This window comes from Solenopsis invicta, chromosome 13 (assembly GCF_016802725.1).
Source record: "Solenopsis invicta isolate M01_SB chromosome 13, UNIL_Sinv_3.0, whole genome shotgun sequence".
NCBI lineage: Eukaryota > Metazoa > Arthropoda > Insecta > Hymenoptera > Formicidae > Solenopsis > Solenopsis invicta.
This window is the reverse complement of record NC_052676.1, coordinates 10395584-10467672: the sequence shown is the minus strand read 5'-3', so window position 1 is coordinate 10467672 and position 72089 is coordinate 10395584. Positions and strand designations below refer to the sequence as shown.

Below are 72089 nucleotides of genomic sequence, written 5' to 3'. Positions count from 1 at the left end.
ACCTTCTGCTCTCACTTGGACCTCTGCTATGGGAAGCTAAACACTGTTTGCTGCAAATTCATTCCTTTGAGCTAAACCAAGAAATTCTAAAATAATACAAACTAATTCTGAGAAAAGAACGGTCCCCCAAATCCATCCCCCAAGGCGAGGACTTCCAGGGAAGCACGACAACCTCCTGCTCTACCCCGGGGCACTGCCACGAGTTACCGAGCGCCGTCCGAGTCATTCCCAAACCAACGGCTTTTTGAAAAAAAGAAACCCCAGACCGTCTCCCTCTTTTCTGGGACAAAATCTTAATCTCGCAAAGAAGAAATTCTAAGTTAAAACTACAACTCTCTTTCTCTCTCTCTCTCTCTCTCTCTATTTACTCAAGAAAATTTTGAAAGGAAACGATAACGCCATGCGTCAATTAAAACAATAAAAATCAATAGATGTAGATACAAGCATAAAATGCGTTTGACAAGAATATTTTCTTCCTCAGCCAAAGACATGCCAACAGACGTGCAAAACAACGCGAACGCAACACGTCTTACCGTTCTAATGCAAAACTCCTCACGTACAAGCTATGCGGACACAACACGCCTCAACCATCCAACGGAATACTCCGCGCGTGCAATCAATACAGAAACAACGTGCTTCAAACATCCGACAGAAAACTCATCACGACCAAGCAACGCGGACACAACGCGTCTCCAACATTCAAAGCAAAACACCCGCACGTAAACAAATATTTTAAAAAAGACTTAGCTATGTTTTTTGAAGACGTTGTAACTTCTTATCGTGTTGACGAAATAACGTTAACTCCTGCCGATGTTGTAGACAAATGGATTGCTCATTACGCATCTTTCTCAGCATCTCTAAAGTTGAACAAAGAACAGTTTCATTCTCCGTCGTCTCCACGCGAGAGCTTTGGCACCAAACCTATACAAATTTTCTTTCTTGATTCTGCTATGGCTCGTTTTTATATCTTTGAAAACGGTCCAAGAACGATTGGACCAGTTCCCAAAATGTTACGACCGGAAAGGTCGTCTTGTATTTGTACACTAATGCTCTACAATAATATACGCGCTCAAGGAATAATAAGACAGACTATTAAAAAGATAACTTTAATGTAAAAACGTGACAGTTCATAAGAAAGATCCAGACAATGACAACAACAACAAATGTTGACAGGGAGCAGTTGTTGTTGTTGTTATTGTCTTCTCTTGTCGCGCACATCGATTGCCTCACACGAATCAATATTAGTTGCTTCCTCACGGCGGGCACTCAACAATATTATAAATATACAGGGTGAGTCATTTTAATCTATGGACCCGAATATCTTCCAAATAACGTATCTACAAAAAAATGGTTTAGATAAAAGTTGATCAGGACAGAGGGGGTCATTCAATTGTACCATTGGTTTTGACCTTGAGGTCAATTTTGAATGTTATTTCAAGGTCACGATGGTTTTTTTAAATGGGACACCCTATTTTTGACTGCGGATTTCGAAAGAGCGGAAAATTTTACATCAAACTTGTCTTATGAAAAAATTGTTTTTGCAATCTTGGAAAAGTCAAAAATGAAGGTGAAATGTCTGAAAAACGATCTGGTGTACTTTTTCTGAAATAACGTGGTTTTCTGGGTAACACAAATGTGCATAATGCTTAAACATTACTACTTGCAACTTTCGGCTGGATTCTTCGACGCACGCCTATTACTCCCCTCCCACCGCTCGCGCCTTAGCAACGGCGCCGCCGGACGGCGTAACGCACGATCCTGAGACGATGTATCGTGTTCCTTAGTTACGCCGTCCGGCAGCGCCGTTGCTAAGGCGCGAGCGGTGGAAGAGGAGCAATAGGCGTGCGTCGAAGAATCCGGCCGAAAGTTGCAAGTAGCTGACAGCACTGCAATACCTAATGCTAATAATCAACGATTGAAAAAAACTAAACAATTACGTTTGATTTAAGATGTATAATTATTGTTATAATAGAGTTTTATTCCTTTTCTTTCTTACTCACTTCTGCATAATTGAAAAATTTACTATTTAAAGTTGCTTAAATTTAAAAATTCCAAACATACATACAGGGTATGTAGGTAATTACATTCACAAGTTACCTTTCCAGATTGGCTGATTATAGTCCTAATGAGATTGTTGATATTATATTAGTTTTAGTGGAGTGTCATAGCAATTACAATACAGCATCAAGGCTTTATGCTCAACGTTTTCCTGAAAGGCGACATCCAACTGATATGACAATACGTAGTTTAGTCCAAAGAGCTCGCAATGGACATTTTGTTCTTCAACGTCAACATCATGAATATGAGGAAAATGATGCGCAAGCTGTAACTATTTTAGCAATATTTCACTTTAATGTTCACCTCATGTTAGTACTCGCCAGATTGAAAGGGAAATAAGTATACCACAAAGAACTGTTGTTAGAATTTTAAGAGCTCTAAATTATCACCCTTTCCACATCACTCTTACGCAGGCTTTACGGCCTAATCATCATCTGATGCGTATTGCTTTTTGCCAGTGGGCTTTACAAATGTTACACGATGATCCTAATTTTTTTAGGTAGGTGCTTTTCTCAGATGAGGCTAAATTTTATAGTGACGGACAACTTAATAGACACAACTGCCATTATTGGTCAGATGTTAATCCCCACTGGTATAGGCCAATAGATCATCAAAATCGATGGAGTATTATGGTGTGGTGCGGCATTGTAAATGGTTATTTGATTGGACCTTATTTTTTTGAAGAGAACGTTGATAGACACAGTTACTTATTGTTGCTAAGAGATCACTTACCAGGCTTATTAGAAGAAGTTGATTTAGCAACAAGAGCAAGAATGTGGCTTCGACAAGATGGTGCTGCACCGCATTATGCACTCATTGTACGTGCCTTTTTAAATGCCAGTTACAATAACAGATGGATTGGACGAAGGGGTCTAGTTGAATGGCCTCCTTGCTCACCAGATTTGACGTCGCCTGATTTCTTTTTATGGGGATACTTGAAAAATGTTGTTTTTGCTGAACGACCAACCACAAGAGATGATTTTATGGACCGCATTCGTAGAGCTTGTGCAGCCATTCCTAGAGCTACCCTGCTTAGAACTGTGGATAGTTTACAAAACAGATTGCAGTTATGCCTCAAAGTCAACGGAGGTAATTTTGAACAATTACTCCGTGGTTAATTCATTTAAATTACAGTGTTAGTGAGAGGCGAGGGGACTCACGATAATCAAGCACCCCGACGTGAGAAGAAAGGGAACTCACGATAATCAAGCACCCCGACGTGAGAGGCAAGGGGACTCACGATAATCAAACACCCTAAAGGAAACAGTACTTACTACGTCCACGTCGTTGTTTCCGGGTAACCCTAAAAGTAAGATGAAAGTGCTTTTGACCTTGATATGACCTTGATATGACCTTCAAAAGGTCAGGTCAAAAAACTAAAAAATTCCTATGCTCATGTAAAAAGTGCCATTGTTTAAAAGCCCATTGTCAAGAAACAGGTTCTGCGGTCAAAAATAGGGTTTACTAATCAAAAAATGCGTTATAAGCCTCAAACAACCTTGAAAATTGACCTCAAGGTCAAGCTAGTCAAAGTGATTAACACTTTTACAATTCATTGACTTTGTTTAAGCATTATGCACATTTGTGTCACCCAGAAAACCATGTCATTTCAGAAAAAGTACACCAGATCGTTTTTCAGGCATTTTACCTTCATTTTTGACCTTTCCAAGGCCGCAAAAACAATTTTTTCATAAAACAAGTTTGATGTAAAATTTTCCACTCTTTCGAAATCCGCAGTCAAAAATAGGATGTCCCATTTAAAAAAACCATCGTGACCTTGAAATAACCTTCAAAATTGACCTCGAGGTTAAAACCAATGGTACAATTGAATGACCCCCTCTGTCCTGGTCAACTTTTATCTAAACCATTTTTTTGTAGATACCGTTATTTGGAAGATATTCGGGTCCATAGATTAAAATGACTCACCCTGTATGTAATATAAAATGTACAATGCGGAGTATAAGTTCCGGAATGATTAATTATTTTAGAAAGTGTTGATTTATTGAAAAAAAGTTTTATAAAATAATATCGCTTAACAAAACTATTACCTAATAATATTTAATTGAACTGTTGGGTAATTTAAAATCTCTGGACAAGATCAACATGAAAATTTGAAATGGAGTAATAGATTAATTTGTCCTACTATTTTTATTTAAAATATTTTTCCAAAAAAATCAATACTTTTTGATATAATTGCTCATTCCGGAACTTTTACTCTACATTGTACATATTTACATGAATGTAACATATCATCTCAAAAGTTAGCATTATCTGAAACAAATGCTTAATGACAATTATTTAATACCTTTTATTTAATTAGGTAAACCGGTTTTAATTGAGAATGTTCTTGAAGAATTAAATGCTACACTGGATCCGGTATTAATACGGAAAACATACAAATCAAAAGGTCTCACATATATTATTTTAGGAGAAAAGAATGTTGAATATAACCCATGCTTTAAATTGTATATTACAACAAAACTTCGTAATCCGCACTATTCGCCAGAGATATTTAATAAGATAACACTGATTACTAGTGTTTTGACATTGGAAGCATTGGATGATCAATTGCTGAGTATTGTGGTAGCTAAAGAACGGCCAGATTTGCAAGAAAAACGTGAATACTTGATCATGCAGAGTGCTTTAAATAATAAAGCATTAAAAGAAATGGAGGACAACATTTTAAGAATATTATCGGTTTCCGGTGTTAACATTCTCGAGGATGAAGAAGCTATACTGATTTTAGATTCAACAAAAATTTTATCAAGTGATATTGAACGTAAACAATTAACTGCTACAAAGACGACGTTACAGATTGAAAAATTTCGTCAAAATTATCGGCCTATTGCTAAATATAGCGCTACTCTGTATTATACTATCACCGATTTACCTAATGTAGATATAATGTATCAATTTTCTTTATTGTGGTTCATCAATTTATTCATCGTATCTATCGATATTGCTAGCAAGAGCAAGAGTATAGAAAGAAGACTCGGATTTTTGCGCAAGACATTTACTTACAATCTCTACCAGAATGTTTGTAGATCCCTGTTTGAGAAAGATAAGGTAAAACAATCAACATTTTTCCACATTTCAATTTTTCATAAAAATATTATCTTTACTAAACAGTATATTCTTAAACTATTTTTTATTTCTTCTTTCTCTACGCTTTTTTTATTGTTTTTATTGTTTTACTGTTTCCTCTTTGATTGTTCTTTCTTTTCATTTCTTATTCTTTTCCTCTTATACAGGGTGTCTCAGAAATCTCCCGTCCCCTTTTAAGAGCGGATTCTTTGGAAAATTCTAAGAAAAAAATTTTAATACAAAAATGTTGAGGTATAATGGTTTTCAAATTATTCGCAATTAAAGTTTACGAATCACAGAGCTGACATTTTGTGCGCTCAGGCATGGTGATATGACAAGGTACCACAAGGATACCTCTTAACATTGAGGTTGTCATATAAATACGCAGTAACATTTATATTAAGAAATTATGACTGTAGCGAACATTACATATGGATAATTAATGTTTTCAATAAAATATCAATTCAACAAAAAAATGTTACGATAGCCGTTGGGTCAGCTGTTAAAATCAATTTATTACTATGTTCATATGATAAGAACTGTTATGGTAATATATCAAAAAGTAAAAGTTCTTATAAAAAGAAAAGTTCTTATCATATGAATATGGTATTAAATTGACTTTGACAGCTGACTCAACGGCTATAGTAACATCTTGTTAATAAATTAATATTTTATTGAAAACGTTAATTATGCATATGTAATGTACAGATATGTTTGCTACAGTCATAATTTCTTAATATAAATGCCACTGCGTATTTATATTACAACCTCAATGTAGAGAGGAGTGGTACACACCTTGTGGTACTTTGTCTTGTCATGCCTGAGCGCGCAAAATGTCAGCTCTATGATTCGAAAACTTTAATTGAAAATAATTTAAAAACCATTATACTATCGACATTTTTGTATTAACATTTTTTTCTTAAAATTTTTCAAAGAATTTGTTCTTAAAAAGAAGTGCGAGCTTTCTGGGACACCCTGTATAATGTTACGTCTGGGGGTTCGGGAAAGTCTCTGGTTTTATTTATTTTATTAAGAGACAGAGAAAAGAAATTAAATAGAAATAAAAGAAAGAACGCAACAAGACTCGTCTCGTAGGCACATATGATGTGACGCGTGTCGAACACACTAAATAACAATGGATATAGGTCAGCGTGCCACAAAAATGCTTTGACATTTATCCAGTATCATATGCTTGTTGGTCCTTATTTTGAGTCAATGAATTTAATTACTGACGTGGGATCAAACCAAGTGCTTTCTTTCTTGAGTAAAGAATAAAAAAGAAGTCGCAAATACATTTATTTAACAAATGTTGATTTTATATGGTAATTTATTCTATTATAAATAGCGAAATTAATAAAAAAAAACAAGTATTATAAACTTTCATCAATCAATAAATTTATATAAAGTTTGTTATAAATACTGGTTTACTAAAACATTATTCTAAAACGTGTCATAAAATAATCTGGTCAAAAATAAAACTAACTCGTATTCACACATTATTGTGATCGGTGGTAATGTTTTTGTATACCTTGTTTTATTGAATATTTACTTATTACGTTCGACAGATATGCACATTTCTTCGCGTCTTTCACAGTTACATACTCAAACTTGCTTGGCCCTTGTTCAAATAAAGAGACTTATTTAAGAACAGTGATTTTAATAAAGAAACATACAGAATACAAAATGATTATAAAATGCTCGCGCGCGGTGATAGCTCGTGCGGAATTTGAAAGTCAATTAATCAAGAACCTCGAGCAAGTAAACAACGATAAGGATCAATTTTTGGTAAACATTCGGAAAAACGGGTTTCTCGCAAAAATGAATAAAAATATTCAATTCTTATGTATTTTTGCCTTCCGAATACGAATATGACATTTAAAAGTGACGGTCGAAACCGGAAACACCGCAAAATTACAAAAAACTATGAATATAGTACATTTCCAAAAATATTAATTTTAGAAACAAAAGTTTCAGACAAAAAATGAAAAACTTAAAAAGTCAACATAAAAGGTTATGTACATTATTTACGCAGACTCCTTTATTTTGTTGTTATGTTAAAAAAATGATTTTTAACACATTTAATACAATTCAATACACTGTATAAAATATTTTGCGTGCGCGAGTGCGTGCGTGCGTGCTGCGTGCGTTCCTGCGTGCGTGTATGTGTTTGTGTGTGTGCGCGCGTGTATGTATGCATACTAACGTTTTGTAGCGGCGGCAAGCAAAACTACAGGCGTTTGTAGTATACCGAGGCCGTAGTGAAAAAATCCTGTTTTGAAACATTTTACACAATAAATTGAGATACCTATGTAGCACAGAGAACGCGTGGGCGAGAGAAGGGGTTTGCTCTTCCTCCTGCATCCCCTTCCAGTATTTTTCCTAGCCTAATCCAACTCTATTTAGTTGTAATTTGACCAAGGATATCCAATTGACCACCTTGCGATATTAGATTTAAAATTATGGCCAAATTGTGACTAAAATAGGGTTGGGTTGGATTAGGAAAAATACGAGGAGGGAGTACAGGGGGAGGAGCAGAGTCCCTCCACCGCCCACACGTTTTTTGTACTGCATGGGTGTTTCAATTTATTGTGTCTCTTTCAAAACAGGATTTTTCCGCTACGACCTCGGGATACTAAAAACGCCAGTAATTCTGCATGCCGCCGCTACACGGCAACATTGAAATGTCGCTCTGGTAAGAAAGAAACCGCTATGAGAGTATAAACATCTGAGATCGGAGCGTATTTAAAATTTGTTTTTTGTTTTTCTGAATTTTTTCTTAAATATATTTCTTATTTAATAAGTATGGCTAAAAATATAAAATACAGTTAGTTTATTTGCGATAGTTCTGATACAATTTGGTGCGTTTAATTTATCGTACAGTATAACATTTTTTAATTGTAACAAACCGTCCTATCGCCATCGTCCATTGTCCCACACTGTCCAGCCGAATATCCGCCGGACAGCAACAAAAGGCGCAACGCGCCGATAATTTTTTCTGCACGTTCGCACGCGTTCGAACGAAGCATCCGTGTAACGGCGATATCGACGCGCACGCGCAGTTGTCGCCGATCTCAAAAGTTCGAGAGCATGCCGCTTCTCCGGGCCCAAGTGGGATTTTGGCTTCGCTTTCGACCGTTCCCGAGCATTCTCCTACCACCAAGCTCGGGTATATAAACCACGAGAGTATGCATCTCGTGGCTCTCTTTTTCCTGATCCGTTCGACCAGAAAAAACCACTCAGGTTCTGTAAAAAAGTGGAGCGCCTTGTCTTCCGCGGAGTACTCTTTGTCAGTGACCGTTCCTATCCCGCTTTTCCATCGAGTACTGTGGGCTCAAGCGCCTTGGGCTCCGGCAAGCGATCTTGCTTGCTTGACTTAAAGCCAGTTCCAACTTCCTGCTTACAGCAACATTCTATGTCTCCAAGAGTGCGGAGATTCCGCGCCTTTACCAAGTGCTTTTGGCGTGGACGTTGCCACTCGCCGGAACTTAACAGCGGTATTAATCGCTGTGCGTTGCGCCGGTTTTCGCGATCAGTTGATCTCGCGATGCGGTAACACTGTACTCGCGCAGCCGTCCGGCTTACGCCCAAGGTATTGTAAACAGTGTGAGGCTATTTATAGATCGCGGGATAAGACAAACTTTGGTACACGTGCACGACGCCGCTAGACCGTGGCCTAAGCACCTCTCTTTTATAAATAGTCTCCAAACTTAAATCTCCGACCCGCCTGTAAATAATTCCGCGAATTGTCCGTCCATTTTCCGTTTATCCTGTGCTACAATTCATTGCGTTATTATTTTTGTTATTTTCTTTACTTTATGACACGGTTATTATTTTTGTATTCTCTTTCATATTACGTTCATTATTGTTTTTGTATCTCTCACATTTATTTTACAATAAATCCAATACAATAAAGAAAATTTATTTTACAATATATCTTTTTTCACCAAAAAAACCATCGCGTACCAAATTAATTCTTTCCCTGTGATCCCTTGTGCTCTCGCCGCCGTTACCACTGCCCGTGCGCAAAGCAAGATTGTTTCAATATAAAATGGAGTGCCCTACTTGTAGCAATAAACTCACATTGAATCAAAATGCGCTTTTTTTCGTTGTCGTAGAACTTAGTATTCTGCAAAATTTAAGAAAAAGAAGAGAAAAAGTGACTGTAGTATTCGTTCCTGATGGTACTTTAGCATCTTTATTTAGGTGTATCAAAGAATGAAGACCGCCAGGTATAATGATAATGTCTGATAAATGGAACACCTACGAATGTTTGTCGACTGAAGATTACAAATATTTCTCGATCAATCATCAAACAAATTTCATAGATCTGAAGACAGGTGCTTATATACAAGGAATTGAGCGCATATAGCGTAAAGTGAGAGCAAATACTTCTAAATACAGTACTAAAGAGGAACACCTTGTATCTTGCGGAACATCTATTTAAGCGCGTACAGTCTTGTCCTGAGCTAATTAATGCTTTTTTTTACCTCATTGCTGAATTTTAAGAGGTATTAATCGAAGATAAAGTTTTCGATGGATATATTGATAATCCACAAAATGTCTGAAGATATGCACTCTTACTACACACACGCACATGCGCACACACGCAAATAGAGAAGGTTCGGAGTCATAAAATACTGTGGAAGTGACAAACCACAGAATCCTAATCTCTATTTACAACATACACAACACACATACACACGCATACGCAGATAGAGAGGATTTGGAGTCATAAAATACTGTAAAAGTGACGAACCACGAAGTCCTGATCTCTATTTGCGATATACACAACACACGCACACAGGCACACACACAACATATATTATACAGGGTATTGAATTATATTAAATGTGTTCAAAATTATTTTTTTACATAACAATAAAATAAAGGAGTTTACATAAATATTGTATATAACATTTTTTGTAGTTTTTTAAGTTTTTCATTTTTTATCTGAAACTTTCGTTTCTAAAATCAATATTTTTAAAGATAGACTGTAAAAATTTGAGTTTTTTAGAGTCTTTTTTTGTGATTTTGTAATATTTCCGGTTTTGACCACCATTTTTAAGTATCATATTCATATTCAGAAGGCAAAAATAAATAGGAATTGAATATTTTTATTTATTTTTACGAAAAAGACGCTTTTCCGAAGGTTTAGCCAATTTTCTTTTTCTTGACATATACCTCCAAGACGAGGTACCATACTAAGCGCATTCTTGTCGTAACAATATATGATTCCGGATTCCTTATATTTTATAAAAAAGTTTCACGAAAAAGTTATCTCTATTTATTTACGTCAATATAATATCTTTTTAGAATAATTCTTTAAACAATTATTTAAACAAATTTTTCTAAATAATTATTTTTTGAAAATGTTATTAACGTGAATGAAGAGAAGTAATTTTATTGTAAATTTTTTGTATAAAACATTTTTTGATATCTCGAATAGTTTCCGAGATATAACGAAAAAAGCTGAAAACCGCTATACACATAAGAGATGATTTCACCTCTTGAAACCAAATATGCGCCGCAACTGATAGTTTCTAAAACCATCTAATTATGTTACCTAAATGTGTGTAAAGTTTCATTAAAATTGGGGTGTGACACTTTGAGAGGTTCCCTTGTTAGCACAAAATAAATTTTATACCGATTTCCATTAACAGTAACTGTTATTCCGATTTGTTCCAAAACAATCAGTTCTTCAATTAAAGGTGCAAATGTTTGTTTATTTCCAAATTCTTTACGGTCTTCTGTGTTAAACAAAAAAACTAAAAAATATTTTTCAAACAAGATACACATTCAGGCAAACACGGTATATAATAATATACTCCTCCAAGACAAGTACTATGGAATCCCAATGGGTTATTAACTTTCCAATCATCATAATATATAAACAATGAAAGAACAATAATATCATTTTCAAAATTTTTTTTTTTATCACACCAAAGTTTAGATTAAATAAAGTTTGTAATGGTATCTAAACTTCTGAGCAAATTAATAAAATGTATTGTACAGTAAAAGTATCAAGCAACTCAAAAAACTTTTGTAACGTTTGTATTAGAAATATGAAATAACTGCAACATCTTTCATATGTTCCACAATACATGATCAAGTATTTTTACGCACTCTTTTTTTACCTTATACAATATGCAATAGAAGCTATATAATTACCACATGATTTAAAATTTTTTACGTTTGTATTCGGTACTAAGATGATAAAAAGGATTTTCTACTGTATTAAACATTAATGTGATATCTTGTATCATTTCATTTCATAGAGGTAATTTTATTGTAAATTTCGTATATAAAACATTTTTTGATATCTCGAGATGTAACAAAAAAAGCTGAAAACCGCTATACACATAAGGGATGATTTTACCCCTTGAAACAGAATATGAGCCGCAATTAATAGTTTCTAAAATCATCTAATTATGTTATTTAAATGTGTGTAAAGTTTTATTAAAATCGGGGTGTAGCACTTCAAGAGATTCCCTTGTATGACTATATTGCTAAATTAAGTTAAAATTTTAGTAAATTATGTTAATTAACTAACAAGGAAAACCCTTGACAGTGATCTCGCCGATTTTGATAAAATTTTATAAGTGTGTAGTATTTACTCACACTTTTACTGTAGTAAAACCGTTTATTGCACAACTTACAAGGGGAGGACGCGGTGGACTCACCCTGGGATTTTGACCTTAATTTTTTTAATTATTCTAGAGATGAAAAAAAGTTTACGTTTCCGGCGTTTAATTGAATAGGCCTTAGTTTTGGAGTAACAAATTTGTGAAAATTGTCCACATTCAAAATGTACCGCGGCGCGCCATATGAGCCTTCCCGGTAATTCTTCTTCCAACCAATGCAGTTGACTTCGTAAGTTAAGTACTTGCTTCACAATCATAAGATCCAAGTTCGCTCCCGGAGATGGGCAATATTTTTTTTTTAATGAGTGTTTGTGTTTATTATTTTGACACCAACCTATCTCAACAGCAAGCGCGCCGACAAGCCAAGCCAGCCGGAAAGAAGCAGCTAAGTAGCGCAACTCAACAATATGCAAGCGACCATTGCGATTCTACTGTAAGTTAGAAAATTTTTGTAAATACTCAGAAGAAGATGCACTCCTGAAAAAGCACATAGCGACAGACATACGAACGACGTTAGGTCAGACTCCTCATTGTTTTCAATAGAAATCGTGGCAACCGCGCTAGAAGATATTCGCAACGCAGTAAAAAGGTTATTAAACAAGATGGTAAGCGAAACAAACGACACGGATTTCGTCATAACAAACCGAGAATTTCCGACAAATTTGCACAATTTTAGCCTATTACAATAAATGTGGACGGACAAACCGGTACTTCGACGCAACAAACCAATACCCCAATGGCACACTCTCCCGTCGAAACGTCGATAAATCTAACTGTTAACGCAGCAGAAAATGGAACGCAAAATCCACAAGATACAACAAGCCAGCAATACACTGAACCTGAAGTAAATCAAAGAACAAATTACAATTTGTCCTTAACAGTAAATTATCTCATGCACCAGATGTTACAAGAAATAAAAGAACTGCAAATATCTTTTCAAGAAATGCGCCAGAAACTCCGTCTAGAGAATCGACTCGAGATTCGGTTAGCTTTTATAACCATGCACGATCGATGCATAACATCAGAAATCAACGAGAATCAACTGTTAGTTTCTTAACGTTCAAAATATGATCCCAGACATAAATGGGACATCTCAAAACCGCGTAAAAGAATTTTCGATTTGCAAGTTTTTTTGCAATGAATAACATACACCCTGCAAAGAAACACGCATTACTCGAGGCCATACTCTGTACAAAATTCAAGGGGAAAACTATGACAGACTTTTAGACGCGAGACACTCGAAATTACAAGCAATTAAAGAGAGAATTAGAAAAAAATACCTAGGCAAACGGAGTACAGGACATTTGCAATTAGAGTTCAACTCTTTGAAGCAACAATTTAATGAAAGTGCGCAAGACTTCGGTCGCCAAGTAGAAATCTTGGCAAATGACTTTGTGAATCAATAAAACAAGGCAAAGAGCATATCCAGATACAACAGCAAGCATCCTGGAAGGTATTAAGAAAGAGGCTTTGCATAATTATCAAACGGGATTATATGAGTACATTAAATTCCTCGTACGCACTCAGCGTTACTTAACGCTAGCAGCAGAGATAACCGGCGCCATTACCAAAGAAGAAATAAAAGAAGCCAACTATCGCAACCCGACATATCAAAATAGAAATAGAATGGAGCCCCAGAAACGGTCTCCTACCTACTGGGCACCGCATTGCATAAAATGCGGAAAAACGGCACACTATGGACCAGATTGCCGCAGCAGTCAATATGGAAACCGTTTTTTATTTCCTAAGCCAGAGGGACGCTTTCATATAAACACATATAAAAAGTTTTGCAATCATTGCAAGAGAAAAAGCCATATTTGCAAAGAATGCTAGTGGCTAAATGGTCAAAGAGATGCTTTATCTAAGGAAACAAAAACTCATCAAAAAGATAAATACAATAAGGCCGAAGGAAGGCCAGAGAAAAGATGAGTAATAAAGAGCTCGAACGCAGTAGCAAAGATGAAGAAGAGAGAGAGAAGTTAAATAAGAAGGCAACGCGTCCCGCCGCATCATATCGAATATCGCACCTGTGACACGCGCCGAGAGAAGATATCAGACTGGACTTAATAACTCTGCCCGTAAAAGAAGCACAAAGAAATCGAATACCTTTTCTATTTAATACACGTGCGGTAATTTTAATTATAAAACTGCAAACGTTAAAAGATGAAGCAGAAACACAAAATAAAAAGATTAAATTGACCGTTTAATAATCGGCTATTCTATTATGCCTATTACCACGCTTGGAAAGGCGTACATACACGTATACGTACAGGAGAAAAAAATGAAACACCTAGTATGCGTGATAAAAGATGACGAGTTTCTGGAGTACGAAGAAATATTCGGAGCCAACTTCGTCAGAAAAAATAATATAACGTGCGATTATAGATCAAAAAAAGTAACTATAAAAAAAACAAATTTTAAATTGTTATGTTATCAAACAATAATGTTAAAACCATGAAGTGAAACTATTGTTTAAGTATCAACAAATAAAAATGAAACTGGAATAATTAAATTAGAAGAATTAAAGCTAGGAGTTTATATCAGATGCTACTCGGTAGAACCTAATAAGTTTATATGCCCCGCAAGTGTACTAAATACCACGGAGGAAGAAATAGAAATCCAAGCACCACAAGTAAATATAGAAGAAATAATACGTAAAGACGTAATCAATAAGTAAAATTAAAAATGAAGACATTCCGAAAATTTTGAGAGAAGAACAAATAAATAACCTCTTGCAAATAAACCATTTAAATAAAGAAGTTAAAAACCTCTCTTAAATATTTGCAAAGAATTTAGCAATATTTTCCATTTAAAAAAAGAACGACTAACGTGCACCTCAAAGCTTTTACACGAAATAAAAACACGCTTAGATACAGCAAGCATAAGTGTAAGACCTTATCGTTTACCCGAAAAGCACAAAACCGAGATATATAGGCAAATAAAAAATATGCTAAACCAAAAAATTATACAGCCGAGCACGAGTCAATGGAAGACACCATTGCTCGTAGTTCCCAAAAAATTAGATGCATCAGGTAAACTTAAATTACGCATCGTAGTCGATTTCCGAATTAAACGACTTAACAATCGGAGATTCATTTCCAATACCTAATATTACTGACATTTTGGACCAACTAAGCAATGCTAAATACTTTTCAACATTAGATCTTGCATTGAGATACCATTAAATCCCAATGACAAAAAATGATAAACAGAAAACGGCCTTCTCACCCACACATGGACATTATGAATTTAATTGAATGTCATTCAATTTAAAGAACGCGCTGGCAACCTTTCAACGCCTGATGAACAGCGTTTTAACTGGACTGCAAAAGTTTAAATGCTTCGTATATCTAGACGCCATAGTGATATACGGGCAAAACCTAGAAGAACATAGCAAACGGCTAATAGAAGAATTTAAAAGATTGTAAGAAAATAATTTAAAATTGCAGCCAGATAAATGTGAATTTTTTAGAAAGGAAGTAATATATCTAGGGCACATAATCACAGAAAATGGAATTTTGACAGATCTTTCTAAACTAGACGCAGTGAGCAAACTTCCGACTCCCCGCTGAGTAAAAGATAAAATCTTTAAATTGCGCTAATTATAAAGAGAATATATTACTGTTTAAAATAACTGTTGTACTACTTTTAACGAATAAAATGCAAGTGATAGTATATTTATTTTTTAAGTAAAACCCAAGTAGCGGTATCTTTAATTCTTTTTTAAATAAAATTTAAGTGATACTGTGTCTGTGTATTTTTATTGAAACATTTTTCAGTTCTAACCTAAGTGGATGTACTTAATTTAAAAAAGTTTCAATGAAATATGTAACATTTAATCTCAAAGAATTAAACAGAAATGAGAATGTTTTATTAAAATAAAAAATTTTTAAACTACAAAAATTGGCGCTGCTGTTTTACAACATTTTATTTAGATTATAGTTAGACATTTAGCAGCGCCAATTTTTTGTAGTTTAAAAATTTTTTATTTTAATAAAACATTCTCATTTTTGTTTAATTCTTTGAGATTAAATGTTACATATTTCATTGAAATTTTTTTAAATTAAGTACATCCACTTAGGTTAGAACAGAAAAATGTTTCAATAAAAATACACAGACACAGTATCACTTAAATTTTATTTAAAAAACAATGAAAGATACCGCTACTTGGGTTTTACTTAAAAAATAAATATACTATCACTTGCATTTTATTCGTTAAAAGTAGTACAACAGTTATTTCAAACAGCAATATATTCTCTTTATAATTGGCGCAATTTAAAGATTTCATACATTTTTTGGAAAAAATACATTCAGGTTGATTTAAAAAACAGTACCACTTGAGTTTTAAAAAAAAATTGTAGATAAGGTGCGCGCGCACACACATAAATTGGCACATAATCGGCCTTTTTTTTACCTTTTTTTGAAAAAGTAATTTTGTACTGATATCACGCGTTTTTGTAGTGTTAAGCAATATATTTATTTTTTGTGATGCCATGATTTCAACTTAGATTATAATGTGTGTGTGTACACACACACACATACACACACGCGCGCGCGCGCGCGCAATATATACATATACATACATATATATATATATATATATATATATATATATATATATATATACACATACATATATACAAATCAAACAAATCAAAAACAAACAAATCAAAAACTGCTTACGTGAATATAATTAACCTCAACTCCCATCCACAATAAATAATATGTCTCTTGTATAGACAAGATTATATATTATGCACTTTTTTCAGCCGAATTCGTTTGTCTCGTACAAAAACGTTGAATAAGTGTATTATTAATAAATATATGCAGTTAAAAATATATATTTTGCATTAACTAAAGTCAATATTATATTATACTCCTACGAATGCTACATATAAAATTTTTCAAGTGTCATAAGATATGATTGACAAAGTGCATATGAATATGATAATGAAACATAGCTAATTAGATTGCATGAGCCTTATTAAATTTATTTTTATCTTTCTATCTTTCTCCAATGCATATTTTTTCCAGCAAAAATGTGGTTTGCTTTTTCTCAGGTCTACCTCTAAGTCATACTTTTTTAACTCTAGCATAATGTAAATGTATATTTTGAATGAATTGACGTTTGAAACAAGTGTCAAATGATTGAATAAAGATATAAAAATATGTGTAATTTTACAAGTTGAGTCTCAGAGGTCTCAACGCTGCGTATTCTCTCTGGTTTTAGAAATTTGTAACTAGATTAATTAATAAGTATGGTAAGTACATTTTGAATCCTGTTTATTAAAGTTAACAAAGTTAAGTGTAGCTCTTACAATATATATTGAGTTCACTAAACTAGTTAAAATAATACATGATATTAAATATGCTTGCTGTGTTACAAAATAAATGTTAATTGTAAATAAATAATATGTGTTAATCTTGCTGTTACCTGATATTTAATAATATTTCTGAGCGTCTTATAAAAGATATTTTTTCTTATAAAAGATAATTCATTTTGTAACACAGCAAACATATTTAATATCATGCATTATTTTAACTAGTTTTTACTAAACTCTATATACATTGTAAAAGTTACACTTATTTTATTAACTTTTTTAATAAACAGGATTCAAAATGTAGTTACCTTACTTATTAATTAATCCAATTACAAATTTCTGAAACCAGAAAGTACACGCAGCGTTGAGGCCTCTGAGACTCATCTTGTAAAATTACACGTACACCAGGCATTGGAATCATTTTTATATCTTTATTCAATTATTTGATACTTGTTTCAAACGTCAATTCATTAAAAATATACATTTACATTAACGCTAGAATTAAAAAAGCATGACTTAGAGGCAGATTTGAGAAAGCAAACTACATTTTTGCTGAAAAAGGTAAATATGCATTGGAGAAAGATAGAAAGATAAAAATAGATTTAATAAGGTGCATCCTATGATCTAATTAACCTCGTTTCATTACCATATTCATGTGCACTTTGTAAATCATATCTTCTTATGACACTCGAAAAATTTTAGACGTAGCACTCGTAGGAGTATAATATATAATAATATTGACTCTACCCCATCAGCCAAACGTGAACAAACAGATCATTCGGAGAGTCTGCTATCAATTTCTGTTGCTAGAAAGGCAACAGATTTCACACAGACTCTGCAATATCTGCGTCAGGAAACTGCTGTCAGAAATAGAACAGAAACTGTTGGCATTTAATTCCAGCAGAAATCGAGCAAATAGTGTTGACAGTACTGTTGTCAGATTGGCGGTAGAAATCAAGCACAACCTGCGCAACACAATCTGACGGCAGACTGGCAGCAGAAATCGAGCACCGCGTGCTGACAAGACCTGGCGTCAGATTGGCGGTAACAAACGAGCAGGATCGACGCGACAGACTGGCAGCACCACGCAAACACGCCGTGCTGTCAGCACCTAATGTCAGATAGGCGACAGAATCAGAGCAAGACCTGTACAATACAATCTGACGGCAGATTGTTAGCACAAATCGAGCACCCCGTGCTAACAGGATCTGACGTCACGCTGGCAGCAGAAATCAAGCAAACCGAGTATATTTTTGTATATTTTTAAAATGTGACGTCACATTTCATGAATTTATTAAAGGCTTATTTAAACAAACTTGCATAATTGCATGCATAAATAACATATTCATAAAGAAAGCGATTGATCCATTTTTTTATGCATTTGCTTTTAATTATTGGACCAATTTCTTTATGTATATGTTCTATCTGTTTCTGTTTGCATTCTATACGCTGCAATTTCTATCTGCACCTGTCCGCGATTACGTACAGGAATCCGTATCTATTTGCATGTATTGTGTCCAGATTTCTATCTGCATCTGTCCGCATATATAAATAATTAAAACCCATTCCTGGCCATGGTCCGACTAACAAACATAGACAAAAAAATTGGAATTGGAAATAGGACCAAAGCATAAAAAAATTTTATTGACGTAAAAAGAACTTTTCAAAACTCAATTTTGCAATTAATTGGTATAAATAAATTATTAAAAATTTACTTTAAAAGAGAACTGATTGCGCCAATCGATTCTACAGGAAAAATTACTAAAGAAACGTTGCAAAAATAAATTTTACAACTAATTTGTTTATAACAATTAAGAAAGCGTTATGCATGTTTCTTGATTCATTTTTTGAGTAAAATTAGTTGGAGTAATCAGTTTTCCTCTACAATCAATTTTTAGTAATTTATTTATAACAATTAGTTGCACAATTGATTTTTGCAAGCGTACTTTTTACGCCAAAGTTTTTTTTATGCTCTAGTACTATTTCCAATTGTTGTTTTTTTGACTATATTACTTTGGGCAGAAACAGGTTTTAATTATTTACATAATTTATACAGTTTATATAGTTTATTTTAAAAATACTTAAAGCTAAATAATTAAAGGGCTACTGAGAATGTTCGCGCGATACTCAACACGATAAATTTTTTTCTGTTAAATCAGCTTTACTTCAAATATAACTTTTTATTAATGATATCACAAGTGTACGATTAGCTCAGTGTTAGCGTATTAGGTTATTGTCCCGAAATCTTAGATTCGAATCCCGCCGGCGCCAATGCGTTTTTAAAAATTGTAAAATAATACGTAATCGTAATTAGTAAAATAAAATATATGCAAATTAGATTAACCTATAATAAAAATAAAAATAAAATCTTCAAAAAAACTAAAAAATAATTTTTATAATAAAAATTTTTGAAATTTTTGAATAAAAATGCTTGATTTTTGCTGCCAACGTGACGTCAGAACTTGTCAGCACGGCATGCTCGATTTGTGCTAGCAGTCTGCCGTCAGATTGTGTTGCGCATGTCATGTTTGAATTCTGCCGTCTATCTGGCCTCACGTGCTGGGAGCACGGCGTGCTCGCCTGGTGCTGTCATTCTGCTGACATAAAATATCAACAGGTTCTGTTAACAGAACGTAAGCAGAATTTGAGATCAGTTGAGTTCAGTCTGTCAACACGTCGTGATCAAATCTGCCGCCAGCCTGCCGACACAGTGCTAACATTTTGCTGACTGGGTAGTTATGCAAAATATATATTTTTAACTACACATATTCATTAATAATAAGCTTATTCAACGTATTTTTGCACCACGCGAAAGAATTCGGCAGAAAAATGTGTCGTTTGCCCCGTAAACCGAGATATTATTAACGATTTAGGTTACAGGTTAGGAAACCTGTCATACGCGCAATCATGATCGCGGTCACGTGATGCACATCACATGGTGCATCACGTGACCGCATAGATGCTGATAGTGTAGTAGCGAGCGCCACACTGTGTTGAAAATGTGAAAGGGAGAATTCCTGAGGGCGACGACCAAGGAGACGTATCTTACAGAAAAATGTAGAGATTAGAAATTGCATCGCGATATCTCCGCTTGTACGGCACGGAGAGAAAAAATAAAAACACTTTTATATATGCAATTTTTCCCAAGCTATCGAATGAGATGACTTTGAACTTGATCGGTTCAGCCGTTGTTGAGATCTGATAATCTCGTTATGCTTGAACTCGCTGACTCGCGTAAAAGAGGCGTCGGTCCTTCTCGCTTTTTTTTTTGAATTGGCACGAGACGCGACCGCGCCTCTTGATTCAAGCCTTTATAGGCCTGGCGAACGGAACATATTTCGTTGACGTTACAAACTAAATTTTATAACCGACTACATACCTGCAAGGAGATTAAAAACCTCTCGTTCATTTACTATTTTGTATCCGCTTTTTTTACGGGTTTTAAATTTAAAAAATTTGAAAATTTAGATTGCCTTTATATGTTATCCATTACAAATAACTTATATATTATTATTATTACTTATTTATTATTTTAAATATTACTTGAATTAAAATTCCTTAAAATTAAATTTAAATTAATGTTTAGAATGTGATGTTAAATTAAATTTTCTATTTTAAAAATTTGCATACTATATCAATATCATCAAAATAAATAAACATAAATAAAAACACTCATTAAAAAATATTGCCCATCTGGAAGCGAACTCGGATCTTATGATTATGAAGAAAGCACCTAACACACGGAGTTTTTTAGTTATAAAATAGTTTATTTTAAGGACTTAAATAAAATATTGTTACGAGCCGAGCCGTCCCTGCGAGGCGAGTTCGAGCTGCGGTGTGAATAAGGCCGTGAAGCGTTCTCCTTGACAACGGCCTTGTTTATTAAAAAAATGAGCTGTCTGTGATTTTGGAGTTTGGTGTGTGATGATATGGTCGTGTTTGGTGGTTAACAATTAAAGTGATTTTGTGTTTGATAAAGAAGTCTAGTTCTTTTCCGGAGTGAGAGCGCGAGTAAACAAGTACCCCTTTTTGCTCGTAACAATATATTTTTTTTCTATATAACGTAATAATGAACTCATAAAAAAAGCATTTGTACTATTTATACTTTGAATGGTACGGTAGTTTACTTACGCCGCTACGTACTATATCACAGTTTTGTACTTATATTACATTTGGTTTACATATCTATTTATAAAGTAATTGTCTTACCAGTCAGGTAATATAGATTATTCTGGTTATTTGAGTTGTGCAGTTCAGAGAAAAAGAAGCCCTAGTCTAAAAAAAAACTGATTCTTATAATATTTAAGAGGTAATAATAAATACAAAATAAATAATTGGTATACTTAACGCAGTATCTGTTGTTATTTTGTGGTGTGTTTTTGTTATAACATAAAAGGTTTATTGCTTATGGTAATTTATAGTGATGGGTCACAATGAATTATCTGCATGGGTGTGTGATGGTGTGTGACAGTATGTATGCGTGCGCGTGTGCGCGCGTGTGTGTGTGGGTGTCGGTGTGCGTGTGTTATAAGAGTTTTGCATAATCTATAAGTTATCTTCTAACCACCAATATTCTTTTTTGTTTTTTTTTTCTTTAAATTTTCTTGTTTTGGTATTGATACATCGTAGCGCCAGTCAATTTGCTTATTCTTGGACGATGAGAATGGAGGGTATCTTAGACACTTGGTATTGTTGCGTCTTGGATAGTGGTAGATTATTGGTACGTTATCGCAGTCCTGAATGTATCCTTTTTTATCTAGTGTAAGAATGCTTTGGGTGGTATGAATCCGGATGTAATTGTATATTCGATATTGGATTCGGGTATAGTGCGCCAAAAATAAGACTGTTTTGCGTTATTTTGCTTGTTTGAAGGTAGTGATCGCGAGTTAAGTTAATAATAAAATTATTGATGCTGGGAATGTTCGCTTTATTATAAATGGTTTGATTTTTTGCGTATTTTGTATAATCAGATTTCGCTGTTCTAGTCATGTTTAGACAAGCTCTTAAGCATTTTCTTTTAAATATTCTGATTTTTTCTATTTCACGTATGGTCGCCCCATATGGTTCAATGTAAGTGCATTTCTCATGAGAGATGCTCTTACATTGAATCGTATGGGGCAGCCATACGTGATTAAAGGCCTTATGAGTAATTGGTAACAGATTATTTTGAAATCTTGTTTCAAGAATTTTGAATAAAATAGTCTTTTTAAATGTGTGAAGGTATTTTTTGCTTTCCCAAGCTGTATATTCATATTTTTCTTGTAGTGCAATCTTTCATCAATATTTATGCCTACGTATTTTACAGCTTTTTTGTGTTTAATGATTTTGCTACTGTTATTTTTTGGCAAGCTTTCTATCTTAAAAGATTTGTAGTTTTTCTTAACATTACTGTTTGCGTAGACTAAAGCGGCTCTACATAATAATATTTTGCATTTATCTATGTTTATTTTTAGTTTCCATGTTTCGTAATACTGTTCCAGTTTTTGTACTATATTTCGTAAATTAGTTTTAATTTGTGTTATCTACCTGTCAGCCACATATACTATGAGGTCATTTGCGAATGCGATAGCTTTGGGTTTGCCGGGTTGATTTAATTGAAATAGCTTAAGCATTTTGCTTGTATAAATATTAAATAGTATAGGTGCGTTAATTGTGCCTTGTTGAAGGCCGTTGTTGATTTTATGTGTATTTATTGAATGAGTGTCTCCGCTTGTCGTTAGCAGAAATCTTCCCGATATCATATCCCAAATTAGTTTGATTAAATGGATAGGGAATTTTTTCTTTATTAATTTGTATAGTAGCCCATCTAACCATATGGTATCAAACGTTTTTTCTAGGTTAATGAGGCATGTCCCTGCACATTGTTTCGCGTTAAGCGCCCAGTTTATGTCGGATGTTAGTTTGTTTATCGCATGTATTGTAGAATGATTACGTCGGAAACTAAACTGGCACTGGAGAAAATGTTATTTTCTCTGCAGAATAAAGTAATTCGATCATTAATAATCGCTTCATATATTTTACTGATGTTTAGTAGTAAACTTATAGGTCTACAACTAGCGGGAGATGTCTTATCTTTGCCTTTTTTTAGTATGGGTACAACTTTGGCCGTTTTCCATTTGTCCGGGAAAGATGCGTAGTTTAGTAAATTGTTAAAAATAATTGTATAATTATATATTTATTAGTATTGGGGGATTTATTTTTAATACAATGTTTGGTATTCCGTCGATCCCAAATGATTTCTTATTGTTTAATTTTTTGAATTTATCCTAAGACACGGAGCCAATTGCACTGGTTGAAAGGAGAGTTACCGGAAAGGTTTATAAGACGCGCCGCGGTGCATTTCAGAGCCAATTTTCACAAATATATTATTCCAAAATTAAGGCGTATTCAATCAAACGCCGCGCAAAGTAAACTTTTTTTCATCTCTAAAATAATTAAAGAAATTTGGGTCATAATCTCAGAGTGAATCACCGCGTCATCCCTTAGTGAGTCAATTATGAGACTATTTCTTCCTTTGCCAAAATTGTGCGTGATGCCTAGTTTTTAAACTAGAAGCAAAAATAGCTGGTGAATGATAGGTTGCATACGGAAAATGGACAGAAGTAGCACGTTTATCGCCCGACGCAAGCTCTTACTAGTCGGGTACTAGTGGCGATCAGCTGATTGCTCTCTAATGACAAACGGTGTTCTAACACACATTTATTAACATAAACCACACACACGTTCTCTCTCCCTCTCTCATTCGCTAATTACGTACTGATTAATAGTCATAAAAGTAATTTTGTTTGTAAATGTCTCGAGTGCGTGAATAAATCTGAAAACGTGTGATACATTTATAAACAAAAATAAATTGTGACTATTGTTACGGTACGTATGTCAGAAACACACATATTCAAGCAACGTTACGGCCTTCGCATTTTCGAGGATCATGAATCGATCTCGTGATCTATCATTACCTTCGGTGCGTGCGTCGTTCTTGCCGCTTCGCTGCGAAAGCTTGTGTTACCGTCCGAAAAGTCAGTCCGTATATAGATCGTCTAGCGTACGGATGTAATCGTTCGCAGTCTCACCCGAGTGTGTGTCGAATAGAATGCTCCCGTGAGCTAACTATATAGAAAGTTAAGACATTGTAAACGATTGTGAAATGTACAGTAAAGTTGTTCAATTTTGACCAGTTAAATAGTGCATCATTACTGTTTCACCCCCCTTTCTATCATTTCACGAGTCCATCCATAACGCTCGCTCCGGCACAAAAAAAAACAACTTGAGTGGAGCGACAGAATCAGAGGTGTCGCTACAACTATTATTTGGTAATAAATCATCATATGGGAATGTGACATGTGATTTTGTGGCTTATTCACAATTGTTTATCCGTCAAGCTACAACAGTGTGAAAGCATCAATTGGCTACGAGGTAATAAATGAATGAGAGAGAGAGAGAGAGAAAGCAACATTTATTTAGCGCTCTAGGACAAGTCCCCTCAAGCGCTCTAGCAATTTTACAAAAGAAACAACAAAAGAAAAAGCATACAGATATAATTATTAAAGCCACGCAATTATAGTGCAATAATAATGTGTTTGCGTGTATGTGCCTGCGTGTGAGCATGCACGTGTATATGTGTGAAATCGCATACAATTTCAATAGGCAGGTAAGCAGGCATGCACATGCACACACGAGCAAACATATAAACAATTTCGAAACCATGCACATCAACAAAGCAGGCAAGGTATCAGTCCCCGTTCTGTCTCAAGAGCAGGTGCGCATAAAGCATTTGTTTAAACCCTGTTATTGTGACCACATTGCGAATAGCAGACGGAATGTTATTCTACAATTCCGCTGCAACAGAACAGAAAAATTTTTTGTAGATTTTCGTACGGCACAGCGGTAGAGCGAGCAAATCTTCAGATGTTCTTGTAATCCTGGTCGATTTCTCAGTCCTGAGCACAAACATTGAGAACAAATAGTCCGATCTCTGGGTTTTCATGATAGTGTACAATAGGCATCCGATGAGATACTGCCTTCTGACATCCGGCTTCAGCCACCGAAGTGCCCGATAATGAGGTGTAACATGGTCATCCTACCTTATGCCATTGACAAATCTCAGACCAGCATTCATGGCTCTGTACAGCCTAAGATTTTGCTCTGCCGTGATGTTCGTAACCGCCGTGCAGCAGTAATCAAAGTGCGGAAAAATCAAATCTAGATCTCAGTGTCTCTGGTAAAAGGTGTCTGCTCAGCCTCAGCTGATACAAAACTGATCTGACTTTCCTCGTTACACTTGCTATTTGTCTATCCCACGATAGATTGTTGGCAATTATCACTCCCAGATATTTAATGTGTGCCAAAAATTCAATTGCAACATCCCCAACTGACAAGTTCGGCAACAACGTTACATCGATAGCATTAATATAGCGATCCGAACCAAAAATGATGGCTTGCGTCTTGGCTGCGTTCAGGATGAGCTTGTTGGAAGCCGCCCATGCCACTATAGAGGCAATGTCCTCATTTACCCTGGAGATGGTTTCAATCAAGTCACAAGGCTCGCAGTGCAGATATATTTACAGGTCGTTAGCATAGAAATTATATTTGCAATATTTTAGAGCATTCTTGAAATCCGCTAGATAGAGAGTGAAGAGTAACGGTCCCAGCACTGAGCCCTGAGGAACACCCACCGCAACCGCTAGCTCCCTGGAAGAAACCGTCGCAGACAACCTGCGCTCTACTACTCAGATACGATGCCACCCAACCAAGTGCAGGGCGCGAGAAACACAGACTCTTCAGTTTGTTAAGGAGAATATGATGTTGGACCCTATCAAATGTTTTTGAGAAATCAAAAAAGACTAAGACCGTGACCTTCCTTCGATCCGCTGCACATCTAATGTCATCCAGCGTACGCAACAGACACGCCTGTATAGAGAAGCCCCTCCTATAAGCAGCCTGATACGGATCAAGAAGATTTGAGGCTTCTAGATATGAGCAAATTTGCTCTCCTACCAACCTTTCCAGTGCCTTTGACAGAGAAGGAAGAATGGAAATTGGCCTGTAGTGCTGCACCAAGGTTGGATTCCTGATCTTCGGGATCGGACACACCCGAGCTGTCTTCCATTGCGTAGGAAATGCTCCCTGCATCAGGGAGAAGTTAAAGATGTGCTCAATAATCGGCATGATGTACGGGAGCACCTTGATCACAACTTGATCAGCCTAGGAGCTATTCCGTCAGTGCCCGTGGCACTCGACTTGATCCTTGATACTGCGGTGAAGATGTCTGATGGAGTGACATACTTCCAATAAAAGTCATCCTCGCTAACCCTGTCTTGTTCGAGGGTCAAACTAAGGTCATCGAAGTTGTTCATTGTTACTTCTTCGTCAGACTGCACAAAGTAGTTATTGAGCTCATCCACAGAAGGTTGAAGAGGGCCGTTCACACTCCTCTTTTTAACCAGTCCTAGATGCCTCAACCGGCTCCACATCTTATTAGAGTTACTTGAACGTACAAAGGCTGACAGATAGTACTCACGCTTCGCAACCCTAACTGCGCTCTGCACACTGTTTCTCAAGATTTTGAAACGTTGATAGCTCACGTCGTCTCGCCTCCTACGCCAAGTCCGTCTTGCCATATCTCTTTCACGCATTGCAGCCTTGAGTTCATTGGTGATCCACGGAGCAGGAAGATTCTTGAAATCAATCCGCTGAAGCGGTGCATGCTTATTGTAGCATTCCAGCAATCTTGCGTTGAGTACCTCCACTTTACGATTAATACAATCCGAATTCCAAACTTGAGTCCAATCAATGTCTTGAATCTCAGATAAAAAATCTACCTCATTAAAATTTTCATAGTTTCTGCAATTGATCGTTGTGTTGATACGTCGTCGTATTTTGATATTATATTTAATAAAGATTAAATCATGTGCAAATAAGAACGCTACCCCATGCTGACCAAAGGCTGTCAATTTAGATGCGTCATCAATTATGCGCAGATTCAACAAAGTGCTGGATGCCTTTAGGTGATGCGTAGTTTGGTATGGCACAAGATAGAGATTTGAGGACGCTACAAAATAATTTATTTGAGCACTGTCATAAGAGTTGGAGGCCATATCCGCGTTGAAGTCACCCATAATGACAGAGTGTCTGTAGTTAGCTTGCAGATTAAGAAACAGTTGCTGAAATTCATTTATATGTCCTACATTAGGTAGTCGATAAACCATCGCCAGCAATAGATTAGAGGCATCCTCCAAAACTATCTCCGCGATGATGTACTCCGGAGTACCATTGTACATCTTCACCGAGCCAGTCAAAATCGAAGCACTCAGGTTCTCACGCAAATAAAACGCAACCCCACCTCCATGCCTACCACCTCTGTCTCGCCTGAAAAGTTTATAACCCGGAAGATCTACCAGCGCGTCCGAAATCTTAGATCTTAACCAAGTCTCCGACATGCAGATGATATGCATGTCCGACATGCAGATAATTCACACCAAAAAAGAAATGATAAAATTCATCAAAGTGAGCCATTCGTGATTGACAATTTACACGGCAAATCATTAAGTCATCATATGCTTGAGACTCACCCATAGTTTATAAAAGAGATTTTGTCCTTGATCTTTTTACCAAGAATCGGACATTTATTTGCATCCGTCGCCGAATGATCAAGAGCATCCGCATCCGGTCCACGAGCACACACACACAGTTGCTGCATTTAAGGCCGCCCAATCCATGTGTACAGTCTTTTCTTTCGTGCGAATTCGCGCAAAGGGTACAAGGAGCAGATCTACACTCCTTTGCCACATGGCCAAAGGCAGAGCACCTGTAACATTGCAGCACTCTTATGTAGTCTGCAAAAGTGCATGAGTTGTAACAAAGATAGATTCTGCCATTCTTCAATAGCTCATTTCGCACAATCGGGGACACCTCCAACACACAGCTCGTTGTTCGCTTGTTTTGTTTTGGCGGAAATATGTATACGACCTTGACCTCTGCATTGCTTCCGCTCAGATTTTGTGCTATTAGTTCTTCTTTTATTTCCATTTTATTCATATCTGCTGAGATTCCATGAACAATGAGCCTATGAGGATTTGTTTTGACACTCTCTTGCACTTTAAGGCCGATTTTCGCAAGGTCCGGATTGTCCCTGATTTTGTTAAGATCCGGCTTCAATTCTTATGCCATTATTAGGAGCAACGGCGATCCTGTTTACTTTAAGTGCACATTGAGCCGGTTTAAGCACGCTGAAAAGTGCCTCCTTTGTTTCTTTCGAGGTCTTGAATTTACCCGCTTTTTTCTCATCCGGAATCACGTAGAAACTCGTGGAATTATGCACTTCCATAATGGAACCACAAGAGACATTCACCTTCGGCCTTGAGGTGTTTAAAACCGATGCATACTGCCTTCGCTCGCAAGCGTTAGATTCCTGCGTTACCTTGCCTGTCTGGGAGACGGATACATTATTTATGTTCCTGAGAACATCTTCCATCGCCTCTCTCAAGTTAGCCAATTTCATAATATTAGACCCAGTAGCTCGCTCCTCTAGCAGATTTACTAGTACAATAGAGACCTCAATAAAGGCATCCCTACACTTCCTGAAAGCTCCCTCAATTAATGCTCTCCTATCAGCTGACTCTCTTCCAGTAAGAAGCGACCTGCTCAGCACATCACACTGTCTATCGACCAATGCCCTAAGCGCATTCACCCTGAAGACAGTCATTACATCGATGCGTTTTTCAGTTAAGTTTGACCCGCTAGGCATTCGCTTCAATAGTCCACTCGGTCCACTCTTAGCACCATCTCCTTCCTCTCTACCTCCATCAGAAGCTCCCGTCGGTAAGAAAGAGACCCCCTCATCCATCCTTCTCGCCCGCCAGGAAAGGGACGCATGCGCAAGCTCCAACACTAGCCAGCACTTAACCTTGAGAAGCCTTGCCGAGAGTTGTAAATTGACAGATTGCAGTCAAGTATCCAAAGGAAAATCACTTACAATACCGTCAAAGTGTTCGGTCGTATTCATCCAACCAGAGACCCTGAAAAAACACGCCCCGTAGGGCATAAGACAGCAAGAAAGCTCTTCAAAAGCGGAGCAACAGCGAGACACGTCAACACGTCTATTCACCAGAGAGAGAGAGAGAGAGAAAGAGAGAGAGGGAGAGAGAGAGAGAGAGAGAGAGAGAGAAAGAGAGAGAAAGAAAGAGAGAGAGAGAGAGAGAGAAAGAGAGAAAGAGAGAGAGATTAACTGACTGACTGACTTGGCTTTATTTACATTCTAGGGACCTGCCCTCTAAAAATATGTACAGTAAAGCAAAATCAAAATATACAAAAATAGAGAGAGAATAAATAAATGAATGAATTAGCTTTTATTGCTGCCCTAGGGTTAGGGGGCAGGTAAATACAGAGTAGGAACAAGAAAAGGTGCCGATGCATTCATGCTGACTGATAACTAAAATAAAAAGTAATACATGCAAAAGAATATCATTGACAAGCAAACTTACAAACTAATAACAAAATAGAAATAAAAATAAAAGTAACAAAATGTCAAGTAAACAAAACAAATAAAAGGTGACCAGAAGACATCATTCAGGCGCAATATAAGATAAAATAAATTAAAATAAACGTAATATAATAATAAAGTAAGCAAGCAGCCAGAAAATACTATGTACGGAAAAGTAAGAACGAAAATAGGAATAAGAATGCGCGTATACATGTATATATGAATAAATAAAATAAAATAGTATAATATAAACAAAGAAAATTAAGCAGAAGAGCGGTAGAGGAAAAATAAAGATGAACGAGAACAGACATATGTACATGTATAGGAGCAGCCGAGTAAGGAACAGGGTAAATAAATGAATTAACCCAGGGGCTGAGGAGCCCCTTGTTGCCGTAGAAAGCAAAAAAGGTCCCGTTTGAAAGAATCGACCAAATTAGCGCCACGTATATGGATGGGAAAAGAGTTCCAAAAGGTAGGTGCTGCTGCGGTAAAGGAACGCTGGAAGGTAGAGGTGCAACAAGTAGGAACAGCGAGATCCAGCGGAGAGGAGCTCTTGTGGTAGCTCTGGGCCTATGACACGACGATAACTTGCAGGCAAGATAGGAAGGTATGCCGGTGTGGAGGATCAGAAAGATAAAACAGTCGAGAAGATAGGATCTTCTGTCGTCCGCTTGTAGCCAACCTAGCTGGGAGTAATAAAGACGTGGTCATTCCAGCGGAGGTCATAGATGAAACGCAAGCAAGCGTACATCAACCGCCTGAATTTAATGCAGAGCTGACCAGTGATGTCTATCATGACAACAGAGCAGTAATTAAAGTAGGGAAAGATCAGAGACGACACAAGGCGAGCGCGCAGGGGATGCGACAGGCAGTGTTTGTAATACTTTAGACGCCACAAGACGCCGTTTACTCGCTGAAATACGGATTTAACCTGCGCGTTTCAATTGAGCGTGCTGGTGATGGTCAGATCGAGATTGACCACTTGATCGGTGACCTCGATGGGAGTACCGTCGAGCTTGAAGAAATATTGTTCGCTCGGATGGTATTAACGTAGCGAGCACTGCCCAGAAGTATAGCCTAGGTTTTTCCGGCGTTCCAGGTTAGGCGATTTGTACGAGCCCATCGCTTAATCGCCGAGATATCCTCCCTGATTCTCCCCAGCGCCTGCTTGAGGTCCGCAGGATGAAAGTCCAGATAAATCTGCAGATAGTCTGCATACAGAAGATGTTGACTGTAGTAAACGATTGTCTGCAGATCGTCAGTAAAGAGGGCAAAGAGCAGGGGACCAAGGACAAAACCCTGAGGGACGCCAGCTTGGATGGAAGACCAGGAAGAAAAACCGTCAAGACCGCGGACGCGCTGAGACCTACTAGATAGATACAACTCGAACCAGCAAAGGACAGGATAAGAGATACCAAAACGCGGAAGCTTACGCAAGAGCAGCTTGGGGCTGACAAAGTCAAAGGCCTTAGAAAAATTGAATAGGACAGAAAAATGACTTTTCTGTGATCAATAGCCTGATGTCGTCTGCCAGCTTCACGAGTGCCGTTTGCGTGCTGCATCCGCGGCGGAAACCGGACTGGAAAGGATTGAAGAGATAGAGAGAGGATAGGTGGGAGGACAGTTGGTCAAAAACGATGCGCTTAAGGACCTTGGAAAGGAAGCAGAGGAGAGAGATAGGACGATAGTCGGAGGGAGAGGAGGGAGACTTGATATTGGGCAGAGGGATAATGTGGGAGCGCTTCCACGAGGAGGGGGAGGTAGAGAAATTCAGTGATAAATTTAGAAGTTTGAGGATGAGGTGAAACGTGACAGGAAGACAGTCCAGGGGAAAAATGCCGACTAAAGTTGTCAGGTCCAGCAACGTTGGACAAGCGCCGAGTGAACATCTTGTAAAAGACGTCGGGAGTATGAAAAAAATAGAAAGAAGATGAATCAGATAGGGTGACTGATGGAGAAGGACAAAGAATTGGCGGCGGCGAAGAAAAGGGTGGGCGAGAAAAGAGAGGAAGATAAGCAGTGGAGAAGAAGGAATTGAGTTGTGCAAGGGAGTGGTTAGGGGACAAAGTGGTGGACCGTGATTTGGCCAAGCCCAGCGATCGGAGCTTGGACCACAAACGCGCAGGAGAGGGAGCAGTGTTAAGGCGCCGACTAATTAAAAAGGTACTCATTTCTGGCAGCAACCAAGAAAACATTCACCCAATTACGCAAGAGACAAAAAGCAGCCAGATTGACGGGAAAAGGTCACTGGCAGTGTACTCTTCTGGCCGAGTCTCTGTCACGTATGATGAAACGGATGCTTCGGTCGATCCAGGGTGCGGGAGGTCTTCTGGCACGGATAGAGCAAAGCGGAGCCAGAGTATTAAGAGCCAGATTAAAAGAGTCAGTGAAACGCGACTTTGTCGTCCAACTTCTTGGATAGGTAGAAAGAAGTCGAATCGAGCGAGGTCAGAAAGTCATGCAGTGTCTCGTGATTGAGGTTGACGAAATCGCGAACGGATAAAGCGAGAGGCAGATGTCAGTTGAAATGACAGTCAAGGGTGACCCCGATGAGATCGTGGCAGGAATGAAAAGAGATAGTGTTGATGGTGCGACAACACAAAAGACCGGTTGTTGACAAAGCAGTGGTCTATCCGAGAGTACGACATGCTGGTGTAATGGGTGTCGGTGAACGGAACGATGTAAAGACCGTTGCTCTCGCAGAAATTACCCAGTGAGGTAGTATCAAAGATTAGTTTGTTGAAGTCAGTATTAAAACTGCCGATCACAACCGTAGCAGGGAAAAAAGAAACCTTTTGAATTCGCTCTGAAAATTAACAAGATATCCCAGTTTCGATGGACGATACACAACTGATAAGAGGAACAGCTTCTGCCCGACGGCAGAGACGCGCACAAGCATGTACTTGGGCTGACCACAATAGTACATAGGCGATAATGCAAGAATACTCGCGGTGAGCCCGTCTTGCACGTAAACGCCAATTCCGTCCCCCTCCCCCCCCACTCTTGTCCACTTTGTTAACGCGCAAGAGTAAGAATCCGAGGAGACGAACAAGGTCATCAACAACGTGGGACTTAAACCACATCTCCGACATTGCGATTATATCATAGCGGTCGCAAGAGAAGTAGTCGCGGAATTCGCAAAAGTGGAGGAGAAGGGACTGGCAGTTTACGTGGCAGAGACGGAGCGGACCAATAGCAGCCGAGTGAGCAGACAAGAGGCGTCAGTCACTGCGCGCAAATGAAGAACGAGCGACAAAGGCACAGTCAACCCCAGACGCGCTCCCGGATGCTGCCAAGGGCACACGAGGCCTAACAGCAGGCGCATGCTTAGGACAGGGCGTGGGTGTCACAGCTACGGAGAAAGGCGCTAAAGTCCCAGTGCTCAACGTTGCATCAGGGGGAAGGGGGCCGACCATAAGACTGACAAGATATTCTCGGTGACGGACACGCACAGGCAGGGTGTCAGAGTGGCGCTTTATGTATATGAGGCCGTTACGAACCCAGGCGCGATGTAGTTTGCACTCACGGACAGCCGTTCAAGAGCGATCTCGCAGACAAAGAAAACTTCTCGTTTATGTCGATTCTGGAACCGGTAAGCTCCGCAGACACTTTCGCGCACTCAAGGACAGACCTGGACCTCTTCCCATCAATCCACTGGTTGCGGGCATCATTCAAAGACAGGTTAACAATGATTGGCCTCGGACGATCGCCTCTCGACGGAATGCGTACGCAGGACAAGACCTTGCCGAGAGACACAGCAACTTCCAGCGCAGAGGCGACGTCGGTCGCAACGGGTAGAGGTGTCCTCAGTAGGATGTTCCCTCACTCCAAAAAGTATGAGCTGAGAGTTGAGCTTAGCACCCTCGAGCGCATTAAGCAGCTCCTCGAGGTCACCCGCAGAAGCAACACCAACCGAAGACCGCGCCTCTAAGGCACGGACATGGACTTCCAGGCCAGACTACTTAGCGTTGACCCGATGCACCGTGGACACCAATTCCTCCGTTTTGGCTCCAGTGGCGCCCAGAGAGTGCTGAACACTACGCTCCAGCGAGGTCTGCTTCTTCAGCGCAGGAAGATCTTGTAAACTTCGCTCAATGCCTTCAATTTTGGCCAGTACCGTGGTAAGATGGTACTTAACTGGATCAGACTGAGCAGCGGAAGTTGGAGCAGCCGTCGCTGAAATACCACCCACGGACACGGGACCACAATAGTCGGACAGTCTCCCGGGAAAGACCCTGAGCTCGACAGGTGGGACAGAAGAACACTGTAGAACCAGAAGACTCCGATGCAGCGCCCAGCTGGCTGCAGGCGCAATCCTCATGAAAAATGTGTTTTGGATTGCGATCACAGCAGAGAGTATTGGTCGCAAAGATGAAGCGCTTGCAGATAGCACAGGCTAGAGGCGGCATGGTTATTCAGACTTGATTGGCTAGCGACTCACGAACGGACCCAGGTGCGCGCAGGCAAAGCGGTCAGCACTCGAACAGACTTGGTCGGCAACACGAGCACGGAGCGACGGCGTGACAAGCAGAGGGTAGGCCGGAGAGACGGTACAGTAAAACCGCAAAAAGAAAGCAGAAGCGGCTCAATTACACCTGAGAGGCAAATGTCAAGCAGGAAGGGCCCTCGACAAGACTATATTCAACAAACGGTCCCGCAGAGCGAAAAACAGCAGCAAAGCACGAAAAAATAGAGGAGAAAGTTAAGGCACGTTTGTGTGATACTCACGAAAGAGAGAGAGAGAGAGAGAGAGAGAGAGAGAGAGAGAGAGAGAGAGAGAGAGAGAGAGCGAGAGAGAGAGAGAGAGAGATAGAAATCGTTATTTATTCTGCGCTCTGGTATAGAATTTCCTTAAACACCATAAGGAACATACAATATGTACACATTTATGAAATAACATTATATACATATATGTATATACCCCGTCAACCAAACGTGAACAAATAGATTATTTGGAGAGTCTGCTATCAATTTTTGTTGTTAAAAAGGCAACATATTTCACACAGACTCTACAATATCTGCGGTGTCAGTAAACTGCTGTCAGAAATAGGACAGAAACTGTTGCCATTTAATTGCAGCAGAAATTGAGTAAATAGTGTTGATAAGACTATTGTCAGATTGGCGGCAGAAATCAAGCATAACTTGTGCAACATAATTTGACGCTAGACTGGCAGCAGAAATCGTGCACCGCGTGCCGACAAGACCTGACGTAAGATTGGCGGCAAAAAACGAGCAGGATCTACGCGACAATTTGACAGCAGACTGGCAGCACTATGCAAATACGCCGTGTTGCCAACACTTAATGTCAGATAGGCGACAGAATTAGAACAAGACCTGCACAACAAAATCTAACGGCAGATTGTTAGCACAAATCGAGCACGCCGTGCTAACAGGATCTGATGTCACGCTGGCAGCAGAAATCAAGCATACCGTGCTGTTTTACATATTTTCAAATTGCGACGTCACTATTCATGAATTTATTAAGGGTTTATTCAGACAAACTTGCATAATTGCATGCATAAATAACATATGCATAAAGAAAGTGATTGATTCATTTTCTTATGCATTTGCTTAATTACACAGGTCTAGAAAATTAGCGGGCCTTGTGCTTTTAACTTTGAATAACGTTTTTATAGGATTTTGATATGTTGAAAACCACTAAATTGTCCGTTTTTCTCCATTTCTTAAATAATTGCAAAAACAGCTTTTTTTGAATTTGACTTCTTTATAAATTTTTTCTGCTTAAAGAAAAAATGATAGCGAGGTTAGCTTTACGGCATTTTACGCAGAAATGTTCCCACTATAAAGAAAATATTTTTTCGCATCTTATAAAAATGTTTTATGCAAACCGTAAACAAAAAACTTTGAAAAAATCATGAAAAACCGTAAACAAATAATAAATTTTGAAATATTAAATCAAATATTTAAAAAATAAAAAATCTTACAAAATATTTAACTTTTTAAGCAAATTAGCTCTATGTTTTTAGTTTGATTCTTCTTTTGAAAAATTATTGTTTGATTATTTCTTAAAAAGTTATTAAATTTAAACCATAAATGCATTCCGCGAGCGTTACTTACAGTGCGCGACATCTTCTTGCGTTTGACGGACTGCCATCAAATAAAGTTCAAGAAGTTATAAAATTATTTGAGATCATATTGTGTATAGTTGTAAATAGTGAAGAAAAAGGATTGCACATAGTGTAAATATGTTCCTGACGTCCATGTCCTGTAATAAGGTAATAACTCCATGTGGTACAAGATGGGTAACGCAAAATTAATTAATCAAAAAAAGAATTAAACTAGAAACATAAAGCTTAAAAAATCTAATATTTTGTAAAATTTTTTGTTTCTTAATTATTTGTTTTTATATTTCAAAATTTATTATTTTTTTACGATTTTTCATAATTTTTTCAAAGTTTTTTGTTTACGATTTGCATAAAACATTTTTATAAGATGCAAAATAATATTTTCTTTATTGTGGGAACATTTCTGCCGTAAAGCTGACCTTGCTGTCATTTTTTTTTTAACCAGAAAAAATTCATAAAGAAGTCAAGTTAAAAAAAAACTGTTTTTGCAATTATTTAAAAAATGGAAGGTGATGAAAAAAAACAAACAACGTAGTTGTTTTCAGCGCATTAAAATCCTATAGAAACGTCATTCAAAGTTCAAAGCACAATCCTCCCCCCTCCCAATTTTGTAGACCTGAGTTATTGGACCAATCAAATTCTTTATAAATATGTTCTGTTTGTTTCTGTTTGTATTCTATATGCCGCAATTTTTATCTGCACCTGTCCGCGATTACGTACAGGAATTCTATACGTATCTATTCACATTGTATTCGTTGAGATTTCTATCTGCATCTGCTCTCATATATTGGGTATATAACTTAGTTCAGTCGGTTTTCAAAAGATGAATCTAAGTGCTTTAAATGGTTGACAGCGACAGCTGATTTTTGCTGTTTTGTAAAGTGTCAACATCTGTCAACCAAATATTGTTTGTATAGTAAGCCTGTAACATTACGCCTCTCCACCGTGCCGCCACTCCTGACCGACCAACCGTCTAACACACCGCAGCCGAGCACGTGCGTGCACGGGGCTTACGTAAAACCAACACGCGCGTACGCGCAGCTTACGTAAGACCACCACGTGCTACCACGCGCGACCGACGCACTACGCGCCGCGTTCCGAAAGCGCTCCCACTCTAGCCGGCCCGTCTGCGCGCGCTGGTGCGTCCAGCTGCGCGGAACGGTATATAAGCCGGCAGTGGGCAACGTAAGAGAGAGATCCTTCCGAACACCTGATCTCTTCGGATCATCTCCAGCGCTGGGCATACTCGGCGCCTCCTAGCTCGGGGATTCTCGAGCACCTTCTCGGGAACGGGCATTCTCGTTCCAGCCGCCCCGCGACGGGTATACCCGTCGTCCCCGAGGCCGGGTATGCTCGGCCACTCCGATTCGCTCCGCCGCGCGACGGGCATTCTCGTCGCGCGGACGATCCAATCCGCGGAGCCGTGCGACGGGCATTCTCGTCGCGCGGCCAATCGAGACCGTTCAGCCGGACGACGGGCATTCTCGTGCGTCCGGCCAGGTCCAATCCGCATCCGTTACACCGTGCGGCGGGAATTCTTACCGCACGGCTTATCCATTCCGTTCAGCCGGACGACGGGCATTCTCGTCGTCCGGCCACTCCGACCAGACCGTTCCAAGTGTCCCCGGGAATTCTCGGGGACCGTCCGCGTCGACACCGCTCCTGTGTCCGCTTACCGTACCTCCCGGGGTGCTAACCCCGCAAGATGAGGCCGAACCGGCCGACATCGTCGACAACCCTCGCGCAGCGCGAAACTGTCCGTCGCGCCGCGAGCCGTCGAATCCGAGACCGTAACCGGTCATCCGCACGGGCCAATCACGACCCGAGCACAGCATTAGAGTGCGCCACCGCGCGGCCACTCTAAATACGGATACCGTACGCTTAGAGCATAAGCCGAATCCGTCCGTATATCGCACGAATCATCAGAGTCCTTCCGTTTACATAACCGCGAGTCCGTTCTTGTATATCACGTTCCGCCGCAAGTTATATATATGTTGTCCGCGAAACCAAAGATTGTTTCACCGAGCAACTCCACTTGCTACCTCCGAGCGCCTAGCGCATAGCATGTGTCCGTCCGTTTCCCTTAGTGACTTGAAACCGTTCCTTCTTTGTACTTAGATATTAAGCACGCCGCGAATACACTGTGACCGTTCTTTTAGTTTCACGCGGGCCGACGACCGCACAATTAAGCACTCCAGTGCCGCAATACTATTCATGGAGTTCAGTATTATCCGATAACGATATCGGGACTGTATGACTATGTTGTATTAAACCAACGTCTCAAAATATATTTAAACTATTTCGTTTCCACTACCAAACCACGGCGTTATCATTTGACACGAACCCGGACATCCGGCGAGCACATCCGAGCAACCGATCCTGACTCCAATCCCGTAACCTACTACACCGAGAAACTACCAGCGTTACAAGCTTTTCAGTTTTGCACAACAAGTTTAACTTTAACTTTGTTGAAAATGTCGAGTTTTGTTCTAAATAAGCACCATTTGTGGGAAGTTTTGATTTTCTGTTTCAATTGGAAGAAAAGTGAAGCTAAAGCGCATCAAATGCTTATGGAAGTGTATGGTGAATCTGCAACATCGGATAAATCTTGCAGAGAATGGTTTCGACGATTTAAAAGTGGTGATTTTAGTTGAAGACAAAGAGCGTTTGGAAACTACCATAAATTGGCGCTGCTAAATGTCTAAATATAATCTAAATAAAATGTTGTGAAACAGCAGCGCCAATTTTTTGTAGTTTAAAAATCTTTATTTTAATAAAACATTCTCACTTCTGTTTTCTCTTTAATTTTTTGAGATTAAATGTTACATATTTCATTGAAACTTTTTTAAATTAAGTACACCCACTTAGATTAGAACAGAGAAATGTTTCAATAAAAATACACAGACAGTATCACTTGAATTTTATTTAAAAAGGAATTAAAGACACCGCTACTTGGGTTTTACTTAAAACATAAATATACTATCACTTGCATTTTATTCGTTAAAAATAGTACAGCAGTTATTTCAAACAGCAATATATTCTCTTTATAATTAGCGCAATTTAAAGATTTCATACACTTTTTGGAAAAAATACATTTAGGTTGGATTGAATTTAAGATATTTATTTTTAAGTAAATACAGTAGTTATTTCAAAGAGCAATATATTCTTTTTATAATTGGCGCAATTTAAAGATTACACTCATTTTTTAGAAAAAATACACTTAAGTTGAATTAAATAAAGTGCGCGCACACATATACATTGGCGCCTTTTTTTACCTTTTTTTTGGAAAAGTAATTTTGTACTGATATCACGCGTTTTGTAGTGTCAAGCAATATATAGTATATATTTTTTGTGAGAAGTCATAATTTCAACTTACAAGTAAGATTATAAATAATTAATGGATATATATATATATATATATATATATATATATATATATATATATAGTTGTGCCCGTTCGGCCGAGCTTGAGAAGCTGGCCGAAGGAAGATCTATCGATCAGAAAAAAGAAGCGCGGCCGACTTTTGTTCTGTTCTGAATGCGTAGCTGTCAAGCGACATTTGGATAATTCCGCTTCCAGTAAATTGTATGCCTAAGTGGTATTTACCTTTTCAAAGAAAATGTAAAAAAAGGCGCCTATGTGTGTGCGCGCACCTAAAAATCTTTATTTTTTCAACCCAAATAATATGTATTAATTAATATTATCTACAAAATCTCTTATTCCAACCTAAGTGGTATTTACTTAAAATAAATATCTTGAAATTGTATAATCTAATAAACATGATATACATCTAATAAGCATGATATACGTTTATTCAAAAAAATGCGTGAAATCTTTTAAAGTGCGCCTATTATGAAGAGAATATACCTTTTCTACAAAATCCATGGTAGTATTTGTATTTTTTTGAAAAATATTCCTATTCTAACCCAACTGGTAGTATCTTTAATTTTTATACAAAACCCACGTGGTACTATCGCTTCTCTGTATTGTCATTAAAAAATCTTTCTATTGCAAAAATTCAAGTGATAGCATCTTTAATTCTCATTGAAAAATTTTATTCCAACTCAAGTGGTATTTCAACATTTAATTTCAAAGAATTAAAGAGGAAACAATACAAAATGAGAAAATTTGATTGAAATAAAAAATTTTTAATGTACAAAAACATAGTGCTGCTAGATAGAAAAAGCAATGAGAAGAATTGAATAATTTCTATACAAAATCTAATTGCTACTATATTCTTCTATTACTTCTCTGTATTGTTATTGAAAAATCTTCCAACCCAAGTATTTAATTGAAAATAAATAACATATTAAAATTTTATAATCTATTATAACCTAAATAATTTATATATTAACAGATATGAGAACAATTTATTGAAATAAAGAGTTTTTCATCTTTATTTTTTTAAGATCCAAGTGGTGGTATCTTAATTTGACTTACGATGTTACTTAAATGTTAATGAAACTAAAACTTATTTCATAAATTGCTTTTATAAAGCATATTTTACAAGTGTTACATTTATTGCATTCTTTCTTATGTCTTTTCTGCTTTTCCTATCTAGCAGCGCCATGTTTTTGTACATTAAAAATTTGTTATTTTAATAAAATTTTCTTATTTTGTATTGTTTCCTCTTTAATTCTTTGAAATTAAATGTTGAAATACCACTTGAGTTGGAATAAAATTTTTCAATGAGAATTACAGATGCTATCACATGAATTTTTGCAATAGAAAGATTTCTCAATGACAATACAGAGAAGTGATAGTACCACGTGGGTATTGTATAAAAATTAAAGATACTACCAGTTGGGTTAGAATAGGAATATTTTTCAAAAAAATACAAATACTACCATGGATTTGTAGAAAAAGTATATTCTCTTCATAATAGGCGCACTTTAAAAGATTTCACGCAAGTTTTTGAAAAAACGTATATCATGTTTATTAGACGTATATCATGTTTATTAGATTACACAATTTCAAGATATTTATTTTAAGTAAATACCACTTAGGTTGGAATAAGAGATTTTGTAAAAAATATTAATTAATACATATTATTTGGGTTAAAAAAATAAAGATTTTTAGGTGCGCGCACACACATAGGCGCCTTTTTTTACCTTTTTCTTTGAAAAGGTAAATACCACCTAGAGATATATATATATATATATATACGTTTAAATTATGTATCTGACCATTTTTATCAGATTCAAAATTTAAAAACTAAGAAGCAAAAACATGTTAGTAGTAAGTCTATACCGATTCTAACTCGGGAGCAATGAGGGGGGGGGTAAGGGGCGAGGGGGGAATGTAGGCGCGGGGATACCTGCGGTACGTACCGCGGAGTGGGTGGTGATCCGCGAGGTCTGACGTGGGAGGTGGGGGTCAGCCGGCTGTACTGACCTGACAGGAAGGGGTCAGCCCACTGAACTGACCCGCGCGTGAAATTCAGCCCGCGGTCCAACCCGGGAGTGGTACAGGGAGTGGGTAGTGATCCTCAAGATGCAGTGGGAGGTATCACCCACTGATCTAGAGGTGGGATTGATTGACAGGTGGGGGTTACCCGCGCGGCAAAGCGGTATGTACCGCCGAGGATGATATTGGGGAGAGAAGCCCTGTAGTTAGAACCAGCGTGTATTAATGTTGTATGTTTTCTTATAATAATACCGCGGCGTTTTCCGCGGCGGTTCTCCGCGGCGATTTCCGCGGGGCCCGCCGCCGCCCGCGTGCAATTTTCGCGGGGCCCGCCGCCACCGCCTGCGCCCGCGCCCGCAGCCCGCGCCCGCGCCCGCGCCCGCTGCCCACGACCGCTGCCGCCCGCGCCAGCGCGCGAAATCGGCGGACAGAGAAAATAAAAAACGTTTGAGAGATATAGAATATTCTTTATTAGAATTATATTTGTTGATGCAGCTTTCAAGCATGGCCTTGCCGTGTATTTTGACGGCGGTTCATCACAAAGGTATCGAATTACATCAAAGACAAAGCATACGCCTTGACTGAATGCTCACCGTTCTATTGTAATATACACATGTGCTTACTATTATATTATTATATTATTAATTGTTTTTTCTACCTAATATTTTATTCTTCCTGGATCCAATTGGAAGGCAGTATTCCAATACGTATAACTTTTCAAGTCTCGTAATTTTCTAGCCTACCGTTCAAGAGATATAGAATATTCTTTATTAAACTTATATTTGCCGATGCAGCTCTCAGGCATGGTCTTGCCGTATATTTTGACGGCGGCTAATCACAAAGGTATCGGATTACATCGAAGACGAATCGTACGATGTATCATTAGCCTTGAATACGTATGGACAGGTTCGCACGCGCCGCTGCAAGTATGCGCGCAAGTCTCCCTCTGCTCGATCGAGATTTCTAATGTAGAGGCACACACTGATGCAAATGTATATGAATGATCTAGAATATTCTATGGGATCTTCGAGTGGTGGGGATACATCTTTCATGCCCCCGCTAGATGATTCAATATTTCGCCAGACAAAAGAACGTATAATAGATATGTAATTAGCGCTCGGACATCAGTAGATGTCTTTGAAACGTATCGAATCTATCATCGGCGGTGAAAGAAATTTCGCTGGATTGAGTTGATCAGTGGCCGGAAATAACAACTCGCTTTTTGGAAGTTCTCATCAAGAACAATATTCTGCACATACTGTAATTCGTGTTATCTACGTACATGCAAGTGCTACTTGACATCGTATAGTACGTGCTAATAATTGAAAAATGGAGAATATTGAACGCGAACTGCTCGAGCGATGCTCGCAGATCGCTACTCAAGAGGAGTGTCATGCATGGGTGGAACGATGCGAAGAAGGCCTCGCGCATCTCGAAGAATGTTGTAGCAGTGCCAAACGTCCTCGACTCACCGTTGGACATAGACAATCCATAGTGGCGAGAATCGCGCGACTCGCGGGTGCAAAAGCGCAATTAGAAAGACGTTTCGTGCACGTTGGAGGTGGTGCGCACGATAGCACCGGTGGTAAAAGATCGCTCGTCTGGCGCGAGATTGAGGCCGCGTTTGAGTCACGTATTCTTACGGGTGCTGTCATAAACGCCGATTATATTGAACCGCGGCATTTCTTGGAAGACGCTAGTGATTTGGTGATCGAGCAAGTGCGAGACGCTACCGCGAAACATGGAAATGTGAAGGTGAATACCGTATTCAACGGTAAATTTGTAAACATTCGTGACGACCGCGATAATAAAAGTCTCGCGACGAAGAACTATGAACTATACAGAGCGTCAAATTTGCGCGAATGGTACGAGCAGCGTGTAATTGAAGTGATATTAGCGATGCTCGACGAGTTTCAAGAACGCGATAGCGGCTGGGCGTTACACCAAATCCAAAACTTGATGGTGAAGATAAACAAGCTTAATCCCATGCACGCGGGATGTTACTTCGAATTGCCGCTGTCGGTAAGTGACAAGCGTGCAATAATTAATGTGCAATCACAAGACAATGCTTGTTTCGCGTGGTCGGTGGTGGCTGCCCTGTACCCCGCTGAAAGAAATGCAAACCGAGTGTCATCTTATCCGCATTATTCAAGTGTTTTAAAATTTGAAGATATACAATTTCCAATGAAAGTGAAAGACATTGGAAAATTTGAACGTTTAAACGGTGTGTCGGTGAATGTGTACACTACCGAATTGGACAGAAAAGAAAAGATAGAATACGTTGTACCGGTACGCCTGACCGAAGATAAGAAGGAAAAACGCATCAATCTCTTCTACGTGGAAGATAAACACGATATCGGCTATGGTCGTTTTGCGTGGATTAAGAACCTGTCGCGACTGGTCAGCTCACAGCTAAACAAATACGGACACAAGAAATTTATCTGCGATCGGTAAGTGTAATAATATAAAAAAGTTTACACCGCTTATTTGCCGTTGCAGCTCTCAGGCTTGACAATGCCCGATTCTTCCCCTGTGGAATGTCACCGTTCGCGTGACGCAATCACTGTCAAGGCTATTCTATAAGAGACTAAACGCAACTTGTAACACTAATATGCATTATAATATGGGAAAGGTTTATAACGAGATGAACTCTTTTGTTTGGAATGGCAATAAGACTGGTTTGCTATATTGATGTATGTTTTCTTTATTTTCGACTCGAGCCTGCAATAGTCGCAGCATAACCGAGTACATAGTTTGTAGACACACACACACGCACGCGTAGCTACGCCAGCGGGAGGGACTCAGGGCGCAGGCGCCATCCGCGCTACTATGCCCAATAGTAGGGCCGTACACACTCATTTCTGAAGTGGCATTAATATAAATGACGCAATTATTGCCCTAATGTAAATGGCTCGGATATTAAATAGATAACGAACGAATATTAATACGAAGTGTTATATGAGCGTTAACACACCGCCCACCAAGATTAGGCTACTAATCTTTATGTAATATCCTTTATTGGCAGTTTACAAAGTTTACTGATTGCACGTTTAAACACGCCATTGTTCGTACGCATCGTTACTACTCTGATTAGGTTGTCCTTTCCAGTGTGTACGTCCATAACACGACCAGTTTTCCATTTTAATGGTGGAAGATTATCTTCCTTTAGCAGTACTTGATCGTTGATTTGCAGGTTCTTTTGCGTTGCTCTCCATTTAACTCTGCTTTGCAAGTTGGCGATGTACTCCGCCGCCCACCGTTCCCAGAAATCTTGAGTGGTGTGTTGGATCATTTCCCATCTGTCGAGACGGTTTATCTTAACATCGGATAAGTCTCTTTCTGGAAGGCTGACTAGTGGTCCTCCCACCAAGAAGTGCCCTGGTGTCAAAGCTTGCAAATCCAAGGCATCCGAAGATAATGGCGGTAGAGGTCGTGAGTTGAGACACGCCTTAATTTGTACTAAAACTGTAGACAACTCTTCAAAAGTGAACAAGGTGTTACCCATCACTCGTTTGAGATGATATTTGCAGGATTTAACTCCTGCCTCCCAGAGGCCTCCCATATGGGGCGAGTAAGGAGGAATAAAACTCCATTCTATTCCCTTTTCTTGCAAGTTGTCGCCGACCGCTCCGTCGATAGAAGATCGAACGAATGCGTATAGTTCCTCCAGCTCTCGCTTCGCTCCTACGAAGTTTGTAGCATTGTCACTGCAGATCTTCCTTGGAAGTCCTCGTCGTCCTATGAATCTGCGTAGTGTTGCCATGAAGGCTGCCGTGGTTAGCTCACTCGTTGCCTCTAGGTGGATTGCTCTAGTAGCAAAGCATATGAACAATGCTATATATGATTTGAATGTCTTCCGGCCACGTCCTTTGTTGACGAGTGTAATGATTGGTCCGGCAAAATCGACTCTAGTAATATCGAATGGCTTAGATGGTTTGACTCTGTCGCTGAGTAGCGAACCCATTGCTTGTGTGAGTCCCCTTGCATTATTTTTAAAGCACCAGACGCAAGAACGGCATACTTATCTCACTATGTTGCTCCTCGCGTTTAATGGCCAATAACTCTGTCGTATAACTGACAGCAATAGTTGCTGACTAGCGTGCAGTAGGACACGATGCTCTCTTTCAATTAGCAAACGCGTGATTTTGCATTGACCTGACAATAAGATTGGATGCTTTCTCTCGAAAGTCCATGGAGTTTCTTGTAAACGACCGCCCACCCTGAGGACACCATCTTTGTCAAGGAAGGCTTGCAATTGGCTCAGTTGACTTGATTGGCGCAGTTCGCCCTTAACTCGTAAATCCTTTATGTCATCTGGAAAATAAATGAGTTGCGAATGTTTGATTAACTCCATATGCGCGGTTGTTATTTCTGACAGAGTTAACCTGGTGATTCTGTTCTCCCCCTTTTTGCGGCAGTTGGAGACAAATCGAATACAATAAGCGAGTGATCGCTCTATTTTTGTTAACGTGGAGCAGCGTTCGATTAGCTTGGCTATTGCTTCGCCACATGAAGATGCCTGTTGTGCATTTACATTGCAGCATCGTACTTCTCCTTTGCTCTCGAATTCAACACTGGCAAGATCTTCTTCGTTGAGCTCCCAATTGGACTCTTCATGGTTTGTAGATTGACGTATACTCAATAGCCACTCAGGGCCATTCCACAAGCTGCTGTCCTTTAGTTGAGCAGGAGTGGCACCTCTTGAGATTAAATCGGCAGGGTTTTCGGAACTTTTGACGTGATTCCATTGACTTGCTGGCAGGATTTCCAGTATTTCCGCCACACGATTGTATACAAATGGCTTCCAGCGCGATGTATCACCACGCAACCAGTGCGGTACGACCATGGAGTCTGACCATGCATATATACCATCAATGTTGACTCGAATTGCCTTTTTCACGTTATCAAGTAGTTTTGCTAACAGTAACGCGCTACATAGCTCTAATCTTGGTACGGTTTGTTTCTTTAAAGGGGCTACCCTAGCCTTTGAACAGAGTAATCGGCTCGATATCTTGTCCTGACAATTGTTCACTGATTGCACATAGATGCACGCGCCGTATGCGCTTTCGGACGCGTCGCAGAATCCTTGTATGAATAATTGATTGTTCCCAACGAATTGACAACTAATGTTGGTACGCATAATGTGTATACGTCCTTTAAACTTTCTTGGAAGTTTACCCATTTATCTAGGAACGATTCTGGGAGTGGATCATCCCAATCTACTTTGATCTCCCATAAACCTTGCATTAGAATCTTGGCCATCGTTAAAACTGGTCCAATCAAACCTAGAGGATCATACAATTTACTAATTGCTGATAGTATCTTGCGTTTCGTAAATGCTTGCGCCACGATTTGCGCCTTGAAATGAAACTCGTCTGTATCTTCCATTCGATTCCTAGTGTCCTAATGACGTCATTCGCATCAATGTTGAAAGTCGAACTAGATTCTCTTAAATGTATTGGCACATTTTCCAGGGCTTCTTCAGAATTCGAGCACCACTTGTGCGCTGTGAATCCGCCTTCTAATAGTAAGCTAGTCAATTGTTCATACAAGATTTGCGCTTCTTCAACGGTGTTCGTACCGGAGATTATATCATCGACGTATGTATCGTACAATAAAGCATTTGCCGCTAATGGATATCGTTCCGCGCTATCTGTAGCTAATTGTCTCAAACATTTATTCGCTAAATATGAGGCACATGCTTGCCCGTAAGTGACGGTATTTAAACGATACTCTTGTATGGGCTCCTCAGTTGAGAATCGCCATAAAATACGTTGTGCGTCACGATCCGAAATGTGAACTAGTATTTGCCGGAACATTTTTTGCAAATCGGCTGTCAAAGCAATTTCAGAGAATCGAAATCTCAACACTATATCGATTAGATTATCTTGTAATACCGGCCCAACAAGAAGAGCATCATTCAAAGACACGCCTCTGTTGTTCTTTGCCGAAGCATCGAATACAACTCGCAACTTTGTGCTACTACTAGACTCCTTTAGCACACCATGGTGAGGTAAATACACCACTCTCTGGGGTTCATTATGTGAATCGGTTACAATCGACATATGTCCTAGTTTAACATAATCATGCATAAAATTGATATAACAATCGCGAAATACCTTGTTGCCTTTAAGCTTTCGTTCCAGATAATTTAATCTTTTAAGTGCTATTTCTTTGTTATTGCCAATAGGTAGGGTTTCATCTCGAAATGGTAGCATTACAATAAATCTACCGTTAGTATCGCGTATAGTAGTTTGTTCGAAATATCGCTCGCATTTTTTCTCATCGTTTGATAATAATCGTGTCGTTCCCTTGTCATAATTCTCCAATTCCCAGAATTTTTCTAGATTTTCGTTTAAATCGTCGTGAGATTTCAATGAACAGGTTAACGCGTGCACCGTGTTCTGTTTGATACTTGAAACTACCGAAGCAGCCGATATTGGTCCCGCGATTATCCATCCAAATTTAGTATTCCTTAGAGTTAATTGATTTTTTCCAAGCTCTATTTTGCCGTCTTCCATCAAATCGTAAAAGAATTCTCCGCCGATTAACATGTCTATCGGACCGATCTTGTGAAACTCGGAATCAGCTAATTTTAGATTGTTTGGCAATGTTAACTTGTTACGATCTAGTTTCATGGATGGCAAATCCTTCGTAACCTTGGGAACAATAAAACACTCGGCGTTAATCTCGAAATTGGAGCATCTAGACTTGATGTGAACATCGCAAATATAATGTATTTTGTTCTCTACTTCGTTTAATCCCGTAACTATTTCTGAGACATAGTTTCGCTTCAAACCTAGCTTATTATGTGCTGCTTGAGAAATAAAATTGACCTCGCTCGCACTATCAAGAAGAACGCGAAACGGAACGCTTCGACCGTTACGTTGAGTAGCTTCTACTATTGCTGTAGCCATAAGTACTTGACGTCTCCTAGTATTGCTTGACGCATGATGAACCGCTACATTACTAACCGATTCATCGGACTTGACTTTATCTTAAACATCGGAACTCTCTGATTTTACAGAAGTCTTGTTATCTAACGATTGGTGTATCAACGTGTTATGCTTCTGCACGCATTCTTTACAGGGACCCATTCTACAGAATTTTACATAATGGTCGCTTCTCAAGCAGTTGACACATAATTTTAAACGCCTAACCTCTTTGGACCGATCGCTTATTGGCAACGCTAGAAATTTCTCACAGTAGTAAATGAGGTGATCATCCCCACAGAAATTGCATTTGCCTGTACTGACAGAGGTTGTCAAAGAAGTAGATTTTGTACCCTTCGACGAATACGATTTGGAATCTGCCGTGTAAGATTTCTTACCACGCTGCTCGCTTTCTTTGACGAATTTGTCGTTATTGCTTGTTGTTGATCTTGACTCGATGCGTTCCAACGTTTGGCATCGTTTTCTCAAAAAATCCATCATGTCGATTAATTTTGCGTTATCATTGGATTCCACTTCCTCCTCCCACGCTCGGAGAGTACGCATATCGAACCTCGTTTCCATCATATGCATGACAAGATCATCCCATGTATCAGTAGCGAAACCTAGTACCTTTAAAATTCTTAAGTGCCTGGAACAATAATCAATCAAATCTCGAAGAGCTTTTGCGGACTCTTTAACTACCGTCGGCATTGTAAAAAGACATTGAATATGTTTTTTCTTCAGCGATCTGGGATCGTCGTAGCGTTGTTGCAACAATTCCCATGCGGCTATGTAATTTTCTCCCGTTAGCTCTATTGACTCGATAACCTTCGCGGCGTCACCCGAAATAGACGAGGATAGATAATGAAATTTTTCGATATTAGATAGATGCGGTTTGTCGTGTATAATCGAGCGGAAGCTATCCGCGAAGCATTTCCATTTCTCGATCTTCCCGTCGAAACGCGGAAGTTTTATAGTCGGTAACTTTACTCTCGTGTCTACATTCGCGGATCCTGTTGCGTTGGCCACGCGATCTAAGATCTCTGTTTGTCTTGCGATGATGGCCGCCAGCGCCTCGCTCTCCTTAGCGGGCGTAATGGCTGCCGCGGCATCACCGTTTGTCCCGAGCGTCACGTGTTGCATCAGCTCGGTTTGCCGTTGCAATATTCGAGCGATCGCGTCCATATTTCGCGACTCGACGCCTTCCGATGGCTTAATAAAACGTTTTAATATGTCTTTTACCTCGTAATATCTTTGCTCGAAGATTTCCTCTTCCGCTGCAGCGTCGTCCGTGAGCTCGCTATCACCTTCCAGCAATTTCCTTTGTGTATCCTCAAATTCTCGTTGTATCTCCTCTAGCCTTTCGAGCCTCGTGGTCGCTTGTTCCTTGTCGAACGCATCGTCCTCGCTCGTCGCTCGCAGGACTTGTCCTCTCAATCTCGTCAATTTAGCTTTTACGTAACCTCGTGTCTTGCGTAGATTCTCGACTGACATCGCGAATCGCTAACCTCGTTGCTTGTACTTGCACTGCTTGTGAATAATCTTCCACTGTCGCGGTTCTCTTATCCGCTATTAATACCGGCTTGTTTCATCCGGCTCGAAGGACCAAATGTTTGGAATGGCAATAAGACTGGTTTGCTATATTGATGTATGTTTTCTTTATTTTCGACTCGAGCCTGCAATAGTCGCAGCGTAACCGAGTACATAGCTTGTAGACACACACACACGCACGCGTAGCTACGCCAGCGGGGGGGACTCAGGGCGCAGGCGCCATCCGCGCTACTATGCCCAATAGTAGGGCCGTACACACTCATTTCTGAAGTGGCATTAATATAAATGACGCAATTATTGCCCTAATGTAAATGGCTCGGATATTAAATAGATAACGAACGAATATTAATACGAAATGTTAACATCTTTTTTATACGTGTCTTGTTTATCGTTGGCTGAAGGTTGAGTGAATATAACACTCGCGTTGTATTCTGACCGACAATCTTTATTCTAATGTGCTGAACATTTCTTGACTATGAATGCTTGTGTCTTATGGCGACGGACGCTCGAGCGGTTCTGAATCTCTGTTCTCTCCACGCAGCGCCTCCCTTAACACACTACTATACTACAGTTCCCTAGCCGGCAGGCATGCAACCTACTAAGGAAGCTCAGAACCGACGCGTATAAATAATGCTAAATACACAAGCGCGGGTTATGCAAACATGCCGCCTCCCTTGACAACCGTTTATGTTGTCAACGAATAAGAAAGACAAACAAACATAAACTCATACAAATAAAAACTTAAATTTGAGAACTAAAACAAAACTTGTTCTTAACTATCGCGCTTATTTTACTCTATCAATGGCGCAATATTAGTTATTGCTCTTTTATATGTGCCCCTGGCTGTGCGTACAACTACGACTCTCACTATTCCGTCCGCACCCGGATGTATTTCCACGATTCGAGCTAGTACCCATTTTAAAGGTATGCTGTCTGTCTCTTTTAACATCACCAATTGACCAACAGTAAAACTTCTAGAGGGATCCGCTTGCCACTTGCCCCTTTGTTGGCACGTATTTAAGTACTCTCTCTGCCATCTAGACCATAGATGCTGCCGAACTTGCTCCGTATGTTGCCATCTCGCCATTCTATTGACCGGTACCTTTCTCAGATCCTGTTCAGGGTAGCCTTGCAGGTGTTCTCCGATTAGAAAGTGTCCCGGTGTTAAAGCTCTCATATCGTTAGGGTCGTCGGATAGTGGTGTCAACGGTCTAGAGTTTAATATAGCTTCGGCTTGTACTAAAAACGTGGTCATTTCTGCTACGGTAAGGCACGCCTCGCCGATAGTTCGTTTGAGGTGTAGTTTCATCGAGCGCACTGCCGCTTCCCAGATACCTCCTTGATGAGGGGATCTTGCAGGTATGAAATGCCAATTTATTCGGTCACTTGTAACGAACTCTTGGACAACTCTTTTGAAGTCTTCGTCTCCTAATGTTTCCTGCAATATGCGTACAGCGCCCACAAAGTTTCGGCCGTTATCCGAGTAAATGTTTTTTATTTTTCCTCGTCGTGCGGTAAATCTCTTCAAGGCTGCAATAAAGGATTCTGCGGTCAGGTCTTCCACTAATTCTATGTGCACGGCCTTTGTGGACATGCATACAAATATGGCCACGTAGGTCTTGTATTTTTTTGCGTTCCGGCGGACCCGATCTCTTACGTAAAATGAGCCGCAGTAGTCAACTCCGCAGTTGATGAATGGTCTGCTCACTTGAACCCTAAATGGAAGAAGTTGACCCATTGATTGCTAACTAGCCTTGGGATCGGCTTTACGACACTTGACACATTTGTGTATAATGCCCTTTTATTTATTTCTGGCGAGTATAGGCCAAAATTCTTCCCTTATTGCGTTTAATGTAGTCTGCGCACCGGCGTGTAGTAATTTTTTCGTGGTAGTGTATCATCAGCAATGTTGTGAAGTGATGCGACGACGGAATGACCATTGGATGCTTGCTTTCTTCGGGTAACATCGAGTGTTTTAATCTTCCGCCTACCTTTATTACTCCGTCTTTATCCAGGAACGGATGGAGAGCGATAAGTCTAGATTTTGAAGCTATTTTATTATTGACCTTTAACGCGTTTAACTCGTCTTTAAATTCCTCAGCTTGTACTGCCTTTACTATCATTAATTTCGCGTCATTGATTTCCGTTACACTTATTGTTCCCTTCTTACGCTTTTCTTTTTCGCATTTGATGTTGTACATAAATCTTAGAACATACGCTCCTACTCTAAACAGTTTCTTTAATGAGGAAAACCTCCTTTATTCTATAATCGCTTCTATTTTGCTAACTATTGCTGTTACAATATGTTTTCTCTCTTCAGGAATATTTTCCAACGATAACTCCTCACCCTCCCCCGGCCACGCATCGAGATCTTGTCTTAACCAGGATGGTCCTTTCCACCAAACATTTGACTTTATTATTTGTTCGGGAGTTGTACCCCTTGATATTAAATCCGCTGGATTATCTTTAGATCCAACGTGCCTCCATTCGGCAGGTGAGGAATTATTATGTATTTCGCTGACCCTATTTGCGACAAATACTTGCCATTTTCGTGAAGGAGAATTTATCCACGCTAAAACTATTTTGGAGTCCGTCCAATAGAACCTTTTATCTATTTTGCATTTTAAGCTCTCTAACACTCGAGTCATGAGCTCCGTCAACAGCACTGCTCCGCACAATTCCAGCCGTGGTAAAGATAGCGTTTTCATCGGTGCAACCCGTGATTTTGAACATATTAGTGTGACTGAGCTATTTCCCTGCATATTTTTTTCTCTTATATACACGCATGCACCGTACGCCTTTTCGCTTGAGTCGCAAAATCCATGTAATTGCAATTGAGACTCGTTATTCCCGGAAACTATAAGCCTAGGTATTTGTAATTTATTAAGTAATCCTAACTGTGTTTTGATCTGTTCCCAACTTTTATAAATGTGCATGGGAACGGACTCGTCCCATTCGATGCCTAGACTCCATAAACCTTGCATTATTATCTTTGCTGACGTTATTACGGGTCCTACTAACCCTAATGGATCAAAGAGTTTACATATTTGCAATAACACTGTTCTCTTTGTTACACGTTGATCGTCCTTTGTTTGTAATATTTCATATTGAAATGTGTCTTTAAGAGGATTCCACAATACCCCTAATAATCTTGACTCTACTTCCTTTGTAATATCTACGTTTTCGTTTCTTGTATTTTCATTTTCACTAACTAAATTAGTTTTCCATTTATGTATGCTAAAGCCACCCTTTGCCAACAATTCTGTCAATTATTGTTTTAACTTCAAGACTTCTGCCTTTGTATAACCTCTTGCTAATAGGTCATCCATATAAAAATTGGTAATGACTACTTCCGCCGCGGTAGGATAATTCACTCTCTCAATTTCCGCTAACTTATGCAAACATCTAACTGCTAAGAATGACGCAGGCTTCATGCCATATGTCACCGTGAGTAATTCGTACTTTGTATTTCGTCTTTCGGATTCTCCCGCCAGAGAATAGTTTGCAAAGCCGTTTGTTTTTCATTTATTAGTATTTGGCGGTACATTTTTTTTATATCTGCACACAACACGTATCTATAGTATCGGAATTGTATAATCAGGGAAAATAAATCTACTTGTATTACGGGACCCTTGTGTAAGGCATTGTTTAACGAATTACCCTGTGAATATGGATTCACGTTGGATTCACCTGTGCTTCATTCTACAATGATAGAATCGCCAGGACCGTCGACGAAAACATCTTCGATTGGAGCAGCAAAATCAACGAATAAAGTTCTCGAGGACGTCTTTAAAACCACAGACGATTCATTCAGAACAACTGTTCAACATCAGATGCAAACGTTGGAAGGTCGAAAAACGTTGTCGCAACATTTGGGTCCGCTCGGTCAAAAGTACCTCGGCGAGTTCCTCAGCGGTGGTGGATCGGAGAAAAGTATAGACACCATATATGGCGTTCGTCTCGACAGAGACAAAATGATGCTTGGTAATAAAAAAATTTGACGTGGACATCAATGATAACATTATTATCGATGGCATGCGATACGTTGGCACACCCGGTCTTTATGAGTTGATTTTTAAAAGATTGCCTGATGATTTTCTCTATAAAGAGGACGATTTGCAAAAGTATAAGAGCATATTGTTGGCTACAAACGTACATAGAAAAAATTTCACCGCGCAGAGTCGACTACGGGGCAACAGAGGATACAAGTATAAATATGTGATTGCGCCATTGATGTCAATTGAATCTACACCAAAGAGAAAGAATAAATTCGGAAAGGGAATACCTCGCGCTATGATACTAAAAGATAATAAGATCGATTACGTGCACTGGGACGATCTCAACGAGCTAGTGGATAGATTACGATTACTCGAAGCTTTATATAGAGCGGGCAACGACGCTCATGCAACGAGATGCTGTCCATTATCGAGGAACTTCGTGAGGCCGGTATTATTATAAATTAAATCGTGTACCCGCGAAAGGAGTCAGACGAGATACTGACTCTGTTTGAGAAGGACGTGTGAGCATTGTGTTAAAAAATGAATGGCAAGGAGGAACGTCGCAAAGACGGGTACGAACGTCTGACGAATGATTTCGAACGGTTCTTAAATAAAAATCGGACGGTTCAAGAACGGTTGACGGATAAATATTACGCGGCTCAAGATCGTTATGAAAAAACTCAAGACCATGTAAAGGATGGATATCGAACGGTTGTAGACCGGGTGAAGAACGAGTATGAAAAATTATCTAATCGACAGAGATCGGAAGACAAAGAATGGTTACTGAATGATAATAGAAGATAAACGAAGCTGATATACATTACATCGGGAGTTTACACACCAAAAACATGAGTTCATCGAAGAGAATTAGCTCCGAGAGACGACGCCTTGTCAAGGAATTGCATGCATCTGCTCGAAGACATTTTCCACGAAGACGTGTTATAATCAAAGGATTCGACGACATGTGGCAAGCGGATATCGTCGAGATGCGTCCGTATTCGAATATTAACAGAGGTCATCATTATATACTTACCACGATCGATGCGCTGAGCAAATTCGCATGGGAAGTAGGGATGAAGAGTAAAAGCGGAAAAGAGACGGCTGACGTCATCGCCGAGATAATTCGGAAGAGCGGAAGATATCCACGCAACTTGCAAACGAATATGGGCAAAGAGTTTTACCACACCGATGTGCAGAAACTCTTGAGAAAATACCATATTAATTATTATTCCACGTATTCGGTGTTAAAAGCATCGATAATCGAGCGCTTCAATAGAACTTTGAAAGATAAGATGTGGAAGATGTTTACGTTGCAAGGATCTTACAAGTGGGTCGACGAGCTGCCGCGTCTGGTTTCCGAATACAACGACACGCTGCATAGAACGATAGGCATGCGACCTGGATGTAACGCCGGCGTCGGCTAAAAAGCTGTTGGACACCGTGTATAGTCACGTTAAGATCGCTGCTCCTGCAAAATTCAAGGTCGGAGCTAAGGTACGCGTGAGCAAGCACAAGACAATTTTTGAAAAAAACTTTACACCAAATTGGACCACCGAGGTGTTTACGATTGTTAAAGTGCAAAGAACAAACCCCATCACATACCTCCTCGAAGATTATCGTGGAAAAAACATCGCGGGCGCTTTCTACGAACATGAATTACATCAAGCGAAGTATCCGGACGTTTTTCCTTGTCGAGAAAATTTTGAGAAAGAAAGGAGATAAAGTCTACGTGAAATGTCTGGGATTCGATGGATCGCATAATTCGTGGATATACAAAAGAGACGTTGTTTGATTTTATACACACATTGTGTGTGAAAAAACATTGTAAAAACGATATAAATGTATTCAAAGCAACGTTAAATATACACAAACGTATACAAAAGAGCGGAAAGAATATACTCGTACTAAGTCACGCAAAATTAATCTACATTAAATGTTATTACAACAATAAGTCACGCACAATTGTCGCCTTTCATTTTTTTTTTTTACAATAAGTCACACAAAATATCACCTTTTATTGTTACAATAACATTAAGTCACGAACTATTATCAACTTACATTGTTATATATTATTTAATAAGTCACGCAGAATCAACTTAAATTAGTAATAAGCATCGCATTAATTGTCTTATAGTAATACACAATGTTATAAATAAAGCATTAAACAGTATAAAAATGTATTACGATGGTATACGCCAATGTCCCCAAGGCAATGTTTCAGTAGAATCAGGCAAGATGTAACGCTTGTCATCGAACAGGCTGAGAGCAATCTTTTTCTCTTTGATTGTGTGTACATCGTGGAGCTTCGAACGTATACACGCTTGCTGACGAGTCATTTCTATCCCGTCGTGCAAGCAACGCGTATAATCTTCAAACGTTATAGTTCGTTCTACAACGCTATTCTTTATACCTTTCGCCTTTTTTGTATCTTTTTTCCCTTCTACTTTCACCGCATACATTTTTGCTCTTAGCCCTACAAATTCGGTCATAATCTTGCCGAAATTCTCGTCTTTCATTTGCCCTGAAACCTTCTTATTCGCGAGAGGCATATTATATACGTTGTCCGCGGGATAATCGCTCGTATCGTATCTCGCGATATCACGTTTCATATCCATGTACACATTGTCACACTCAATGACATAGATGAGGCTGTCTGTGTCTGTATAGAGTATTTTACATTTATCTTTATACAATGGCAGCATATAATCGTAGTGAAATTCGTAAAGGCAGATTTTCGAAATGTCGAGAATACACATACCGACATATATTGGTTTGTTAAATTTTACCGATAGTTTACGCATCTCTATGGCAACCAGATTTTCTGCGAAAACGCTGCGACTATGAAAATTCGGAGCAGAGATCACGGACTCTGCCCCGTAACGGCCTTCTCATTGTGTTACTAATTTTATATTAACGTGATTACATACATTTTTCATGGTTTTACCAAAAACTGCATTATTCATTAATGTCTATAAATTTTTCTCGAAATCATTTTTCGCGTTCGTTCGAAATTCTGTATTTAATTTTATATAATCGCGGAGCTAGATGGATTGAGCGAATTGAAGTACGCGATGTATCTTTACGATTCGAAGCCCGTGACGCGTGCACTGTTGAAGATTGCGGTAGTGGATGATGTAACGCTTTTTATCATGCACTGTCGTTAGTAATTTCTTCTGTCTTGACTTTTTTTTTTTTTTTTTTTACGGAGAGGAAATGCGTTACCGCATACCTCAGGCCCCGGGGGAGGCCTGGTGGTTATGTGGGGCTCTTCCCCGCCGACGACGTGTCGGCGGGGACATACCCACTAAAACCTCTCCGGGTGTCCTACCCTGGTCCATGACTGGGGGGCTCCGGGAACGCGTGCAGCATACTTCCGGAGCCCCCCGGACTCTGTCTTGACCCTGGAAGCTTATTGCTCGAAGATCAAAACGGTAAGTCACTGTGTCAATCGTGCAGCTGATTCTCATATGCAAGGTCGATTTCCAGTATATATCCGGTGTCCGAGTCAAATGCGATCGCGTTTATATCGAAATTGTCAACGTTTTCGACCCATTTAAATTCACCGTATGGCAACGGTTGACACATTGCCCACCCATACAGATTATTCACATCATTATACATCAAATAAGTCGACGGTTTTGACGGATCGTACGATTTCATGTACTTATTATTAGCCTTCGCATATCTGCCCGAACACTGGCTTAAACCGCCACGAATTCCACGATTCACGTAGAGTAGCATTTCTATGTCTGTAAGCAACTCGAATTTTATATTCGTTTTCTTCAACATTGCATCCCACGTGTAACCTGACAATGTATAGTAATGCGCAGGGTCCAAACCGTAACTCTGCATGCTTTTGTCGCGAAAGTTTTCGAAAATGTCGGCTAATAATAAGACATTCGTTTTCAAATATAAATCGCTGTATTCGCCCAGCGTTTCAATTGCGAACCGTTGCCATACGTTCTCGGCATGAGTGTAATCATGCTCTGATACCGTATGTCCGCTCAGTGAACTGTAAAAAGATTCGCGCGGTGGTAAACGCGTTTCTAAAAGCTTTTCGGCATCATCAACGTACCCGTACGGAAAAACGCCTTTGCGCGTGAGGAGTTCAAAATCCTCGTTTGACAACGTGGAAAATTCGGAACGAGTAATGTTTAATTGTTCAATACCTAGAAACGACGCCAATTTTTCGAGACTTGCACTTAGGAATTTATATGAGTCGATGAATCGAAATCGTATACAATTTCGTACTTCGCCCGATTTTGTTCCTACACCGGTAGCTGCGACGTGTTTAGTGAACGAAATATATTTTTCATTATTAATCGGTAGTAGGTCGATCTTTCCTTCGAACGCGGTAGAAATTTCTTTTATTATAAAATGCGCGTCGTAACCGCTCAAATTGTGAAAAACGACTGGAATAACATACGTATTCTTATAATTTAAATTACATTTATTATGGGCAGGATCGCGATATTTGCCGGTCAAATGACAGTGATCACGCACCCGCCGATTGTCAAGCCACTCGTTACGGGTAAGGCCCGTATCTGATATAAACGGTTTTTCGCATATATGACAATTTGTCACGTTTAAAAATGCCTTTTTCTGCTGTATAGTTAATTGTTCCATTGGAACATTGGCGGATATTCGGGCTTTCATATCGTGCGCAAGATTTTCTAACTCTTTCGCGAACCACGCGACGCAGTCCTTATCCCGGCGAAAACGATACATCGATAACGCGTCGTCGAACAAGCATTTAACATAGTAAGCTATGCTGTATACCTCGTAGTGTTGATACGCGAAACTCGACGTGTTCTCTGTTTCATTCTTCTCCATCTTCTTCAATACGCACTCCAAATCGGCGTAAATTACAAATGGTACGCGCTCCTTGTTGTTGTGTGAGTCGAATTCTAGCCATTTCTGGTCCTCTCTCGGTAGTATGATGACGCAGTCATTTACTTTCTTGCACTCCGTTTCGTGCGATTGCAATTTTTCTTCAGAGTGGAAGTAATGCAGGCAACTGTAATAAAAGAAATATATTTGTACAAAACAATAATTTTAAGTGGTGTAAACTTTTTTATATTATTACACTTACCGATCGCAGATAAATTTCTTGTGCCCGTATTTGTTTAGCTGTGAGCTGACCAGTCGCGACAGGTTCATAATCCACGCAAAACGACCATAGCCGATATCGTGTTTATCTTCCACGTAGAAGAGATTGATGCGTTTTTCCTTCTTATCTTCGGTCAGGCGTTCCGGTACAACGTATTCTATCTTTTCTTTTCTGTCCAATTCGGTAGTGTACACATTCACCGACACACCGTTTAAACGTTCAAATTTTCCAATGTCTTTCACTTTTATTGGAAATTGTATATCTTCAAATTTTAAAACACTTGAATAATGCGGATAAGATGACACTCGGTTTGCATTTCTTTCAGCGGGGTACAGGGCAGCCACCACCGACCACGCGAAACAAGCATTGTCTTGTGATTGCACATTAATTATTGCACGCTTGTCACTTACCGACAGCGGCAATTCGAAGTAACATCCCGCGTGCATGGGATTAAGCTTGTTTATATTCACCATCAAGTTTTGGATTTGGTGTAACGCCCAGCCGCTATCGCGTTCTTGAAACTCGTCGAGCATCGCTAATATCACTTCAATTACACGCTGCTCGTACCATTCGCGCAAATTTGACGCTCTGTATAGTTCATAGTTCTTCGTCGCGAGACTTTTATTATCGCGGTCGTCACGAATGTTTACAAATTTACCGTTGAATACGGTATTCACCTTCACATTTCCATGTTTCGCGGTAGCGTCTCGCACTTGCTCGATCACCAAATCACTAGCGTCTTCCAAGAAATGCCGCGGTTCAATATAATCGGCGTTTATGACAGCACCCGTAAGAATACGTGACTCAAACGCGGCCTCAATCTCGCGCCAGACAAGCGATCTTTTACCACCGGTGCTATCGTGTGCACCACCTCCAACGTGCACGAAACGTCTTTCTAATTGCGCTTTTGCACCCGCGAGTCGCGCGATTCTCGCCACTATGGATTGTCTATGTCCAACGGTGAGTCGAGGACGTTTGGCACTGCTACAACATTCTTCGAGATGCGCGAGGCCTTCTTCGCATCGTTCCACCCATGCACGACACTCCTCTTGAGTAGCGATCTGCGAGCATCGCTCGAGCAGTTCGCGTTCAATATTCTCCATTTTTCAATTATTAGCACGTACTATACGATGTCAAGCAGCACTTGCATGTACGTAGATAACACGAATTACAGTATGTGCAGAATATTGTTCTTGATGAGAACTTCCAAAAAGCGAGTTGTTATTTCCGGCCACTGATCAACTCAATCCAGCGAAATTTCTTTGACCGCCGATGATAGATTCGATACGTTTCACAGACATCTACTGATGTCCGAGCGCTAATTACATATCTATTATACGTTCTTTTGTCTGGCGAAATATTGAATCATCTAGCGGGGGCATGAAAGATGTATCCCCACCACTCGAAGATCCCATAGAATATTCTAGATCATTCATATACATTTGCATCAGTGTGTGCCTCTACATTAGAAATCTCGATCGAGCAGAGGGAGACTTGCGCGCATACTTGCAGCGGCGCGTGCGAACCTGTCCATACGTATTCAAGGCTAATGATACATCGTACGATTCGTCTTCGATGTAATCCGATACCTTTGTGATTAGCCGCCGTCAAAATATACGGCAAGACCATGCCTGAGAGCTGCATCGGCAAATATAAGTTTAATAAAGAATATTCTATATCTCTTGAACGGTAGGCTAGAAAATTACGAGACTTGAAAAGTTATACGTATTGGAATACTGCCTTCCAATTGGATCCAGGAAGAATAAAATATTAGGTAGAAAAAACAATTAATAATATAATAATATAATAGTAAGCACATGTGTATATTACAATAGAACGGTGAGCATTCAGTCAAGGCGTACGCTTCGTCTTTGATGTAATTCGATACCTTTGTGATGAACCGCCGTCAAAATACACGGCAAGGCCATGCTTGAGAGCTGCATCAGCAAATATAATTCTAATAAAGAATATTCTATATCTCTCGAACGTTTTTTCTTTTCTCTGTCCGCCGATTTCGCGCGCTGGCGCGGGCGTGGGCGCGGGCGCGGGCGCGGGCGGCGTGCGCGGACGCAGGCGGCGGGCGCGGGCGCGGGCGCGGGCTGCGGCCGCGGGCGCAAGCGGTGGCGGCGGGCCCCGCGAAAATTACGCGCGGGCGGCGGCGGGCCCCGCGGAAATCGCCGCGGAGATCCGCCGCGGAAAACGCCGCGGAAAATACGCCGCGGAAAAAACGCCGCGGAAAACCGCCGCGGAAATCGCCGCGGAGAACCGCCGCGGAAATCGCCGCGGAGAACCGCCGCGGAAATCGCCGCGGTATTATTATAAGAAAACATACAACATTAATATACGCTGGTTCTAACTACGGGGCTTCTCTCCCCAATATCATCCTCGGTGGTACATACCGCTCTGCCGCGCGGGTAACCCCCACCTGTCAATCAATCCCACCACTAGATCAGTTTTTGACACCACCCACTGCATCTTGAGGATCACCACCCACTCCGTGTACCACTCCCGGGTAGGACCGCGGGCTGACTCTCACGCGCGGGTCAGTTCAGCGGGCTGACCCCCTCCTGCCAGGTCAGTACAGCCGGCTGACCCCCACCTTCCACGTCAGACCTCGCGGATCACTTCGCGGATGCATAGCCTTGACACGATTTATTATAATATCTTGATGCACAGCAAATGCTTGGCATTGCAAAGTCTAAAAATCTACAATACAAATTATATTAATGAAACAACTAAATATCTGTAATTTTTGCACTACTTATTTTTAAATATAAATCGTCTATCTTTCTTAATCTTATTCATGTCTATTAACGTACATAATCACGTACCACGTATCCTAACAGCTGCCTGACAGTCAAGCCATCCAAGAAGAGAGTTATAGTGCGCATTCATGGAGAGTAGATGTGCAAACTTACCCCAACTAATCAAATTTCAGGAGCAATCACGTGACGAGTTGGCGAGTCTCTCTTTATAGAGTTTCTAGTCACACCACGTGATGCATCACATTGTCGCATGCGGGCTGGTAGTGTAGTTGTGAGCGCCACCGGCCACTTTGTGTCAAAAAGATGTACTGAACAAGATTCGCTTGGCGTTAACGACTACAATGACGTTTCTCACATCTAAAACGTCGAGATTTGGACTCTGCGTCGCAATATCTCCGCATGTAGGGCACGGAGAGAAAAATAAAAATACTTTTATTATGCTAATTTTCTCCAAGCTATCGATTAAGACTACTCAAAACTTAATCGGTTCAGCCATTACTGAGATTTGATAATCTCGTTATGCTTGAACTCACTGACTCGTGTAAAAGAAAGTCGGTCTGCGACTCACTTGGTTAAATTTTTTTTTGCATTAGCGCAAAACGCGACCGCGCTTCTTGATTGTTCCGAAATCTTAAGTTCAAATCTCGCCGACGCGAATGCGTTTTCAAAAATTGTAAAATAATGCATAATCGTAATTAGTAAAATAGAATATATGCAAATTAAATTAACCTATTAGTATCAGTCAAATAAAAACAAGACAGACTGTATAACGAGCATGGCGGATGTTGGTTACTCTTTTCTCTGTGTTTATGGACTTGATCTCTGTTAGGAATTAGGGGAGAACTGCGCAAATGTTCACCGCGATGTTATTTGTTTGTTAGACGTGCTCAAAGTGAGGTCAACACGTGCGTCCGACATCACTATAGAGGTTGAGAAAGACGATCAGTGAGATGTATTGCGGTTTTTGACTGCGGAAGGGGTGTCAGGAAGTGCAATTCACGCCCAAATGTTTGCTGTGTATGGCAAACACAGTATGTCACGTGCGTGTGTGTTTGCGTGGAATAAACGATTTTCTCAAATTCTCTTTGCTGTCCAATGCTCCTTTGATAGTGTTTCAAGAAACATGCTCTAAACGTTAACAGCGTACGAAATGTCAGGACGTGTTTCGACTGACAAGTACATGAGTGAGCCAATCAGTTGCCGGTAGGGCACGTCTGCTATTTCTTCAATTTCTCTATCATTGTCCAAGTTATGCTTTAATTGAACTCCTGGATTGGCAAGTACAATTACGTTGCACTCCAACATGCACACGAACTTCTTAAATATAAATTTGGTGTAGGATATTTGAAACAATTTAATTTTTCTCTTAGCTTTGTAACAAACCGCCTTTCCGCTTCCCCCCTCGGACCGTCCACCGTTCCGGGCTGTCCGGCCGAACAACCGCCGGACAGTGAAAACACGGCGCATAGCGCCAATAAGACACATAACAGCGGCGTAGCGCGAGTTGACGCATCCGCACGTGAGATCTTCGTGACAGATCTCCGCGCGCACGCGCTCGACCGGAGTGGCGACCGCTGGACCGATCTCGAGCGGCGGGGAGACCCCCACCGTTCCGTACCCCCGCACCGTCCCTGCCCATGAGATTCGGGTATACAGGGTGATTCAAAATAACCTATTGGTCCCGAAGCTGGCATATTCGTAATCGAATTCTGAGACGATTTTTACTTTTGCAAAAATTTGTCCGGAAATTAGTTTTCAAGTTACAATAAGAATTAGTTAGCGTATAACGGGTTGGATAAAAGTGGTAGACAGGGGCGGCGCGACTTACTGTTACATGCGGGTGTTTCAGTGGGGCACCTCCTGCGCTCAAATCACTGACAAAAGTACATGGACAGCACATTTCTATTTAAACTCTCTCTCTCTCTCTCTCTCTCTCTCTCTCTCTCTCTCTGTCACTTTAATTATGCTACATTTAACTTGTCAAATTTTGATCTGTCATCCGGCCGTCAAACATCGTGATGATCATGAAATCTTCAAGTTTACATTATTATAATAAATGTACATACGCCCGCGAATAATAAAATTTAATGCAAATTAGATTACTTAAATGTCCACTTGCAAGTTAAACGTAGCACGTTTAAAGAAGAGTAGAAAGGGGAGGGAGAGAGAGAGAGAGAGAGAGAGATAGAGAGCAGGGGGGTTTGAACAAGTTTAAGCACGTTTATTCACGCACCATCCCATACGGCGATCAGCTTATTGTCCTATTTAAACTTCCTCTCTTTCTCGCTCTCTCTTTTCCTCTCTCTTTCTCTCTCACTTTAATTATGTTACATTTAATTTGTCAAATATCGATCTCTGTCATCCGGCCGTCAAATATCGGGATAATCGTAAAATCTTCAGGTTTACATTAATATAATGAATGTACATACGCCGCGAATAATAAAATTTAATGCAAATTAGATTACTTAAATGTGCACTTGCAAGTTAAAAGTAGCATTTTTAAAACGCACAAGAAGGAAAGAAAGGGGCGAGAGAGAGAGAGAATGAGAGCGACGGGGAGAGGAGGGAGCTTCAAACAAGTTTAAGCACGTTTACTCACGCACACGGCGATCAGCTTATTGTTTCTACGATGCGACAGTTCAATTTAAATTTGTCCTTTATCCAGACTATCCCTCGAAGTTGTTTTACCACATTTCACCACATTTATACTATTTACTTGGCACTTGATCGATGAACGCTGAACGTACCGATCGATCGACTTTATTAATTTCTATTAATCACTACTCTAATCACTACAATCATTCGATGCGTTAAAATTACTCGAAGAAACACGTGTCTACGTTACGATCACACAACACGTGTTCGCTCGACGATATCAAGCAGTCGACTGGAAGTTATTGGTTATGTCGTCGAGCGATTGGTTAAAGCCATAAGTCAAAACGCGGCAATTTAAAATGAAAATATTGGTTACTACGATTTACATCAATACAATTTATCAGAAAAATGTTGCAAATGCATGTTTATCATTATTTGTTAAAAATTGTATGATCCATAAGTGACTCTTTATCTAGATAATTGTTATTTATTCAAAATATTCAAGAAATGATTGTATCAAAATCACTTTCTTCTAAATATTTTTTTGTTTTTTATTTTTTATTATTTGCAAAAACTGAAAATATTCCTCGAAATAAAATATTTGGTTGCCCTGAAAAGGGCAGATTATCCATTGCTGCAAGGAGATTTCAAGAATTATATTCTTGAAGTTTTCTTCATAATAAATGTTCGAAGTGGCCACCGTCCATTGTAATGCAGGCTCTCATGCGCGTAATAAATTTATTTGCATCTTCTCCAGAATGTCATTGTCGATACTCCAAATGGCATGATGCAGCTTGTCATTTAAATCCTCGACGTCTTCGGGAAGCTTTCTGTAAATAATTTCTTTACAGTATCCCCACAGGAAAAAATCCAACGGATTGAGGGTCGGGGATCTTGCGGGCCAACGTATTGGGCCGTAACGGCCCATCCAACGGCCAGGAAATTGTGCATTTAAGTAATTTGTTACTATTCTGGCATTATGTGGTCCAGCGCCATCTTGTTGGAATATAATTTTATTCCTGTTTGCTAATGGAATTTCTTCTAAAAAGTCTGGAATATTTACAGATAAAAACTCTATGTACGAAGCGCCATTTAAAATGTCGGGCAGAATTACTGGACCCAATATGTTTGTGCCCATGATTCCTGCCCATATGTTTAATTTCCATCGTGTTTGGAAATGGACGGTGGCCACTTCGAACATTTATTATGAAGAAAACTTCAAGAATATAATTCTTGAAATCTCCTTGCAGCAATGGATAATCTGCCCTTTTCAGGGCAACCAAATATTTTATTTCGAGGAATATTTTCAGTTTTTGCAAATAATAAAAAATAAAAAACAAAAAAATATTTAGAAGAAAGTGATTTTGATACAATCATTTCTTGAATATTTTGAATAAATAACAATTATCTAGATAAAGAGTCACTTATGGATCATACAATTTTTAACAAATAATGATAAACATGCATTTGCAACATTTTTCTGATAAATTGTATTGATGTAAATCGTAATAACCAATATTTTCATTTTAAATTGCCGCGTTTTGACTTATGGCTTTAACCAATCGCTCGACGACATAACCAATAACATCCAGTCGACTGCTTGATATCGTCGAGCGAACACGTGTTGTGTGATCGTAACGTAGACACGTGTTTCTTCGAGTAATTTTAACGCATCGAATGATTGTAGTGATTAGAGTAGTGAGTAATAGAAATTAATAAAGTCGATCGATCGGTACGTTCCGCGTTCATCGATCAAGTGCCAAGTAAATAGTATAAATGTGGTGAAATGTGGTAAAACAACTTCGAGGGATAGTCTGGATAAAGGACAAATTTAAATTGAACTGTCGCATTGTAGAAACAATAAGCTGATCGCCGTGTGCGTGAGTAAACGTGCTTAAACTTGTTTGAAGCCCACTCCTCCCCCCGTCGCTCTCACTCTCTCTCTCTCTCGCCCCTTTCTTTCCTTCTTGTGCGTTTTAAAAATGCTACTTTTAACTTGCAAGTGCACATTTAAGTAATCTAATTTGCATTAAATTTTATTATTCGCGGGCGTATGTACATTCATTATAATAATGTAAACCTGAAGATTTTACGATTATCCCGATATTTGACGGCCGGATGACAGAGATCGATATTTGACAAATTAAATGTAGCATAATTAAAGTGAGAGAGAAAGAGAGAGAAAAAGAGAGAGAGAGAAAGAGAGGAAGTTTAAATAGGACAATAAGCTGATCGCCGTATGGGATGGTGCGTGAATAAACGTGCTTAAACTTGTTCAAACCCCCCTGCTCTCTCGCTCTCTCTCTCTCCCTCCCCTTTCTTCTCTTCTTTAAACGTGCTACGTTTAACTTGCAAGTGGACATTTAAGTAATCTAATTTGCATTAAATTTTATTATTCGCGGGCGTATGTACATTTATTATAATAATGTAAACTTGAAGATTTCATGATCATCACGATGTTTGACGGCCGGATGACAGATCAAAATTTGACAAGTTAAATGTAGCATAATTAAAGTGACAGAGAGAGAGAGAGAGAGAGAGAGAGAGAGAGAGAGTTTAAATAGAAATGTGCTGTCCATGTACTTTTGTCAGTGATTTGAGCGCAGGAGGTGCCCCACTGAAACACCCGCGTGTAACAGTAAGTCGCGCCGCCCCTGTCTACCACTTGTATCCGACCCGTTATACGCTAACTAATTCTTATTGTAACTTGAAAACTAAGCTCCGGACAAATTTTTGCAAAAGGATTAATCGTCTCAGAATTCGATTACGAATATGCCAGTTTCGGGACCAATAGGTTATTTTGAATCACCCTGTATAAGCGCCGCCGCTCCGAGAGTCGGGGATCTCTTCTTCTCCGTCCGATCTCCCGTCCGCAGAAGAAAGCCTCCCGAGTGCTCACAAGGAGTTAAGCGCCTTAGCTTCCGTCAAGTGATCTTGACCCGAGCCATCCGCCTTCCTAGACCGCCGGTTCACGGGCTCAAGTCCATCTTGGGCTCCACCAGGAGATCCTGGTAGTCGGCACTTCCCTATCCGCCGTCCCGTTTAGGTATCGACTCACGACCTGGGGTGTGGAGTTCCTCGCCTCTACCAAGAGCTCTTGGCGTGAGTCGATCACCACCGCCGAACATTGCGGTATTAACCGCCTCGCGTCGGAATCGGGACCCAGTACAGTTGTACCGCGCGCGCGTCGTCTACGGCCGTGGCCGCGGCCTTCGGCAAGGCCACGGTACCCGCGCGTCAACAAGGATTCCGAGTTCCGAGAATCTCGGCTCGGAAATCCCGCGAAACATTGTAAATAGATCCGTGTACAATACCGCGTCAAGAAATTCGCGTATAAATACCATTCGTCTGTCCGCGCGCTCCGATTTCCGTCTGTCCGTCCGCGCGTAATATCTAAGTTGTGTTACGTCCGTCCGAGCGTCACCACCATCCGTCCGTCCGCGCGCCATGGCTAAAACGCCACGTTACTCCATTGTACGTTACATTACGCGAAATAAACTCGCTGCTCTCATACCACCCAACGAACTGTCTAGTTCTCTTGGCGACCTCAATCCGCGTCCTTGTCCGCCGAATTCACGCCGCCTCGTGCGCGGAAAAAGTCAGGTCGTTACAGCTTACAATCACGGATAATTTCTATGCCTAAGTAGCATGTTGCAATAGAGCACGGATGGGCATTATTGACAAAATTTTATTTAAATAATAAAAAATTGATAAATAAAAATTTATTCATTATTCGGCCTCTTATAAATGACGAATAAAAATTTATTCGTTATTCAGCCTTTGTAAATAATAAATAAAAATTTATTTGTTATTCAACTGCTTGTGAATGATAAATAAAAATTTATTCGTTATTCAGCTTCTCGTAAATAATAAATAAAAATTTATTTGTTATTTGACCAGTTGTGAATGATGAATAAAGATTTATTTGTTGTTTGGCTCCTTATAAATAATGAATAAAAATTTATTCGTTCTTCAGCCTCTTGCAAATAACGAATAAAAATTTATTCGTTTTTCAGCCTCTTTTAAATAATGAATAAAAATTTATTCGTTATTCAGCCGCTTGTAAATAATGAATAAAAATTTATTCGTTATTCAGTTTTTTATAAATAATAAATAAAAATTTATTCGTTATTTAGTTATTTGTGAATGATGAATAAAAATTTAATCATTATTTAGCTATATGAAAATGACGAATAAGAATTTAAACGTTATTTAGTCATTCTTAAATATTGAATAAGCATTTAACTTTTATTCAAAACATTTTGAATAAGGAACAAAAATTTATTTTCCTATTTAATTTTCTTTGAATAACAAAATAAACAACTTAAATTATTATTATTTTTATTCTACAAATTTTGAATAATGAATAAAGATTAATTTCTAATTTTGTTTGTAACGAATAAGTAACTGCCTTAGCATTAACTGACGATATATATCATAATAATTTAAAGCTATTTTACTGATAACTAAAGAATGTAAAGGAGCATTTGAAAAAAATGTTATCGGTCAACATAGTTTTTAAAATTTTTAATATAATATATTTATTACATGTGTATGTGTGCATGCGTGCGTGCGTGTGTGCGTGTGTGTGTGTATGTGTGTGTATGCGCGCGCGTGTGTTACCATTTTTGTTTTATGTTGCTTGTTGTTAAAACTCATTATTTATCCGTTAGTCTATTGTAGCGTTGCAAATTATGGCTTGTTGCATATGAGAATAATTGTTTCACTGCAGCAGAAAGAGTATCGGCGTATTATATTTAATAAATGATTTCTTGACAATGGGATATTTGTTAATTGCAAATATATTTTCAGTACTTGATTTATATATATATATATCTTTGTATTTCCATTTCAGCATCAGAGTTTTCAAATGTTTCTAATGATGAAACGGAATTACTTCGTTTATCTTCAAAAAAATCATCATTTAAGTTTTGATTGGAAGCAGTAATTGGTTAAATTTTACTTTCAATTCGGGCAGCATGCATCACAGCTTTATAAGCTTCTGATTAAACAGTATTACTCAAGCACCGATCCATTGTGTTTTGAATTTTGGATGTACAATGGCTGCAACTGCTGCAAAACATTTGTTACCTTGAATATTGAAAAAATCGGTTAATCTGCTTTCAATGTTGCTTAATAAACCTTTTGTTATTGGTTGACAACAGAACAAATTACTGTCATTACTAATGCGCCTTATTTTTCGACGCAGAAAAACTAAGCATGGAAGTAGATATCCATATGAACATTGTGTTTCTCCTTGTAGTTTATCAGTAGTTTTTGCAACTGCTCGCAAACATATAAGATATTCCTCGATATATTAAAAATCTGTATCTTCTAGGGGATTAAAAATTTTAAACTGTTCATTAATCTCTGATATTTTTTTTTTAAGTAAAATATTTGTTCTTGAGAATAGAATAATGAATTCCATCTAGTGAAACTTAATTTTATTAGTGCTTTTTCTAAATGTTGTATTAAAATTTCCCTTTTTTTTTGGACAACGTAATTGTTTCCACAATACCTCACATCGAGTAATGGTTTCATTGTGCCATAGAACTAGTGTTCTCGTATCTTTTTATGCAATTTGTAACATCTGTAGTCACAATTAAATTTAACGTGTGACTTGCACATTGATAATGTACTGATAACATTGCATTTAATTGGAGATCAGAAAAATCTATTGATGTTGCCGGAATATTATTTAATAATTGATGTTCAATTATTTCTTCATCAGAAACACTTTGATTATCACTATCATCATTGTCAAAATGATCAAGTGTACTTTTGTTAAATAAATTTAGAGATAATTGTATACCAAATTCACGAAAAGCTTTTACAAAATTTGTTCCGTTATCAGTAATAGTAGCAACAATTTTGTTGGTATTTAATCCAAAAGATGTATGAATTTCATGCATCAATTGTGCTAATTGATCATAAGAAACGATTCCTGAAAATCGACGGCAAACAATTGCTGCTGATTTTCTAATTAAACTTTTAGAATTGATCCAGTGAACAGTATTTCCTAAAAATTGACGAGTACTACTTGTCCAGATGTCAGCTGTGGTACAAACGTAGTCAACTTCTTTATTTAATATGCGTTGTAATTTTTTCACATTTTGGCAATGTTGTTCTGCTATTTTTGTTCCTAAAGTACGTCTCGTCAAATGGTTAATAGAGACGTTTCCTCTTTTTGATAATAAAAAATCATCAAACATTTTGCGAAAGGAAGGCACATCAACTGTTGAGAGAAGTGCCATGCTCTCCAAAATATAATTTATTACAATTTTTTTATATTGATGTTGTAATGACAAATTTTGGTCTTCTTGTTGTGTATTTTTATCATCTAATTTTTGTTTTTTAGTTTTCACATAATTTAAATATTCATCTGGATACACAATGTGTTCTTTTTAAGTGAGAAATAAAGTTAGAAGATGAACGTAGCGTACCTTTAATTATAAAAACACAATATCTGGTTCAGATAAATAAGATTTTAATAAAAAGAAATATAAAGGACAGTGAGATCCATGTCAGCCCATTCAACATCAAAATCTTTCATAAATATTTCACTTGAAAAAATGAAACGTTACAGAAAGATTCCTGAAATATCTCTACAACGATGTATCTAGGATATCAAATGTCCGTTTTTAAAATCTTGCAGAAATATTGCTGAAAGCTTCTGAAATTTTTCTAAAATATTGGTGATCGTAATCCTCTGAATATAATTAATTTAAAATTATTTCTGAAGTACTTTAAATCTAAAGTACACTTAACTTTAAAGTATACTCCAACTGCTTAGCACACGTCGCTTGTTCACTCAGCAAAAGCAATACGCCGAGAATGGACTTAAAATATTTTGCTCAGCCAGTCAGCAAAAATAACAAAACAAATTTTCTGTTTGCATATATAATAATATACTCAAGTAAAAAATTTGTTGAATTTAACAAAATTTAAGAAGTCCAATTTTTTAATTTACTGCATGTGATAGATTTTAGAAACGTTTCGTTGCAACAGAATCTTTCAGAAGTGTTGCACATAAAATGTGAAAATTTGAAATTTTTTTGAAAGCTCGGTACTGTATGGGAGGTCATCGTGTAATAACTATAAAATATAATAGATTGCATAGTGACAGAGAAAATTACTGATTCAATTCCTACGGTACATATACGTAAAGGTAGCATGAATATTCCCCAAAATATAAAACTTGCTGATCCACAATTTAATGTTTTATCTACTGTTTCATTATTATTAGGTGCTGATGTTTTCTGGCGATTGACGTGCATCGGTCAAATCAAGTCGTCTATTAACAATCCTGTAATACAAAAAACTCATTTTGGTTAGATAATTGCAGGATCCGTCAATGACAAATGCTTAGTCAAAGGCAGCAATAAAGCATTGGTAAATATTTGTTTAACGTCTGGGGATATATCATACAAAAAACTTGAAGAATCAATTACAAAATTTTGGAGCGTCGAGCACAATATATCAAATTAATCAATTTTTTCACCAAGTGAGCGCGAGTGCGAAAGGCAGTTTTTGCGAACTGTCAAAAGAAACAGTGAAGGTCGATTCATTGTTACATTACAATTAAAGGCTCAGGTTTGCAGCAACTTGGTAAATCTAAAAATACAGCAATGCAAAGATTCAACAATCTAGAAAAAAGATTCAAACATAACAATAAATTAAAATTTAAATACACAAAATTTATGCGCAAATATATGCAATTAGGTCATATGAAGGTAGTGGAACTGTCAAAGAATAATGAAAACAAAAATAGATTTTATTTACCGCATCATAGCGTTATCAAAGAAACAAGCATTATCACCAAGTTAAGGGTGATATTTGACGGATTCTGTAAATCAAGCAGCGGTGTATCTCTCAATGATATTTTGATGGTAGGCCCTGTGGTTCAATCAAACTTAGTCACATTGCTAGCAAGGTTTCGTACTTTCAAATACGTCTTTATCGCTGATGTAACAAAGATGTATAGACAGATATTAATTGATGAGTCTCAAACACCGTTACAATGTATACTATGGAGAGAGAATACATCCGAGCTTATTCATACT

At 38.9% G+C, this 72089-nt stretch overlaps 6 protein-coding genes across 6 annotated transcripts; 1 reads left to right on the top strand and 5 right to left on the bottom strand.

Annotated features, from left to right (window-relative positions):
• Positions 1-26289: 26289 nt before the first annotated feature.
• On the bottom strand, positions 26290-27564 carry LOC105194715. The gene has a single exon (XM_011159776.2). The coding sequence runs from the start codon at positions 27562-27564 to the stop codon at positions 26290-26292; it is 1275 nt and encodes a 424-aa protein (XP_011158078.1).
• Positions 27565-44076: 16512 nt separating this feature from the next.
• On the bottom strand, positions 44077-45039 carry LOC105200583. The gene has a single exon (XM_011168214.2). It carries the CDS (start codon positions 45037-45039, stop codon positions 44077-44079), a length of 963 nt encoding a protein of 320 aa, XP_011166516.2.
• Positions 45040-45096: 57 nt separating this feature from the next.
• LOC113004887 lies at positions 45097-46257 on the bottom strand. The gene has a single exon (XM_026139480.1). The coding sequence runs from the start codon at positions 46255-46257 to the stop codon at positions 45097-45099; it is 1161 nt and encodes a 386-aa protein (XP_025995265.1).
• Positions 46258-46360: 103 nt separating this feature from the next.
• LOC113006136 lies at positions 46361-47992 on the bottom strand. The gene has a single exon (XM_026142069.2). It carries the CDS (start codon positions 47990-47992, stop codon positions 46361-46363), a length of 1632 nt encoding a protein of 543 aa, XP_025997854.2.
• Positions 47993-50348: 2356 nt separating this feature from the next.
• On the bottom strand, positions 50349-52992 carry LOC113004888. The gene is made up of 4 exons (XM_039456942.1): positions 52866-52992; positions 51906-52820; positions 51425-51734; positions 50349-51273 (listed from the first exon to the last, which is right to left on the bottom strand). Exons 1-4 carry the CDS (start codon positions 52990-52992, stop codon positions 50349-50351), a joined length of 2277 nt encoding a protein of 758 aa, XP_039312876.1.
• Positions 52993-54404: 1412 nt separating this feature from the next.
• On the top strand, positions 54405-54980 carry LOC105206776. The gene is made up of 2 exons (XM_011176245.1): positions 54405-54790; positions 54833-54980. Exons 1-2 carry the CDS (start codon positions 54405-54407, stop codon positions 54978-54980), a joined length of 534 nt encoding a protein of 177 aa, XP_011174547.1.
• Positions 54981-72089: the final 17109 nt, after the last annotated feature.

What these genes read in the sequence shown, in the direction of transcription:
- LOC105194715 (XM_011159776.2), bottom strand. Translation starts at nt 27,564, where the DNA reads ATGTCGGACATGCATATCATCTGCATGTCGGAGACTTGGTTAAGATCT.
- LOC105200583 (XM_011168214.2), bottom strand. Translation starts at nt 45,039, where the DNA reads ATGGGTTCGCTACTCAGCGACAGAGTCAAACCATCTAAGCCATTCGAT.
- LOC113004887 (XM_026139480.1), bottom strand. Translation starts at nt 46,257, where the DNA reads ATGGGTAAACTTCCAAGAAAGTTTAAAGGACGTATACACATTATGCGT.
- LOC113006136 (XM_026142069.2), bottom strand. Translation starts at nt 47,992, where the DNA reads ATGGCTACAGCAATAGTAGAAGCTACTCAACGTAACGGTCGAAGCGTT.
- LOC113004888 (XM_039456942.1), bottom strand. Translation starts at nt 52,992, where the DNA reads ATGAAGCCTGCGTCATTCTTAGCAGTTAGATGTTTGCATAAGTTAGCG. An exon ending in CGATGCGTGGCCGGGGGAGG is followed by an intron (nt 51,735 to 51,905) that starts GTGAGGAGTTAT and finishes AATGCGAAAAAG; the next exon opens with AAAAGCGTAAGAAGGGAACA. An exon ending in GAAAAAATTACTACACGCCG is followed by an intron (nt 51,274 to 51,424) that starts GTGCGCAGACTA and finishes TCTTCCATTTAG; the next exon opens with GGTTCAAGTGAGCAGACCAT.
- LOC105206776 (XM_011176245.1), top strand. Translation starts at nt 54,405, where the DNA reads ATGAGTTCATCGAAGAGAATTAGCTCCGAGAGACGACGCCTTGTCAAG. An exon ending in CATATTAATTATTATTCCAC is followed by an intron (nt 54,791 to 54,832) that starts GTATTCGGTGTT and finishes GCGCTTCAATAG; the next exon opens with AACTTTGAAAGATAAGATGT.